Source organism: Panthera pardus, unplaced genomic scaffold, assembly GCF_024362965.1.
Source record: "Panthera pardus isolate Hobbes unplaced genomic scaffold, ASM2436296v1 HiC_scaffold_11, whole genome shotgun sequence".
NCBI classification, from domain to species: domain Eukaryota; kingdom Metazoa; phylum Chordata; class Mammalia; order Carnivora; family Felidae; genus Panthera; species Panthera pardus.
In genome coordinates, this window is record NW_026526666.1 from 69,548,684 (window position 1) to 69,620,772 (window position 72,089).

Below are 72,089 nucleotides of genomic sequence, written 5' to 3' on the forward strand. Positions count from 1 at the left end.
GAACAAGATACACAGAGCCTGGATACCTGGTGACCTTGTACAGCGAACTACCCTACTATTTCTGGACCACCTATTTCCTCAATTTCATGTGAGAGAAAAAGGAATTTTTATCTTGTTTAAGCTCCTCTATTTGGGCATACTTCTGTTGTAGTGAGCTGTTATTGGATGTGACCAGTACTTTATTTTCATTTCTTATCCGTCCGGATAGTCAAGGTCAGTTTGCTTTCACTTGGCGAGGACAATATACTTCTACTGTTTGTTTCAGGGTTATTGAAAACATTTTTTTCTTAGTATAGTTGACACGCAATGTTACATTAGTTTCAGGTGTACAACATAGTGATCCAACTTCTCTATGTTTTGCTATGCTATGCTCCCCACAAGTGTAGCTACCACCTGCCACCATACAACAGTATTACAGTATCATTTACTATATTCCCTATACTGTGCCTTTTCTTCCCATGAGTTATTCATTTTGTGACTGGAAGTGTTTCAGGGCTAAATTGCCCAGTTCATTGCCCATAATTTTGCTGCTGGGGGACATCTGAGAAAGGGCAGAAGCAGCTTCCACCCCTCTGAGGCCTCAATTTATATGTCCCTTTCTTAAGGAGGGCTTTCTAAACAACCCAATCTAAAGTAAGTGCCCCTTCATTACTGTCTTGCTCGGCCCACTTATTTCCTTCATGGCACTTAGTTAAATTCATAATGATTTGTTACCCAACTTGCACTTTAGGAAACAATCTCCTACCTGGCTCAGTAGGTCGAGTGTCTGATTTCAGCTCAGGTCATGACCTCATGGTTCATGAGTTTGAGTCCCACATTAGGCTCTCTGCTGTGGGCACAAAGCCTGCTTCAGATCCTCTGTCCCCTACGCTCTCTGTCTCTCCCTGCTCATTCTCTCTTTCTCTCTCAAAATAAACAAATTTAAAAAAATTTTAAAAAGGATACAAGTTCCATGAGGGCAGGGATCATAACTGTGCGTTCACTGAATGCTTATCATAATATCTGACATGCAGTGGACACATAAACATCAAATGAGCGATGAATCTGGAAATTATTATTATTATGGTTATTATTTGGAAATTATTAAAAATTCCTGCTCAGGTTTCACAAGCACCAGGGAAATCTGTAGACTATCTTTTAAAAAATTATTATTATTTATTTATTAAAAAAATTTTTTTAAATATGAAACTTATTGTCAAATTGGTTTCCATACAACACCCAGTGCTCATCCCAACAGGTGCCCTCCTCAATACCCATCACCCACCCTCCCCTCCCTCCCACCCCCCATCAACCCTCAGTTTGTTCTCAGTTTTTAAGAGTCTTTTATGGTTTGCCTCCCTCCCTAACTTTTTTTTTCCTTTCCCTCCCCCTCCCCCATGGTCTTTTGTTAAGTTTCTCAGGATCCACATAAGAATGAAAACCACATATGGTATCTGTCTTTCTCTGTAGACTATCTTGATAATATTCCAAATGAAGGTTTTCTTATCTAAGATTCAAATCCCAGAAACCAAAAAGAAAAGTTTATTTATCTTAATTCATGAAAATTTTGAATTTCTGTATGATAAAAGACACCATAAATGTATTGTTATAAAAATGCAAGAATGGGGAAAATTATAAAGAAAAGTTACAATCAAGGGCTATTATCCACAATATTAAAGAACTCATACAAATCAGTAAGAAAAAGACAAACAACTCCATTGGAAAATAAACATAGATGTAATGTATGAATCACAGACAAAAAAACAAAGATAATCACAAATGGCCAATAAGCATGTTTTTAAAACTATAAATAGTGTAAATATCCAATAATAAGAAAATAGTTCAATAAGTTATAGTATATCCATGTTATAAAATATTATGAATCCATTGATTAGGAATATGATGTATTTTTTATTAAGTGAAAAAAACAAGAATAATATGGATATGATTCCATCTATAAGAATGCATACTTACATATGTATGAAATGTATAGGAAAAACTCTGAAAGAATGCACACCAAACTATTCTGTTTTTAGGAAAATGCATAGGAGATGTGTCAGGGCGTGGGTCAGGGCAGAGACGTGTAGTGTATGTGAAGTGGGATTTTTACTTTTTACTTTACATGCTTTTCTAGTGTTGGAAATCTTTTACTGTGAGCATTTATTCACTTATTACTTGTGAAATTCCAAAAACTATTTCTAAAAAGCAGAAAACATATGGAAGTCACCTAGCAAAATTCTTGGTATACAGCTTTAATAGAAGACAGAATCAAACAGTAATGATTGGCAAATCTCCCCAAATCATACCGAAACAGATCTAAGTGACACAGGGTATCACCTGTGCACCTTTGGATAATGTGCAGTTACACAGAGACCCCCATCACACCTACCCCTAACCCTCCCACTGTACCTTGATTCTTTACCATTTTTTTGGCCCATTAGCTGTAATTTAACTTTATTTTTTTAAATGTTTAGTTATTTTGAGCGAGACAGAGAGAGAGAGAGGCAGAGAGAAAGAGAGAGAGAGGGAGAAGCTCCACACTGTTAGCACGGAAGTGGAGCCTGACCCGGGACTCAAACTCGTGAATGGTGAGATCAAGCCCTGAGACAAAATCAAGAGTTGGACGCTAAACTGACTGAGCACCCAGGTGGCCCTGTAATTTAACTTTAAAATTACACACACACACACACACACACACACACACACACACATATATATATATATATATATATATATATATATATAAAATCGTTGTACCCTGGGCTGTAACATTAGGGGAGTTTCTTCAGGTGCAAGTAGACCCCATTCTTGGGTTTGAGGACAATCTGGGGCAAGAAGACAAGAGGTCTGGTTGGATCTGGAGACACCTTGAAGCGGAGCAGGATCAAGGCAATGGCCACCTTTAACTCAATCATGGCAAACTGCTGCCCGATACAGTTCCTGCAGACACCGAGGGAAAGAAAGAGATACTTGAAGAAATGGTAGTTTTTTCTGACTCTTGCATAAGATGCTAGCATAATGAATCTGATAGTCACAGTAAAGCTGCATTTACACACCATATGCCACAGAAACTTTTGAACGTCTATTGTTCCCTGCAAGAATGTGAACCGGGAGGCTGCAATGTGATGCCTGCCCTAAACAAGGTGGCACTTGGAATTGCTTATAGAATTGTTTCCCCTGTGAGAATATAAATGTCAAACTGGGTGACTATAGTGGGAACAGAGTATTGTGTCATTGACATTTGCTAATAAAGCAGAATTTAAATGTTCTCATGTGCGCGTGTGCGCGCATGCGCACACACACACACACACACACACACAAAGAGATAAATTTGTGAGATGGAGGATGTGGTAATAACTAGATGGGGAAGAGTCCTTTCATGATCTATACAGATATCAAATCACCATGATACACATTTTAAATATCTTACAATTTCACATGTCAGCTATACCTCAATAAATTTGAAATTAAGAAAAAAGAAGAATTGTTTCTCCTGCGTCAGGGGTGGGCTGCATGGCTGATGAGCAAGTTTGCATTGTGGGAGAGCTTTCTGAGGCATGGCTGTATAAGATGTGATAGAGAAGGGCTTTGTCTTTTGTGACACTAACTGGTCTTTTCAGGGGCTCAAATAGGTACCAATATCTACCTCATAATCTGGTGAGAAGATGGGGTTCCATGGAAGAATATATACACCTGAGATACCAAAGGAAGAATGCTGTTTCCAAATAAAACACTTCTGTCTATTTTCAACAACTTCAAATTGTCCTCACCTTGGTCCGGCTGAGAATGGTAAGAAGGAGTGGGGGTGTCTCTGATCAGAATTTTCCTGAGAGAATCGCGAGGGGTCAAAGACCTGAAATGACAAGGCAACCCCACCACCATCCCCAAAACACCATTAGCATATTTTTTAAGCTACTGCTTAGCACTGATCAACAGAAATCTATAATGAGCTACATATGTAATTTCTTTTCTTCTTTTTTTAAGCAGGCTTCACACCCAGCATGGAGCCCAATGCAGGGCTCGAACTCATGACCCTGAGATCAAGACCTGAGCCGAGGTCAAGAGTCAGACGCTTAACTGACTGAGCCACCTAGGCACCCCCACATATGTAATTTCAAACATTCTGGTAGTCACTTTTTTAAAAGGTGAAAGTAATTTTAACAATAGAATTTATTTTGCAGAAAATATTATCATTCCAACATGTACTCAATATAAATAATTATTAAGGAAATATTTCACATTTTTGTACTATGTCTTCAAAATCCAGTGATATACACTGGGTACACATTTCCAGCACATCTCATTTCCCACTAGCTACATTTCAAATGCCCAGTAACCACATGTGACTAGTAGCTACCACACTGGACAGTGCAACTCAAGAGGTGCAGCCCTTGTCTGGCCTCTTCATTGACAAGTCTGCTACCCAGACACATAAGGAGAAAGCAGAAACACTAGGGTGTAATATTATTTTCATTCTGGAAGTAAGAATGTCCCAACCTAATTTACCCAAAGAAAATGAAAACACTAATTTGAAAAGATATATGCACCTGCTATGTGCAATACGACAGCATTATTTACAATAGTTAAGATATGGAAGCAGCCTAAGTGTCCATCCACAAATGAATGGATAAAGAGGATGTGGTGGATGGGATGGAATGTTACATGGCCATAAAAAGGATGAGATCATGCCTTTTGAGACAATATGGATATACCTAGAGGGCAGTATGCTAAGTAAAATAAGTCAGACTGAGAAAGATAAATACTATATTATTCCATTCATGGGTGGAATCTAAAAAAAAAAAAAAAAACAACGAAAAACAAGTGTATAAACAAACAAAAAGCAGAATTAGACCAAAAATACAGAGAACAAACTGATGGTTGTGGGGGAAGTTTGGACAAAATGGGTGAAGAGGAGAGGGGAGATACAGGCTTCCAGTTACAAAATGAGTAAGTCACAGGAATAAAAGACATAGCATAAGGAACATGGTCAATAATACCGTAATAGCGATGTAATGGGACAGACGGTAGCTACACTTGTGGGGAACGCAGCATGATGTATAAACTTGTCAAATCACTAAGTTGTGCACCTGAAACTAATGTCACATTGTATGTCAACTATACTCAAATAAAATTGATTTGAACATTAAAAAAAAAGAATGTGCCCACTTAGAAGTCAAGCCAAAGTGCTTATGTGATCAATGATTATTGAGACATGTAGTCCACCTCCCATTACACATAAGAGATCTTAAATCCTAGCCACTTATGTGAAAGTATCTGTAGGTGTTGTGAGTGTTGAGAGTTTAAGAATGTTGAATCAAGCGCTCAGGTAAGCTATATGTCTTCTTTTTGCCTCTGTGTGCAGTCTCTCCTCCCTTTCCTGCCCTGCTCTGGGCTCCAAGAAGCTGACCCACATGGTTTCTTTTGAGGTTGGCTGATAAAAGACATTGATTGGCGATCTGGAGGGTGGGCAGAGAGAACTTTTGGGTTATTTATTCCCTGGGCCCCACCCTACCAGGCTGCCTCTGGCTGGCTGCATGCTCCACTGAAGGTCCAACTCCTGCCCAGGACCCTTCCCAGCACAGTAATCTCTCTCCAGGCTTTTGTAACCCTCTTTCCTGCCTGGCCCAGACGTGGTAAGCACTTCAGCAGTTATTTGCTCCATTCTGTTTTTCTAAAGCCTACCCATACCTTTGTAAATAGTTGCTTTATAAAACTCTCCTCCAAGTGCCCAAGTTGAGTGTGCCATTGGGTTTCTGCCAGTATCCTGATTGTTACATCCAGCCAAAAAGAGTCTGAGTTGCCTGCATGACTGCATGAGTGGTCTATACTCCTGCAGGCGTCTAGGTGAGTTCTTGATAGAGCTTGCTAAGTAAACAGCTGTGGTATAGACTTTGGGCAATTTCAAACAGATTGTGTGGCATTATATCCATATGTTCATGCAAAGTGAACATAAAGTAGGAATAGGGGAAGGGGACAGACAGCTTTCCTTTGGGGGAAAGGTTGAACATTTTCGGTCTTTAAGTTTATTTTGTTTGCCTTGAGTCATTTGCCACTTCCATGCATAGCTAACAAAAAGTGAGCTACACAGCATTAGTTCTTTCAAGGATTTATGTATAAGACAGTCGTACCTTTGGGTTTTCCCAGATGGCAGGGTTATGATGAAGGCCCCAAATACTGAGAACCACGGTTATTCCTGTGAAAAGAAAGAAATAAAAAAGATTGCAGAAGATACAGCAAGTTGTGGGCTACTGTTACACCATTCTTCAATAAGACTTTTCTTCTTGAAGGGAAACAGCTAGCTCTTGATAGAGTTCTGTGCACTGTAGCTGATGCCAGCAGTCAAGGACCCATGGGTAGATGAGGCCTGGGTGACACCTTAGATTTCAAAGCAATGACATATTCAATACATGCTTCTATCTTAAGGAGCTATTGGTATCATGTCAAAATGATATCTGTTAGTGGACTATACAGCACCCACCAGAGACAGTTTGGGTACAAAAGAACAGAATCACAATTCCATCACGCAGTTCCAGTGACAAGTTTCTGCTGGTTCTGTTCATAAGCGGAAGGGAGGAAATTTTAGCAAATATCCATGTGGTTTGGGGCTTAAAAAAAAACACAGGGGAGAGAGATTTTGAGGATTATTTGATTACCATAAAAATTCTGGTAAATTAATTTTGGATCTGTCCACAAAGTCACAGTAAGTGACAGGCTGTTGGTGTTTGCTACAAGCAGTCTTATCAGCTTGTATCTAAGGGCAAGAATTCACAGAACACTGAAGCAGATAAGTAAAGGGTGTCTCACATGACACCCCTCTGCCTCTCACCTGCCATGCTTGGAAACCTGTGCTCTGAAGAGCACAGGGCTCCAGGCGTTGGGACTCTGTGTGAGTTTTAGTTCTGCTCATCTGCACTTTGGGGTCTCTGGTGGGTTTTTGGTTACACCAAAAGTATTTGAAAGTGCTTTGTAAACTGAGAAGCACCATATAAATGTCTGCTAAGATCATTTCTAAGGGGAAAAAAGAGATAATGTGTTTGAAGGCTCTATGTAAACTATTAAGTGCTGTACACTTACAAGAGTGACATTATTATGATGATGAAGCCAAAGACCCACGGGGTCATCTAGATAAAGATGATGATGCTCATTTCCCACGAAGTCTCACCTGGGTCTCAAACTAAGCCAAATAAGGATAATTTTAGGAACAAACAACGTGTCCTCCAATGAAAGAAACCCTGGGTTGGGATTCTGGTAATCCAGGTTCTGGGCACAGAGCTTTGCTTCAAATGGTTATATACCTTTGAGAAAGTCTGGAAGCCACATTTGATCAAGGAATTTCCCACTGAATTCTTAATAGGCACCCAACCCTAAGCTAGACGTCCTTAGGATTGTATTTTGACTCTAACAGTTGAGAAACAAGCCAGTCTTTGTCATTGTCACTTTGTCACCCAGGATCCCATGGTCTCTAAGAACTGCTTAGGAAAAGAATACAAAGACCTGCAGGCAAGGAGCGTCCATCTGGGAAGGTAATGGGCTTGCTGAGCTCTCTGGAAATGGATGGGACTGGAGGGGCCAGTCGGAGTGACTCCTTGATGCACATTGTAGTGTATGACATCTCACCCAGCTGGTCCCTGTGAGGACAAGGGAGGAGGGTAGGGAACTCAGACTCCATATCCAGTTTATAAATATTGATGTTCTTTTCCTCTTTGGTGTTTATTCTTGGTAAATACCATCTCTAGGTTAAAGTTATTTTGCAGTTGGTTTATGTAACAGAATGTTGAGACTCTTTCTGCCTCAGGGTCAGCTGAGGTTCCAGAGAAAGAGGGACCAAAAAAGTGCCAGATATCTTCATGATAAAGCAAGATGCTAATCTACCAGTAAAGGATTTGCTAGGGGAGTTTCTGAAACCAGTTTTGCAACACTTAGCTCAAGAATGTGTAAGGAATGACTAAGGACTAAAAAGAAGAGGCTGAAGAGTTTTGATAGGAAAAAAAAAACCTTTAAGGAGAATTGTTGGAATGCCAGAGTACTGTGGAGAATGGAGGAGTGCCCCCAAACCATGTTAGGCAAAGAAGCCCTCTTGGGTCACTGAGATGACCTGAAATGTGCTCCCTGGAGTTTGGGAAACAGGGCTGATAGGAAAGGCTGTGACTCAGAACAGGCAGGGAGTGAGGGGAGGGCAACAGGGACAAGTTAGGAGTGGTCCATTGTGTTCTATGGGCCAATGAACTGGCAAGAGGGAGAGCTCTGGAACCAGCTTGAAAGGAGCTCTGAGGACAAGAATTTCCTTGCCCCATGAATCACCATGGCAAAGCTACAGTGAGGGAATCTCCAAAAAACCCAGAGATGCACCCACTGAGAATAAAAGGAGGCACTGAATAGCTACTAAGCTTAGAGGGCAAGATCACCATATTAACACCTCTTTCTCCTTATCCTCACTTCCTCCTGGGACCAGTTATGTAAGGGCCAGAAGCAGCAGCTACTGGGTAGGGGGGGAACTGGTCAGTAAGAAGTCAACCACAACCCCCTCAGTCACCACTGGCTTCCAGACCCAAAGAAATGCTGATCTGGGATGGAGGGAGATGGTCCCAGTGGATGCGAATTTACACTTTGTATTATTCCACTGGACCAGACAGTTTAATTACTGAATGAGACTGCTCTTGTGAATTAAATGGGTGGGAACTCTCTGAGATCTGGGTAAGATTTCACTCTGGAGATGAAAAGAACTTGCCCTATACAAGTATCAGAGGGAGAAGAATAAAGTTTTTTACTTGCATCCTAGATAGTCAGCTAGTCATAAAATGACTGCATATATTCAGTCTATTTGTTTTATTGTATTTCTGTTTGCTTTTCTGATTACTTATTTTGAATGCAGGTTTTGGCCATTCGGTGGTGTGAAATTTTAATTTTTTTGTTAAAAGTTTTTTTCAATGTTTACTTATTTTTGAGAGACAGAGACAGAGTGTGAGTAAGGAAGGGGCAGAGAGAGAGGGGGACACAGAATTCAAAGCAGGCTCTAGGTTCTGAGCTGTCAGCACAGAGCCCGAAGGGGGGCTCGAACCCACAAAACCATGAGATCATGACCTGGGCCCAACCAGGTTGGATGCCCAACCGACTGAGCCACCCAGGCGCCCCGTGAAATTTTAATTTTGAACTCTTTCCTCCTCAACCCCAGAATAAAAAGAGTAATTCTGCTTAGTCTGGCACTTTGCATATTTAAGAAACACAATGTTGTCCATCTTAGCCCTGGTGCAAGAAGAAGAGAGGAATTTTAACCCAATGGAGAAATGGCTGATGAGGAGCCAAATGGAGACATTGAAGAGCCTCAATGTCTGATGAGGAGCTGGCTGATGAGGAGCCAAATGGAGACAGATTTTTTGGAAATTGCTCTTTGCAGTGTGGTTTTACTATCTGTCTAAAAGAACTATAAATTTCCAGAATGCTATGGAAAAATTTCATTAAATATAAGTATAAGGTCATATTATGGAATAAAAACATATCTTATTGTTTATAAAATTATTTTCATTTCTCTCATTAAAATGAAAGTTAACAGATCCTTTGGACTTTTTCTTCTCACCTGGCAAAAATTTCTTTATTGTTTTCACATTTCACATAGGCCAAACAAGAATAAGGAAGGTGAATATTTGGGTTGGATATATATATACATATATATCCACCCTAAACAGGTTATCTGATTAATATTAATGCATGAGTAAAAACTGATTAATCAATACTGTATTTTGTGCTATACAAATTAAATCTTTAATTTATGGTAGGAAATATTATTTCCTTATACAAAGTAAGACCTCTAATACATCTATATAAATTCAAATTGTCCCTTACAAATGTTCTGAGCTGACCTTTGCATTTGAAATACGGTGTTTTCCCCGTAGTCATGAGGTCAGGTGGCCCTTAGTATTTCTATCTTTCTGTCCCTTTCACCAGCAAAACAAGGATAAGTGAAATATCTAACTAGGGTAAAGAATGTGGTTTATATTGGAGACATGTGTTTGTTTTTCTATCAGAGATTATGTCTGAAGGGCAAATCCATAACATGGGCATCATTAACAGCAAGATAAGCTCAAAGTCTTGCACAACGGTGTTGAAGTTTTCTACCTGGCTGATTCCTACCCATCCTAAAAGAGGCAGCTAGCATGTCAGATCTCCCAGGAAGTCCTCTGGAGTCCCCTATACCAGGTTAGGTGCCTGTCTTCTAAGTCTCTGTAGTAACCCACACATCTCTCTCTCTCGCTACCCTTACCAGGTTATATGGCAATTATTTGTATGGAGGTCTGTCTCCTGTACCAGGTGTGAGCCCAGTCAAACCTTGGACATTTTTTAAGTACCTCAGTATTTAAAATGTCGTTAAGTCCATAATACGCAGACTCAACTAAAGTGTGTATCATTTGGTACTATGTTCAAAGTCCAAAGCCAGTCCTGAGGAGTGAACAAAGAAATGGGAGACAATGACTACAATGTGGCTGAAATGATATGGATATGCACTCAGGTATCAGAAGAGGAGCCCCACTTAAGCCCTACCATTTAAGCTCTAAATGCAAGTCTAGGGATCAAGCCCCATTTTCAGTGCACTGGAGCTTAGGTGAAAGAAAGAAATGAGACATTACACACCACTGATTAGAAAAACAACAAAACAGATAAGTTGTGGATGAGTGAACTTCTTTAGCAGAAGATAAAGGGATAATTTTGGTTCCTTTAGAAAAAGAGCAGAATAGTAGCTTGTTTATTCTGTTTCTACAGGCACATATCTTAAAGCAATAACAGTCACCAAGATACCACAGGTAAAAATAAAGCAAAACCCAAGGAGGGGAACCAGGATGAAATGTTTAGGAATGCAGATCTTACCAGGTGATAGAAGACCCGTCCCCCAGGATGCCCCTGATCTCCTCCCGACATCTCTCCTGGTGCTCAGGGTTCAGAGCCAGGTGGTAGAGGAGCCAGGAAATGCCCCCTGCCATGGTGTCTTGCCCTGCCAACATGAATGTGTTCACCTCGGACTGTAGGTCAGTATCTGAGAAGTTGTTGTCATTTTCAGCCTGAAAGGTAAAATAGAGCTGTTTTTATGCAACTGGTAAAATAGAGAAATTTTTATGCAATGTCAATTTACAGATCTTTGGAGCCCCTATCAAGATAATGGTTTTAGGGAAATAAATTAGAGTTTCAAATGAGAGTCTCAATTTTAATTTAGTTCATCAAATACATAATAGAGGCCATACTTTGACCAGAGCATAAAGGAGAACCAATGTTAGACAAGGAAAGCAGACCTTGCAAAGAGTTCTTCCAATCATCCTACCAGATTCATTCAGACTTCCCAGCACCTCATCATCATCATTTTACCAGCTTATGCTGTGACTCTTTCCCCATGTTTCCCTTAACTATCATGTATCTTTGCAATAATCACCAAATCCTGTCAAATTAGTAAAAAATTCGGCCTTACTTAATTCCTTCTAGTGACCGAATTATAGATTTCTATCTTGATCTCAAACTGTATGGAGCCAAACATCAAAAGTGTTGTTAAATTTCGTTGACCAACGTTACTTTTGTCTATCTTCCTCCTCAATCATCCAGCTGCCCACACAATTAACTATATGAGCAGCCTCAGACATTTGAGACTTACCTGGGCAGAAAGGATAATATCCAGAAAATCCTGGTACTTCCGCTTCTGAGTGTTACCATACTTCTTCTCATTCTTGAGCAATTTTTTTCTATCCTGGATTATCTTTTCTGGGATAGAATAACAATTTCTGATTACCAAAGTGATAGCAAATATATATATATATATATATATATATATATATATATATATACACACACACACATACATACATATATATATATATAAAACAACATATATATATATAACAACATATATATATATATATATATATATATATATATATATATATATATAAAACAAACTCAAGGGCAACATCTAAAAAAAGGTAAAAACAGGTATAATTTATATGCTAAGAGAGGAGAAAAATGGAATCATATAAAATGCTCAATTAAAACCAGAGAAAGTAGAAAAAGAGTGAAAGACAAAAAAAGGCAATGAACAGTAAGAAGTAACAAATATGGTCGCTATTAATCCAAATATATCAATAATCACATTAAGCTTCAATGGTATAAATACAACAATTAAAAGACAGAGACTTCTGAATGGATGAAAAAAAACCCAAGCTGTATGTCATCTACAAGAAACCCACTTTAAATACATAAAGATATGTATAGATTAAAAGTAAAGGAGTAGAGAAAGATATGCCATGCTAACTAACAAAGAGAAAGTTGGAGTAACTATATTAATTTCAGCAGAACAGATTTCCAAGCAAGTAAAATTAGTAGGGAAAAAATTAATAGGGATTAAAATGGTATTATATAATGATAAGGGGGTCAATTCTCCAAGAATAAAACAATCTTTTGTGTGAATGCACCTAACAACAGAGTGTCAAAACATATAAGGCAAAAAACAACAGGACTCCAAGGAGAAATAGATGAATCTACTCTTATAGTTGGAGACTTCAACACTTCCCTGTCAGTAATGGACAGATCCAGCAGGCAGAAAACCAGCAAGGATGTAGTTGAACTGAACAATATCATCAATCAACTGGATCTATTTGACCCCTATAGAATACATCATCCAACAATAGCAGAACACACCTCCTTTTCAAGCTCACAGAGAACATTCACTAAAATAGACCACATTTGGGCCATAAAACACAAATTTTAAAAGAACATAAATCATACAAAGTATGCTCTCAGACCACAATGGAATAGAAATCAATAACAGAAAGATAGTTTGAAAACTCCAAAGTAGTTGGAGAGTAAACCACACTTTTCTAAATAACACATGGGCCAAAGAAATCTCAAGGGAAATTTTAAAAATATTTTGAACTAAATGAAAATTAAAATACAGCTAATAAAATTTGTGGAACACAGTGAAAGCAATACTTAGAGGGAAATTTGTAGCATTGAGTGGATATATTAGAAAAGAAGAAAAATCTAAAATCCTAATCTAATCTTTGACCTCAGGAAACTGTAAACAGAACGCATTAAATCCATAGTGGAAGAAGTGAAATAATAAAAATTAGAGCAGAAAGCAGTGAAATTGAAAATAAGAAATCAAGGGAAAAAAAATCAATGAACCCAAAAGTTGATTCTTTGAAAAGATCTGTAAAATTGATAAATCTCTAGCCAGGTTAATTAAGAAAAAAAGAGAGAAGATAAAAATCACTAATATCAGGAATAAAAAGGGAACATCATTATTGATTCTATGAGCATTAAAAAGATAATAAAGGAATATTATGAACAAATATATGCACATAAATCTGATAACCTAGGTGAAATGGACCAAATTCTTGAAAGACGCGGTCTATCAACATTCATCCAGAGAAACAGATAATCTGAATAGACCTATATATATTAAATAAATTAAATCAATAATAATGACCTTCCAAAAACAGGTCTAGATGATTTCAGTGGTTTATTCTTTCAAACATTTGAGAAAGAAATCACATCAATTCTTTACAATATATTCCAGAAAATAGCAGAGGGAATATTCCCTAATCTATTTTATGAGGCCAGACATTATCCTAATACCCAAACCAGACAAAGACATTACAAGAAAGGACAACTACAAACCAAATCTCTCTCATGAAATAAATGCTAAAATCCTCAATAAAATATTAGCAAAAAGAATCCAACAATGCACAAAAGGAATTATACACCATTACCAAGTGGGATTTATTCCAGATATGCAAATCTGGTTCAACATCAAAAAATCAATTAATGTAATCTATCACATCAATAAGTTAAAGAAGAAAAATCATATGGCCATATTAAAAGACACAGAAAAAAGATCTAACACAATCTAACACCCATTCACAATTAAGAAAAAAAAATCCCTCAGGAAACTAGGAATAGAGGGGGATACATATCATAACACATGTGTCAAAACCCATAGAGTGTACAATATAAATGATGAATCCTAAAGTAAACTATGGACTTTAGTTAATAATGTGTCAATATTGGCTCAATTGTAACAAATGTACCTCACTAAAGCAAGATGTGATGAGGAGAAACTGCGTAAGAAGGTGGAGGTGAGAAAGTATATGGGAACTGTCTACACTTTCTACTTAATTTTTCTGTATACTTAAAACTGTCTAAAAATAGTTTGTTAATTAAAAAAAAACATACTACAAAATCTCTTTAAATGAATCAGTGTGATTCCAGTACATGAATAAATAGACAGATGAATGGAACAGAAAAGAAAGTCCAGAAATAGGTTCAAGTACATATGTCAATTTAGTATATAAAATGGTTATCTCAATTACTGGAACAGATGGAACTTTTAAATTAAATTAAATTAAATTTTTAATTGAAGTATAATTAACATACAGCATTATATTCGTTTCAGGTGTACAGTGTAATGATTCAACAATTCTATATATTACTCTATGTTCATCACGTTAAGTATACTCTTAATCCTCTTTATCTATTTCACTCATCCCCCTACCCACCTGCCCTCTGCACCACCAATTTGTTTTTGTTTGTTTCTTTTTTCTTTCTTCATTTTGTTTCTTAAATGAAAAAATATGAGTGAGATTGAATGGTATTTGTCTTTCTCTATCTGACTTATTTCACTTAGCATAATATAATACCCTCTAGGTCCATCCATGTTGTTGCAAATGGCAAGATCGCTTTCTTTTTTATGGCTGAGTAACATATCATTGCATAGATATACCACCTTTTTAATAAATGGTGATGAGACAACTGGATAACCATTTGGAAAAGTTAGGTCAACACTTCACACCATGCATAAGAATAAACCCTAAATGAATCAGAGATCTAACTGCAAGAACAAAACCACACAAGCACAAGAAGAAAAACATGGATGAATTCTCTACAATTTGGGTATAGGGTAGTGGTTCTCAGATGGAGATAATTTTGACCCCAGGGGACATTCATCAATGTGTGTAGACATTTTCAGTTGCCACAACTGTCAGAGTCTTACTGGCATTGAGTGGATAGATGTCAGGGATGGAACTAAACATCCTACAATGCACAGGACACCTCGCCACATAACAAAGACTTATCCAAACCAAAATGTCATTAGAGCAAGGGTTGAAATACCCTAGAATAGGGGATGGCTACTGTCTACTACTTAAAATCCAGATGTAATAAAAATAATTGATATGTCATCTGCAAATATCTTCTCCCATTCTGTCAGTTGCCTTTTAGTTTTGTTGATTGTTCCCTTTGCTGTGCAGAAGCTTTTTATCTTGACAAGGCACCAATGGTTTATTTTTGCTTTTATTTCCCTTGCCTCTGGAGACATGTTAAGTAAGAAGTTGCTGCGGCCTAGGTCAAAGAGGTCATTACCTGTTTTCTCTCATAGAATTTTGCTTGTTTCCTGTCTCACATTTAGGTCTTTCATTCATTTTGAATATATTTTTGTGTATGATGTAAGAAAGTGGTCCAGGTTCACTCTCCTGCATGTTGCTGTACAGTTCTCCTAGCACCAATTGCTAAAGAGACTGTCTTTATTCCATTAGATACTCTTTCCTGCTTTGTCAAAGATTAGCTGGCTATATAGTTGTGGGTCCATTTCTAGGTTCTCTATTCTATTCCATTGATCTATGTGTTTTTGCACCAATACCATACTATCTTGATGATTACAGCTTTGTAATACAGGTTAAAGTCTGGGATTGTGATGCCTCCAGCTTTGGGTTTTTTCCAATGGGTAAAGCATTAATATCCAAAATCTATAAAGAACTTACCAAACTCAACACCCAAACAACAAATAATCCAGTGGAGAAATGGACAGAAGACATAAACAGACACTTTTCCAAAGAAGACATCCATGTGGGAAACAGACACATCAAAAGATGCTCAACATCACTCAAACACAAATCTAAACCATAATGAAATACCACCTCACACTGGTCAGATGGCTAAAATTAACAACACAGGAAACAACAGATGTTGGTGGGGATGTGGAGAAAGAGGAACCCTTTTGCATTGTTGGTGGGAATGCAAACTGGTACAGTCACTCTGGAAAACAGTATGGAGTTTCCTCAAAAAATTAAAAATAGAACTACTCTATAACCCAGCAATCGCACTACTAGGAATTTCTGCAAAGGTTACAAAAATGCTTATTTAAAGGGGCACATGCACCCCAATGCTTATAGCAGCGCTATCAACAACAGCCAAATTATGGAAAGAGCTCAAATGTCCATTAACTGATAAAGGGATAAAGAAGATGTGGTATATATACAATGGAATATTACTTGGTGATGAAAAAGAAATGAAATCATGCCATTTGCAACAACATGGATGGAAATGAAGGGTGTTGTGCTAAGCAAAATAAGACAGACGCCGTAAGATTTACTCATATGTGGAATTTGAGAAATTCAACAGATGAACATAGAGGAAGGGAAGGAAAAAATAAGATAAAAATGAGGAGGAAGGCAAACCATAAGAGACTCTTAAATACAGAGAACAAACTGAGGATTGCTAGAGGGGGGTGGGGGGGGCTGGGTTAAATGGGTGATAGGCATTAAGAAGGGCACTTTTTGGGATGAGCGGTGGGTGTCATATGTAAGAGATGAATCACTGGGTTCTAATCCTGAAGCTGAGACTACACTGTATGTTAACTAACTTGAAAGTACATTTTAAAAAATAATAAAAAAATAAAAAGGAACAAATAATATTGGTAAATTTGACTAAATAAATATAAAAATTTTTTATTTTATTTTATTTTTTTTTATTTATTTTTGGGACAGAGAGAGACAGAGCATGAACGGGGGAGGGGCAGAGAGAGAGGGAGACACAGAATCGGAAACAGGCTCCAGGCTCCGAGCCATCAGCCCAGAGCCCGACGCGGGGCTCGAACTCACGGACCGCGAGATCGTGACCTGGCTGAAGTCGGACGCTTAACCGACTGCGCCACCCAGGCGCCCCAATAAATATAAAAATTTTGAAAAGGTTTTATTTTGAATAAATTTAGCATTTATTTTTCCCTAATATTTGCATTTTGTTTTCTCATCATAATTATGTAATATAAATAAATAGTAAAGAGTTCTTTCAATAACCCTTTGTAGATGCCCCAGGTTCACTCTAGTGAGCCATACAAATATTAGCATTTTCTGTGTGGGCCATGATATGAACCGGTTTGGAACTACTGCTATATAATGCCCATCTTTTTTTTTTTTTTTCCAATATATGAAATTTATTGTCAAATTGGTTTCCATACAACACCCAGTGCTCATCCCAAAAAGTACCCTCCTCAATGCCCATCACCCACCCTCCCCTCCCTCCCACTCCCCATCAACCCTCAGTTTGTTCTTAGAGTCTCTTATGCTTTGGCTCTCTCCCACTCTAACCTCTTTTTTTTTTCCTCCCCCTCCCCCATGGGTTTCTGTTAAGTTTCTCAGGATCCACATAAGAGTGAAAACATATGGTATCTGTCTTTCTCTGTATGGCTTATTTCACTTAGCATCACACTCTCCAGTTCCATCCACGTTGCTACAAAGGGCCATATTTTGTTCTTTTTCATTGCCACGTAGTACTCCATTGTCTATATAAACCACAATTTCTTTATCCATTCATCAGTTGATGGACATTTAGGCTCTTTCCATAATTTGCATAATGCCCATCTGTATCTTAAATCGTTAACCTAACCTGCTTCTGACTGTCCTCCTTATACACTACATTCATGTGTGTTTATGGGTGCCTGACTGCGCCTGTGCCTGTGTGGGTGTGTCTTGCAAATTTCCTTGAGGCAAATATATTTGCTAAAGTAACTATTTTATGATTTTTTTTTAATACGTGTTCTAGGTTTTAAATTTTTTTTTTCAACGTTTTTAATTTATTTTTGGGACAGGGAGAGACAGAGCATGAACGGGGGAGGGGCAGAGAGAGAGGGAGACACAGAATCGGAAACAGGCTCCAGGCTCCGAGCCATCAGCCCAGAGCCTGACGCGGGGCTCGAACTCACGCACCGCGAGATCGTGACCTGGCTGAAGTCGGACGCTTAACCGACTGCGCCACCCAGGCGCCCCTGTATTTTATGATTAACATTTATTCAGTACCAGGCACTTTCCCAAGCGCTTTATGTATATTAACACAGTGAATCATCACCACAAACCTGGGAGATAGGTTCCTTTTTGTCCCCATTTTACAGCTGACATTGAGACAAAGCAGTGATTAACTTGCCCGAAGTCATAGCTGAGGAAGGATTCATTAACTGCTTTATAAATATTCTCTATTCGGGTGTTGATGAAAAGTAATGTTGACTTGCTTAAAGAGCTTAATCTATTTCAACTTTTATGTTTATGTTTTGCCAAAACTATTTTTGAACTGAGCTTCTTTTATTTTTTTATTGTGGTAAGAACACTTAACCGGAGATCTATCCACTTAAGTTTTTACATGCCCAGTACAGCACTGTTAACTGTAGGCAGATCTCTAGAACTTGTTCATTTTGTGTAACTGAAACTTTCTACCTACTGAACAACTCCCCGTCCCCCCTCCTTTTGAATACGTGTCCATGTGCTCTCTGTTCTCATATTCATTCCCATGTTGTATGAATGTTTTTAGTTTGTTGTTATTCCTTCGCGACTACTGGAAACACTGTGTAAAAAGCCATATGCCCTTGTGTGCTTTGAGATATTAAATGACCCTTGTTATATTTGTATTAATAACAATTGGAAATATTTTTTAAATTTATTTTTAGAGATAGAGAGAGACAGAGCACAAGTTGGGGGAGGGGCAGAGAGAGAAGGAGACACAGAATCTGAAGCAGGCTCCAGGTTCTGAGCCATCAGCACAGAGCCCGATGTGGGGCTCGAACTCACAAACCATGAGATCAGGACCTGAGCTGAAGTCGGATGCTTAACCAACTGAGTCACCCAGGCGCCCCAACAATTGGAAATAATAATAAACATGATATAATACATAGAAAACTTCTGAAGTAGTAGAGAACTACTACTATGGATCTAGCACACTCTTCTAAAGGAGCACTGTCCATATAAAAGCTCTGTTAAGAACAAGAACTTTTTTTTTTTTTTTCACACCGAGGCCTATTCTTCTAGACAGGCACAGTACAACAATGACGGTGTATGGACTTAGGCAATCCAAACACAAGCAATACCTGTGTACTGATGTAGAATTTTGACCATCTCCTGTAAGCGGTGGCCCTGAGGGCTGAATTTGAAAATTATGTCAAGGTGATGTAAGAAATTGTATAAGCGGTGAAAGATGATTTTGCTGGCTTCAAATGTCGCTTTAACATAAAGATCATGGGTGCTAGAAGAGAAAGTGGGGACAATATGTCAATGCATGACTTAGATAATGACGAACAAGTGTCTTTTTGCTTTTCTGTCACTGACCTGCTTGTCTGGCAGTTGGTCTCCTGGCTCAAAACACACTTCATAAGTATGTCCAGGGTCATCAAGGTGATGTGCTCAAAGACCTCCACAATTGTGTCCTGGGGGCCACAGATCTTCTCCCACTTATCCTGGCACAGGGGGTCAAGACCAATAGCATCATCAAACTGCCTTTACCTGAAAGCTCCTCCCTGACCCTGCCCTTAGGCTGTAAGGTAGACAATCCAGACCTAGGAGGAGCCATAGGTTGTATATGTAAATAAGCCAAGTGCTTACTGGGCATGAGGAAGGGAAAGCCGCACCTAGCTGAGTGAGAAAGAGCACGGAGCAAGCCGGGTATCCTGTAAATGGCTGAGTTAAGTATTTTTGGCCTTTCAGTCATTACCATAACTCTGCTTTACAACAGATCAGAGTTCCAGTAAAACAGACAATCTCTGATACAAGACCTCTAATTACAAGGGGTCTCCCCAGGGCTTCCTCCATCTTCAGCCCCCAAATTGCTAGACACCCTACCCCATCACTACTGCCAACCACCATAGCCACACTTAAAATAAACTTGGAACATTGTAAGAAGCCTTTTCAATTCAGAAGTGGGGGACAGAGAGAAGCCATGGGTAGGAGCAGCTTCCAGCTGACCCCCTGCCAAGCGCTGTTTGTGCCCAGTTTACTTCTCCCCTCCAGGTGACCTGCTCACACTACCTGAAATGTTCCCTGTTGAAAATGAATATGTCATGATAAGCATTCTTTGTGTTAAACACAAAGAAATCTAAATGTTTAAAGTCAGATCAACCTATTGAGCACCTAATGCCATAGGTAGGGGCTGGTACACATTTGGAGGCAGAGATTTTTTTTAAAGCTTTTATCCCAATGTCCATTGTTTATTCAATTGCTTTCATCTTGAATAATGTAAGTTATACTGTGTAAAAAAAGTAAATTTAGGAGAAATGGCAGCGAAGGGGAAGCTCAAGCTGGAAGCACTAGGGCACAGTTCAGCCGAGGGGAAAGCTATGAGTGGAGTCTCAGGCTCAGGTGGGGCTGAGAAACGAGGAAGACACAAGTGGTTTACTGAAACAGAGATAAACTCAGTACCACCACTGGCTAATTTGCCATTGTGTACAAAGCAGCATGGCACCAGAATGGAAGGAGACTGCTCCTTCTCTCTCCAGCCTGTACCTGAGGCTTTCTGCCAAGAGTGGGCCATGGGTATTTTCACCTTAACTCAGGTTAAATCCACTTCTGTGAGAACTCAGCCAATTGGTTGGTAACAGTGGTTCTCTCCTGGGCAAAGGGATGGGTTTGCAAATGAAAGTGGAGGGAAACTTTGGCTTCATTGGTGGAGTTTGAAGTGTTTATCATGAAACTTGTATTAATGAATTACTTGTCTCATTTTTAAACAATCACAGTTTAAAAATTAAAAATATACCACATACCAGTGGAGTTTTAGAATGGAACTCATTTATGATCCAAATGATCACTACTATCTACAAGAGGAAACTCACACCCTGTGGCTTTAATGTAGACACTTAGCTTTTGCTAGGTTCTTTGTGACCATCAGGCAAATTCGCTCTAACTTCCATACCTTTGCTTATGCTAACTCACTCTGCTTAGAATTCACTCATCTGTATTATCCACATAAGCAAGTCCGGCCATATTTGCTGGTAAAAATGAGTCTCCTCTGAATCTGAAGCTACTATAGCTATTCCTCATTTCCTCACCTGTCAGTTACAGCACTGACCATCTGAATCTCACTACTTGGTACTTGGTTTACTGCCATAGGGTCTCAAAATATATCTGAGTTAGATGACCAGAACTTCATCATTTTTTGTCACCCAAACAAAGAACCATAGCAAAGGCTTACATGGACACCTATTGCTCAGTTGGTAAATGTACACTGGTTAATTTCTAAGAGCCATCCCCCTTTGAATTTTGCTACCCATCACACATGTCTAATTCATTCCCTGTTGGAAGCATTCTGCAACACACCAGAGAATTTTTTGTCCCTTCACTTACCAGCATTGTGTTCACTGAATGGGCCATCACCTCAACATATGATTTCAAGATGTTAAAATTGAACCCAGGAGTTAGTAGGTGACGGTGCTGGAACCATTTGGGTCCTTCTAGACTCACTAGTCCTTTTCCTTGAGAAAGAAAGGGGACAAAACCTCATGCCATTTTATTAGATGAGATGAGGAAGGAGAGGTGAGGAACAGAGACATCAGGGAGTGAGCATGACACACATGTAGTCATAATAGAGTGGAAATCAGAGTAGTGTTTATATATTATGATGGAAGTGAGATTTGTTGCTTAATCTGGGATGGATATATTTAACATTGTGAGGAAGACCCCAGGGTTTGAAACCTGATGAGAGTGCTGATCCTGAAGTCACCAGTCACTACCTATGTCAGAACTGAGTAAGTCACCTAATCTTCCTGAGGCTTGGTTTACTCAATGATAGAGTGTGATAATAAACATCTACCTCACTGTGTTGCTGTGAAGATTAAATGAAAGCACATACATGAAGCACCTAGCCTGGTCTCTAGCTCACAGTGGAAACATAACAAATATTCATCTCCTTTTGACTCCAAACCAATCCATAAACTACACTGCGAACACAAAATTTATAAGGAACTAGACGTGAGTGTCCACTCTGTCCCCAGATGTCTCCTCCTTGGGCCTTAGTTGGTGATTCACACTTATAAATGATAGGGAGTGCAAACACTCATCAAGATCAGTGCTTTACAGTCTTTGGTTGCAAGAAAGGTCATTAAAGATTTGGCTTTAAAACGACTTTAACATTTATTAATAAGTAACTTCCATCATTCATTGGGTGCTTACAACATGTCAGGCTTGAGATGTATGGTCTGGTGCTGGTACCATGCCAGCCACTACAGTAAGTGCTGAAAATACGTGTTTCATTTAATCCCCACAATGGCCTAGAGATGTAACTCTCATCAGAAGATTTCCCCAGAATCACATGCAACTAGCTAGTGGGAGGCAGTATTCAAATCCAAGTAGCTCTGAACCCCAAATCAACAGTTTTTTCATGTAATTCCTTCTTTGTCTAACATGAATACCAATTACATGACCAGAAGGCCTAATTTATCTGCTCATGGAATACTACCAAACTATACTTCAGAGCAAAACTGTACTGGTTTGCATATGGAAATATATGGACTCCAAAAAGAAAGTGGAAGATCCAAGAAAACAAGAGAAAAGAAAGGACAAAATAAAGAATACAGATGTGTGGCTGCAGTTTTAAAGACAGAGATGGGACAGATTCACACACATGCTGCCTTGAGAATGAGACTTTGGAGAGAGAAATGGATAAAGAGGGTTCTTAGGAAGTTGTGCTGGGTTGATCTTAGCACTCCCTCTTGATTTTGCCCCTAGATAACTTGCAGCATAGATCGTCCATCCTCTTAATTGTTTTGAGCATTCTGACTTGTTTCTTTGGAATGCTTTACTATACCAAGGGGACCTCAAGCAAGAGAGTGAATCACCTGTCTCTCTGGCACATACATACCAAGACACGGAATCAAGAACTTGTACAGGTACTTGGACTTGGGATCTGTAGAGTCAAGCAGAGGAAACAAACAACAGCATTAGAGAAAAATTACCAAAGTCGGTGAAGGTTCTCTTCATTTGCCTGTGCTAATTACAAATAGCAAGAAGGAGCCCAGGCATGGCATGGCAACCCATGGCATGCCCAGGCAAACCATAAGTTTGGTTAAGGAGCCAGAGAACAATAAACCCCAGGAGGCAGACAGGTACACAAACCCAGATTCTTCCCTTGCTTATACTTTCTCCTATAGAAACAGATTGCCCAAGGGTGACCAAGTTTCCAGAACAGGATTTGGGACAATATATTATATCCTTCTTGGAAAGTAGATTAGTGTTTACAGCAGGAGCTGGCAGACCACAGAGAGTGGGGATCAAATGCCTCTGGGGGTTCTCATGAACTCTAATGTGGAAGTGTTTTACAGCTCTTGTCCTTTAAGAAGTGAGCAGGAAACAAATCAGGGCTGGGGGATTGGGAAACATGGAGACTTTCAGGGAAAGGCTGTTTTCTTTTATTAGGTTTTACTAAAAGTAATGGAGACAATGGACAGAGAAGAAAGATTAGAATGTAAGATCTTAGTTTTACAAAGATGATGGAGAAAAACCTGGACATTTTTTTTTTTTTTTAAGTAGGCTTCACGCCCAACGTGGAGACCAGAGTGGGGCTTCGTCAGACACTTAACCGACTGAGCCACCCAGGTGCTCCCAAACTGGACGTTTTAATTTTGTGCGATGAGATAATCTGCCACAGACGTCTTTGAAAAGGCTTGGATGGGGGAGTTAGATGACTCGCGTTCCAAAAGGGAACACAGTTGGGAACTATGAAGAAAACAAAAATATCTGGACTGCAGCCAAGAGGCTATACTGGTAAATTAATGATCTAGCACCCAGGTTCAGGTATGAAACCAGCAGAGGTTTCTGAATTCCCTGAAGACTCATGCACAAGTAAGGGGCTGGGGGATGGGGAGTATTACTGACATCACAAAACTGAGACATAAAGGAAGCCCTTGGTGATCTGGTGGTGCCAGCGGGGCTTTATATTACACCCTAAAGGGTTCATGGGAGTCTTAGCCTGACAAGGGACTTGGGGGACATGGGAATCCCTTTCAGCATTGCTCAGAAACTCTCTTGGCTTTCTCCAGGCCAGGCCTCTCTTGCTTTGTTTTAACCCCAGTATAGTTAACATACAGTGTTATATTAGTTTCAGGTGTAAATGTAGTGATTCAACACTTCCATACATCACTCAGTACTTATCACAAGTGCGCTCCTTAATCCCCATCACATATTTCACCCTCCCCCACCTGCTGCCTGACTCTGGTAACCGTCAGTTTGTCTCTAGGTCTCTTAATAAAGGCCTGATATTAATCTTTGCTTCAGGATTCCTTTAGAATCCTGCCTGTGAGTTGTGCATATCCCTCCTAGGAGGATAGGTTCCCGAGATTCATCCCTTTTCTTACCTGTTCTGCTCAGAAATGCCTTCGCATAGTCTGGGTCATAGATATAGAAGAATACCTGAAAGGGCCCAACCCAGCAAGGAAAGGCACAAGGGTATTTTCCAACAAGCTCCTCAAGTTTCTCCATTTCACCATCCTGAAGTAGCTGCAGTGAAAAATGAGTGAAGGAAGTTAAAGAAGCCAGCCAATCTGGACTCATCCCCTCCTACAGATGTGAGCCGAATCTGGGGCCCGGATAACATAGCACAGACATGCTCTCCTCAGCATTTCTAAGCTTGGAGTATAATTTTCTAACCAATATCAGTGTATTTAACTTCCCCATCTAAATGCATGTTGAATCCCCAGAATAAATCTCTGTCAATTGACATCTACCATGAGCCATTTTCCCAACTGAGAGGGTGAAGCGAGCTGAGTCTGCCTCACCTGCTAAAGTCACACACTTTTTAGGAGTGGACTCTGGAAGCTGAAAAAGAGTTTTTTTCCTATGTGGGAAGCTAACTGGTAGTAGATTGGACATGACCCACAATCTAGCTCACCATTCCCTCTTCCTTTTCCCCTCTCTGATTATTACTAATTGAGGAATGATCCTTTTTGGTAATTCATAGTTAAAGCTTCTCCCCAAAAACCTGCCCACTCCATCTACAAAGAAAACCCTGTTCTTTTCCCTTACTACCATCAGAGATGAACTTTTGCCTTGATAAGCAGGTTACTAATGGCTCATTTATTATTATTATTTTGTATTTATTTAAATCCAAGTTAGTTAACATATAGTGTAGTATTGGTTTCAGGAGAATTCAGTGGTTCATCACTTACATGTAACACCCAGAACGCATCCCAACAAGTGTCCTTCTTAATGCCCATCACCCATTTAGCCCACACTCCCCACCTGCCTCCCCTCCAGTAACCCTCAGTTTGTTCTCTATATTTAAGAATCTCTTATGGTTTGCCTCTCTCCTTGTTTTTATCTTATTTTTTCTTCCCTTCCCCTATGTTCATCTGTTGTATTTCTTAAATTCCACATATGAGTAAAGTCATATGATATTTGTCTTTCTCTGACTTAGCATAATACACTCTAGTTCCATCCATGTTGTTGCATATGGCAAGATTTCATTCTTTTTGGTGGCCGAGTAATATTCCATTGTGTATATACACCACATCTCCTTTATCCATTCATCAATCAATGGACATTTGGGCTTTTTCCATAATTTAGCTATTGTTGATAGCGCTGCTATAAACATTGGGGTACATTTTCCCTTTAAATCAGCATCTTTGTATCCTTTGGATAGATTCCTAGTATAGCAATTACTGGGTCATAGGGTAGTTCTATTTTAAATTTTTTGAGGAATCTCCATACTGCTTTCCAGAGTGGCTGCACCTATTTGTACCTGCACTAACAGCACAAAAGGGTTCTTTCTCCACATCCTCACCAACATCTGTTTTTTCCCTGTGCTGTTAATTTTAGCCATTGTGACAGGTATGAGGTGATATCTTATTGTGGTTTTTATTTGTATTTCCCTAATGATGAGTGGTGTTGAACATCCTTTCATGTGTCTGTTAGTCATCTGGATGTCTACTTTGGAAAATTGTCTATTCATGTCTTCTGCCACTAATGGCTCATTTAAATAGTTCCTCTAAATCTCTGACAAGAAGATTCATGAACTTCTTGTATAAAGTGGGAGTGTGGCAGGCACCTGTATATGTGTGTCTGGGGGTGCCCAGTGATACATGATTGTAGGGGTCCTGACTTGCAAGGAAACCAAGGTTGGCAAGTTCTCCCTTATGTGACCAGTCATACAGAATTTGCTACCCTCAGAAAAGTTGGCAAACTTTGGCTCCCAATATCCTCTGTTACAAGCTAGCACCTTTTATCCCATGAAGTGTTCCCTGGAAAGTGTAGGGCCCCTAACAGATTGAGATTCTTGAACTCTACCTCCTGAAATGGTGCAGACTCATTTTTCCTAACACTTCCACAATCAAGTCAGTGACAAGTACCCACTGACAATGCCAATGATGTTCCCTAACAAAAAAAATGTTCCTTCCTTCATTCATTTGCAAACAATAAACAAATGAGAATGTATTAAGTGCCTACTATATATTCCAGGCAATAGAGATGCAGAGAAATATAAGACAGACAAAGTCTTTGTCCTCACAGAAATTATAGCCTAGTATGAGGATTATTTTTTTAAGTTAAAAATTGTCATGGACACCTTCAGCCAAAAGCATTTGGTCATACTTTTAGTAACTCCTTTCTGGACAAAAAGGATAGAAAGCCATTGTGACTCCTGTAATATTGAATTTACATTTCTTCATCCATAGCAGCACCTTAATACATTTGAAAATACGTCTTACACATATTTAGGAAACACTGTTCAGAAATAATCAGAAAATGCTTAGTTCTCAAAGAAATAGTAATAGCTAACATTTACAAAGCACTACTATGAGCTAGATGTTGCCAAGTTACTTTCCATGTTTTATATGTATTTTTAAACTTTTTTTAAACGTTTATTCATTTTTGAGAGACAGAGACAAAACGTGAGTGGGGGAGGGGCAGATGGAGAAGGAGACACAGAATCTGAAGCAGACTCCAGGTTCTGAGCTGTCAGCACAGAGCCCAACATGGGGCTCGAACCATGAGCCATGAGGTCATGACCTGAGCTGAAGACGGATGCTTAAGCAATTGAGCCACCCAAGCTCCCCTCCATGATGTATATTGTTTAATCTCTATACCAAGAACCCTATGAAGCAGATATGATTAGAACCTACATTTTACAGATGAGGAAACTGAGCCTTAGGAAGGTTAAGTATAATAGTTCTAGCTCTTCCTTGTGACTATCTGAGTGATGAATTGTCAAAAGAAACATAAAGGGCAAAAAAAAAAAGGTAAATAGGTAGAGTTGGTAATATTAGCCAGCTTGATATATCAGCCATTTCTCATCTGCAAAACTCTGATAGAGGCCTCTCTAAAACACACAAAAAAATAATTTAGTGGCAGTCAAGAGAGATATAGACTTTAAAACATGATGGCAATAAACAATCTGACTGAAAATAAAACCATCCTTTGACAACAGTATCAGAAAGAATAAAACATTCAGAAACAAATTTAATAGGATAAATGTAAAGGTTACTGAAAACTACAAAACATTGTTGAAAGAAATTTAAAAAGACTTATACAAATGTAAAGACATTTCATGTTCATGGAGCAGAAAACTTCATATTGTTAAAATGGCAGTATTTCCCAAACTGATCTACAGATTCAGTGCAATCCCCATCAGAATCACAGCTGGCTTCTTTGTAGGCATTGACAAGCTGATTCTAAAACTTATATGGAAACCAGAGGTATCCAAAATAGCCCAAGTAATCTTGAAAAAGAACAAAGTAGGAGGACTCATGCTTCCTAATTTCAAAACTTACTACAAAGCAAAAATAATTAAGACAGTGTGGTATCAGCATAAGTATAGACAATAAGAATAATTCTATTCTATAAGAATAGAATTGAGAATCCATAAATAAACTTCTTGTTTACAGTCAACTGATAGCAATGTCTTTTGTTCCAGTGAGGTGACTCTTGGTGGGCTCTCGGATGGGGGCTGGTCACCAGAAAGACCAAGCTATAATTAGAAGTTTGGAATCTTCAGTCTCACTTCTCATTCTCCAGAGAAGGAGATGAACTGGAAATGGAGTTAATGTTCAATTGTATCTACATGATGAAGCCTCCATAATAATTCCAAAAGTACAGGGTTTGGAGACCTGGTTTGGTGAACACGTGGAGGTGCTGGTAGAGTGATGTATCTGGAGAGGGCTCTGTGGAAGCTCTGTGCCCCTTCCCACATACTTGTCCTTTGCATCACTTCCAACTGCATGTTCATCTGTATCCTTTATCATATCCTTTTATAACAAACTGGTAAACAGTAAATCAACTGTTTCCTGAGTTCTGTGAGCTGTTCTAGCATATTAATCAAACCTGAGGAGAAGGTCATGGGAGCCTCCAACTTATAGCTGATTGGTCAGAAGCACAGTAACAACCTGGACTTGCAATTGGCATCTGAAATGGGGTTGGGGTAATCTTGTGGGGCTGAACCCTTAATCTGTGGGGTCTCCACAGGGAGAGGACTGGGTTTTTCCTACTCAGGTGTCAAAACAATTTAATGGGGGCAAAGTATCGTCTTTTCAACAAATGGTGCTGGGATAACTGGATATTCACAAAAAAATAGGATAAAGTTGGACCCCTACCTTATGCAATATACAAAAATTAACTTAATGGATCAATGTTCTAAATGAAAGAGCTAAAACTATAAAACTCTTAGAAGAAAAGATAAGGAATTAACCTTAGATTTGGCAAAGCTAGTTGTATTTCTACATTAAAATGTAGAAAATCTACATTTTCTACACAAAAACCAGTTGCATTTCTGTACACTAACAATAAACAATCTGAAAAGAAAATGACAAAAACAAGCCCATTTACAATAGCATCAAAAAGAATAAAATATTTAGGAGGTGAAATCAAGTATTGGAAAACCAAGTATTTCCAACCAACAAGGTGAAAGATTTGTACAGTGAAAACTAAACAACATTGCTGAAGAAACAATATTTATGTATTTAAAAAAACATAAATAAATGGAAACACATCCCATGTTCACGAATTGGAAGACATTATTATTAAGATTCCAATACTACCCAAAGAATTTTACAAATTCAACATAATGCCTAACAAAATCCTGATGATGTTTTCTGTAGAAATAGAAAAGTCTATCCTAAAATTTATATGAAATCTCAGGGGACCTTGAATAGCAAAAAAAAAATCTTTAATAAGAAGAGCAAAGCTGAAGGACTCATTTTCCTGATTTCAAAACTTACTACAAAGCTACAGTAATCAAAACAGCATGGTTCTGGCACAGAGACAGACATATAGGCAAATGGAATAAAATAGAAAGCCTAGAAATAAACCCTTAAATATATGGTCAAATGATTTTTGACAAAGGGGATAGAATCATTCAATGGGAAAAGGACATGTAAACAGGGTCTGTATCTTCAGTAAGTTTCTGAACCTTTGGCTGTGATTACCAAGTGCTTGGGATTGGGTGGCTGGAAATGCATACTGAGCTTTTCTGTGTATGTGAAAAACTTTGTCCAAATAAACTAGCTTTGTACCCTGAAAAAAAAAGGGAAAAGGGCAGTTTTTTCAACAAATGTTGTTGGGAAAACCGAATATCCACATGCAACAGAGTAAAGTTGGGTCCTTCCTTATCTAACACCATACACAAAAATTAACCAAAAATGGCTCAAAGACCTAAAAGTAACAACTAAAACTATAAAACTCTTAGCAGAAAACACAGGGTAAATTCTTCACAACATTGGATCTGGAAATGATTTCTTGATTATGACACCAAAGGCACAGGAAAAAAGAAAAAAAAATATAAATTGGACTTTACAAAAATTAAAAAAAATGTGTATGAAAACACAGTGTAACAGGAAAAGTAAAAAAACCCCACAGAATTGGAGAAATATTTACAAATAATATATCTGATAAGGGATTAATATCCAGAATACATAGAGAAATATTAAAACTCAACATCAAAAAACAAACAACCTGATCCAAATATGGGTAAAGGACTTAACTGGCCATTCCTCCAAAGAAGATATACAAATGGCATTGAGCACATGAAAAGATGCTCAACATCACTAATCATTAGGGAAATTCAAATCAAAAGTATAAGATACTACCTCACACTCATTAGGATGACTACTATCAGAAAAAAGCAAAAGCCAGAAAACAACAAGTGTTGGTAAGAATGTGGAGAAATTGGAACCCCTGTGCACTTCTGTTGGAAGTGTAAAATGGTGCAGCCATTGCAGAAAACAGTATGGTTGCTCCTCAAAAAATTAAAAATAGAATTACCATATGATATAGTAATTCCACTTCTGGGTATATATCCAGTCGAAAGCTGGGTGTCAAACGGATTTTTACACTCATGTTCACAATAGCTAAAATGTAGAATACAACCCAAGTGTCCACTGACAGGATGAACAGATAAACAAAATGTGGTATAGATGCGCAGTGAAATATTATTCAGTTTTAAAAAGGAAGGGAATTCTGACACATGCTACAATATGGAAGAACCCTAAGGACATTATGCTAAGTGAAATAATCTAGTCACAAAAAGATACTACATGATTCCACTTATAGGAGATATGTAGAGTAGCTAAAACTGTAGAAACAGAAAATAGAATGGTGGTTGCCAGGGGCTGAGGAGAGACAAAAATGGGGAACTGTTGTTGAACGGGTATACAGTTTCAGTTTTACAAGATGCAAAGTGTTATGGAGGTGGATAGTGCTGGTGGTTGCACAGCATTATGAATGTATTTAATGTCACTGAACTGTACACTTTTAAAAATGGTGAAGATGGCAAATTTTATGTTTGGGGCATTTTACCACAGTAAAGATTTTTGGGAAAAAGTCAGAAAGGTATCAGAATTTTCAACAGTTATCCCGAAAGCTAGAAGACAATGGCATGATGTCTTCAAAATTCCGAGAGAAAATTATTTCCAAAGTATAATTCTATACCCAGCCAAATTATCAGTCATGAATTTTAATGAATGAAAATTCATTAATGAATTTTAATAGACACTTTCAGCTATTCAAGAGCTCAAAAAATTCACCTGACATTCCTTTCACTCAATCTCAAGAAGCTACCCATAAAAATGATTAAATAAATCAAGAAAAATAGAAGACATAGTATCCAGGAAATGGAAGATATGACACAGGATGGCACAATATCTATGTATCAGACCTAGAGAAGAACCAACCAGTCCAGCTTAGAAGAGGAGGAGAGGTCTTTGGGAGAAATGCCTCCAGAAAAGCATAAAAACTGACAGGTTGTTTGATATGTTTTAATACTTGGAAAGATTCTTGAGATGTGTTTGACAGATCTATTAAAACATTTGGGGGGAAAAAACAGTGACAGATTTTGAAAAACTAAGCATATGAGAAACACTGTGGAAGAAAAAAATGTTCCATAAGAAAAGAAACAAAATCAACCATTAGATCAGCGGTAAGTAAACATTTACATAATAAAAAGAATATAAATACTAATTTTTCTATTTAACCAAAAAATACAATATAACTATATTGGGACAGCAAAAGATGAGGTATAAGTGATTACTCATCATAAGGTAGCTAGTAAATGGATATCTAAAATGACTGAATTAAGAAATGCAACATAGTAATATTAATTTAGCAGTAAGGATGAAAATAAACAGGTAAAACAGTTGAGAGTGGTTGCTTTCGGGAAGGACCAGGAGTGGGGGAGCCAAAGAACTCCGCAGTAGCTCTGCTGGAGACACCCTTCCCAACCCACCCACCCTTTAGAATTCTGCCCAGGCTTTCAGAGACTTTCCTTCCTCCCCTAGGTACAGACACCTATTTCCAAGATGCCTTGTTCCTGGGCCTCTATCAAAGCACTCACTACTGTATTTGCATTATCTCTTTGTGGTCTAAATATGCATCTGGTTTGGCCCTCTGAGGGCAGGTACGGGGGTCTGCTCTTTGTAATGCTAGCACCCATCACACAATTCCACTCAAAGCTGGCTGAATGAATAAAACAAGGTAATCAGGAGTGAGAGAGGATTTGGAGAACAAGAAAGACCAAAAGGTAAATTCGCCAACTGTTTTTGAGCGATTGGCTGGGGCTGCTCTCTACTTCAAAAGAATCTTGGGAAAAGAAAGTTCATTTTCTCTGGTTGTAACGGACTGAGGGTGGCAATTAATTGTGCTCAATTTTGCATATTTTCTGCAATTAATTTGCATTATTTAGAATAACATAACTATTTTTTAGCGATCCATGTAGGATTTTTAAAATGCAGTACATAAATGCAAGAGATTGGTGAAGCAATTAGAGCCCGCCCTGAACTACAGCACGTTCTTTTTCTGTACTCAGTCTCTACATGGCCCTCCCAGCCCTCCCGGAGCTTCCACCCTAGAGGCTCCAGGCTCTTTTCCTTTCCCTGCAGTGCTGTGAGCCACAGGGTGGGCCAGCTGTGCAGGACGCAGCGATGGGAGGAAGGGGCGCAAGCAGCCTCGTCTCCGCTCGCCGGGTTCCCTTGGCAGCATCCTTCTCCGCCCCTCCCTTCCATTACCTTCTGGTGCCCGTAGAACCAGTGGGTGGGGGGCGCGGGGAAAGGGCACAGGTCTCGCAGCAGCCGCTGCCTCCGCAGGTAGAGCTTGATGGCCTGCAGCAGCCCCAGGGCCAGGCAGAACACGAAGGCCAGGTACAAGGGCCGCGCCCAGCGCATCTCCAGCCAGGAGGGCTCCATCGCTGTGCGGGTCGCAGACAAGTCTGTGGGGCTCCGGAGGCGGGTGGGCTTTCTCCGCCCGGCGCCTGGAGAGGGTCGCCCAGCCTACCGCGTCTCCGTACACTCTGGCGAGCTCCCGGCTTCCCCGCGGAGGAGGAAGAGCCTGGGAGCGACAGCTAAGACTTGGCCAGAGGAGGCAGGCGCGAGTTCTCGGATTTCTAACCTTTCACCAATTGATGCGAACCTTCTTCATTCAGGGAGACTTCTTACCGCCCTTCTGGAGTGTCACACTTCATCTGTGACAGTTTGCAATCATGGGATATCTGAATTTAGGTTTTGAAATAATACCAAGGCTGAGGCCACTGTTTTTCTTCTTTGCCACAAATAAATGGTAAAGTGCTATGTTTAAAACAAAAAACAAAAACAAAAACAAAAAACCCAAAAACCTTCTTTCCTACTCTGAAATTCTATCAAAACCCACGGGGGTTGGGAATGGGCATGTGTAATCATTATACTTATATAGTGTGGCTTGTCTGGTGGTACACATTTTACAATTGGTTCTCACTCGGATTTCCAGCGTTTGCCAATGTCCACCCCGTGCTATCAAGCTGCAGAAGACACTACAGATACAATCAGGTCCCAAATTACTTAAGTAATTTGTGGATCCCAGCGCAATATGAAAATGTGGGGCCCCTCATTAAAAAGTTGTTAACAATTTCAAGATGATGACAGGAAAGCAGTAAATCAAGCTTGCCACCTTCTGAGTAAGGGGCCCTGTTCCATGCCCATGGAGCCAGCCCTGGATACCAGAGGCATAAATAATCTGGAGAGCGTAGGTAAGAGGAAAATGTAGTGAAATAATTAGAAAGTAATGTGTTTTGGTATTTATTACCTATTAGTTGGTAAACTAGGATCCAACAGACCTGGCCGCCCAAGCTGCTGTCCCCCACTCCCAACCTTCTTTATAGGCATTGCCCAAAATTCATTTATTCATTCATTTATTTATGCTAAGAAAGGCACATTTTAGGTGTTGGATTTACAGCCTTGAACAATAAACTCAATCTCTGCTACAGCTTCCTATTCTTCTCCCTGTCACTGCCCTGACTCCTCAAGCCCTTACCCCAGTCTCCGTTGCTAGGTTTTATTTGGTAGGTTAATAGTTAAGACAGACTCTAGTGGTGATACCTTCATCTGGACCAAGTACCAGCCCCTGGAATGTTCTATTATGTATCACACATTAAATGTTTCAGCTCCTTCTTCTCAAGATCTTCCCACCTCCTGACTATCTCCATTCCTCATCTAGAAGTTGTTATTTGGCCATGTCTCAGAATCTTCCAGTTTATAAACTCTCCTCTGGGTAACTCATGGTGTTTTAGTTTTCCAGATTCTTCCTCTGTACCTTGATAAGTGTATGGTAGCCTTCATATGAACACATTGTGGTGATCGGGCTGAGGACCTCATTTCCATGCTCTGCCTTCAGGATCCAGGCTAGTCTCAGCTTCATGAGTCTGGTCCTGGGGTCCTCTGGGCTGACTGACAAATTGCCGAGTGTGGTTGGTGAACTTCTAGTTAGTTCTTTCAGCAGGGTCAGGGCCTGGGGACTCCTTAACTGACTCACTCTTACTCAGGTTCTTGCTGGAGATGTTAACCCCTTCTGAGACCTGGCCAGTCCTTCAGCTGCATTCCATATCTTTCCTTGGAAAGCAAAGAACTTTGGGACTTTTTGCACTACACCCAGGAGCCTAAGAGAGTCTTGAGGCTGCTAACTCAAACCATTTATCTGCTTCACTGCCATTTTCACTTTCTCTCCTCTCCAAAAGGGAGCAAGGCAAAATCTATCCAAATCCTGACTTTTGGAATTTTAGCCTAGAGGGGAAAAATCAAATGCTCTCCTGACCCCTGGCCTCGCCACCTCTGCTATTCTTTTTTTAAATGCTTATTATTTTTTTTTACATATATTGTTTATTTATTTTTATTCTCTTCTGTTCTGTGTCACTAAAATCACTAGAAAGCATGCTAATTCTTACCCTAGTCTGCCAGGCTGGAGGAGGTGGTTTTTTTCACAACCTTCATTTAATGTAGTAGAAACTTTCCTTATGATGCAGCCTGTGTCCTCTCTACTCCTGAATGAGACAAAATCTACAGCCTACTCCAACAGGACATGCTAATGGGAGTTACAGGAAGTTAGAAAATTATTTATTCTGGCCAGATACAACTCAAAAATCCCATTTTGGAGACCAAAAGTACACCATTTGGTCTTTCTCTTTCTTTTTCCTTCTCTTGGCATTCCTTTGCAAATGTCCACTGAATTGAATTTCCTTGGCTGTAGTACGGGGGATAGGACACTGAAAAAGCTCCAGCAGCATAATGATACCTGGTCAGCCCAGGTAAGGATTTCAGACTTTACAAAAGGCCATGGGAATCCACCCAAGGGATATTTTTTAAATTAAATTAAATTAAAAAATTTACGCGCAAATTAGTTAGCATATAGTGCAACAATGATTTCAGGAGTAGATTCCTTAGTGCCCCTTACCCATTTAGCCCATCCTCCCTCCCACAACCCCTCCAGTAACCCTCTGTTTGTTCTCCATATTTATGAGTCTCTTCTGTTTTGTCCCCCTCTCTAATTTATATTATTTTTGTTTCCCTTCCCTTATGTTCATCTGTTTTGTCTCTTAAAATCCTCATATGAGTGAAGTCATATGATTTTTGTCTTTCTCTGACTGATTAATTTCACTTAGCATAATACCCTCCAGTTCCATTCATGTAGTTGCAAATGGCAAGATTTCATTCTTTTTGATTGCCAAGTCATACTCGGAGTATGGAATATATATACTCCATATATATACATACATACATATATATACCACATCTTTATCCATTCATCCATTGATGGACATTTGGGCTCTTTCCACACTTTGGCTATTGTTGATAGTGCTGCTATAAACATGGGGGTCCATGTGTCCCTTCGAAACAGCACACCTGTATCCCGGGGATAAATGCCTAGTAGTGCAATTGCTGGGTCATAGGATAGTTCTATTTTTAGTTTTTTGAGGAACCTCCATACTGTTTTCCAGAGTGGCTGCACTGGCTTGCATTCCCACCAACGATGCAAAAGAGATCGTCTTTCTCTGCATCCTCGTCAACATCTATTGTTGCCTGAGTTGTCAATGTTAGTCTGACAGGTGTGAGGTGATATCTCATTGTGGTTTTGATTTGTATTTCCATGATGATGAGTGATGTTGAGCATTTTTTCATGTGTCAGTTGGCCATCTGGATGTCTTCTTTGGAGAAGTGTCTATTCATGTCTTTTGCCCATTTCTTCACTGGATTATTTGGTTTTTGGGTGTTGAGTTTGATAAGTTCTTTATAGATTTTGGATGCTAATCCTTTATCTGATATGTCATTTGCAAATATCTTCTCCCATTCTGTTGGTTGCCTCTTAGTTTTGCTGATTGTTTCTTTCACTGTGCAGAGGCTTTTTATTTTGATGAGGTCCCAGTAGTTCATTTTTGCTTTTGTTTCCATTGCCTCCAGAGACATGTTGAGTAAGAAGTTGCTGCGGCCAAGGTCAAAGAGGTCTTGCCTGCTTTCTCCTCAAGGATTTTGATGGCCTCCTGTCTTACATTTAGGTCTTTCATCCGTTTTGAGTTTATTTTTGTGTATGGTGTAAGAAAGTGGTCCAGGTTCATTCTTATGCATGTTGCTGTCCAATTTTCCCAGCACCACTTGCTGAAGAGACTGTATTTTTTCCATTGGATGTTCTTTCCTGCTTTGTCAAAGATTAGTTGGCCATACATTTGTGGGTCCATTTCTGGGTTCTCTATTCTGTTCCATTGATCTGAGTGTCTGTTCTTGTGCCAATACCATACTGTCTTGATTATTACAGCTTTGTAGTATAGCTTGAAGTCTGGGATTGTGATGCCTCCTGCTTTGGTTTTCTTTTTCAAGATCGCTTTGGCTGTTCGGGGTCTTTTCTGGTTCCATACAAATTCTAGAATTATGTGTTCTAGCTCTGTGAAGAATGCTGGTGTTACTTTGATAGGGATTGCATTGAATATGCTTTGGGTAGTATCGACATTTTAACAATATTTGTTCTTCCTATCCAGGAGCATGGAATCTTTTTCCATTTCTTTGTGTCTTCTTCAATTTCTTTCATAAGCTTTCTCTAGTTTTCAGTGTATAAATTTTTCACCTCTTTGGTTAGATTTATTCCTAGGTATTTTATGGTTTTTTTTTCTGTGCAACTGTAAATGGGATCGATTCCTTGATTTCTCTTTCTCTTGCTTCATTGTTGGTGTATAGGAATGCAACTGATTTCTGTGTGTTGATTTTATATCCTGCAACTTTGCTGAATTCATGAATCAATCCTAGCAGTTTTTTGGTGGAATCTTCTGGGTTTTCCATATAGAGTATCATGTCATCTGCAAAGAGTGAAAGTTTGACCTCCTCCTGGCCTTTTTGGATGCCTTTTATTTCTTTGTGTTGTCTGATTGCAGAGGTGAAGACTTCCAATACTATGTTGAATAACAGTGGTGAGGGTGGACATCCCTGCCTTGTTCCTGACCTTAGGGGGAAAGCTCTCAGTTTTTCCCCATTGTGAATGATCTTAGCATTGGGTCATTCATATATGGCTTTTATGATCTCGAGGTATGCTCCTTCTATCCCTACTTTCTTGAGGGTTTTTATCAAGAAAGGATGCTGTATTTTGTCAAATGCTTTCTCTGAATCTATTGAGAGGATCATATGGTTCTTGTCCTTTCTTTTATTGATGTGATGAATCACCTTAATTGTTTTGTGGATATTGAACCAGCCCTGCATCCCAGGTATAAATCCCACTTGGTCGTGGTGAAAAATTTTTTAAATGTATTGTTGTATCCGGTTGGCTAATATCTTGTTGAGGATTTTTGCATCCATGTTCATCAAAGAAGTTGGTCTATAGTTCTCCTTTTTAGTGGGGTCTCTGTCTGGTTTTGGAATCAAGGTAATGCTGGCCTCATAGAAAGACTTTGGAAGTTTTCTTTCCATTTCTATTTTTTGGAACAGTTTAAAGAGAATAGGTGTTAACTCTTCCTTAAATGTTTGGTAGAATTCCCCTGGAAAGCCATCTGGCCCTAGACTCTTGTTTTTTGGCAGATTTTTGATTACTAATTTGACTTCCTTACTGGTTATGGATCTATTCAAATTTTCTATTTCTTCTGGTTTCAGTTTTGGTAGTGTATATGTTTCTAGGAATTTGTCCATTTCTTCCAGGTTTCCCACTTTATTGGCATATAATTGTTCATAATATTCTATTATTATTGTTTTTATTTCTGTTGTGTTGGTTGTGATCTCTCCTCTTTCATTTTTTATTTTATTTATTTGGGTCCTTTCCTTTTTCTTTTTGATCAAATTGGCTAGTGGTTTATCAATTTTGTTAATTCTTTCAAAGAACCAGCTTCTGGTTTCATTGATCTGTTCTATTGGTTTTTTATGGTTTTGATAGCATTAATTTCTGCTCTAATCTTTATTATTTCCTGTCTTCTGCTGGTTTGGGGTTTTATTTGCTGTTCTTTTTCCAGCTCCTTAAGGCATAAGGTTAAGTTGTGTATCTGAGATCTTTCTTCCTTCTTTAGGAAGGCCTGGATTGCTATATACTTTCCTCTTATGACTGCCTTTGCTGTGTCGCAGAGGTTTGGGGTTGTGGTATTGTCATTTTCATTGACTTCCATATACTTTTTAATTTCCTCTTTAACTTCTTGGTTAGCCCATTCATTCTTTAGTAGGATGTTATTCAGTTTCTAAGTATTTGTTACCTTTCCAAATTTTTTCTTGTGGTTGATATCGAGTTTCATAGCGTTGTGGTCTGAAAATATGCACGGTATGATCTCGATCTTTTTGTACTTACTTAGGGCTGATTTGTGTCCCAGTATGTGGTCTATTCTGGAGAACATTCCATGTGCACTGGAGAAGAATGTATATTCTGCTGTTTTAGGATGAAATGCTCTGATTATATCTGTTAAGTCCATCTGGTCCAATGTGTCATTCAAAGCCATTGTTTCCTTGTTGATTTTTTGATTAGATGATCCATCCATTGCTATGAGTGGGGTGTTGAAGTCTCCTACTATTATGGTATTACTATCGATGAGTTTCCTTGTTTGTGATTAATTGATTTATATACTTGGGTGTTCCACATTTGGTGCATAAATGTTTACACTTGTTAGGTCTTCTTGGTGGATAGACCCCTTGATTATGATATAATGCCTTTCTGCATCTCTTGATACAGTCTTTATTTTAAAGTCTAGATTGGGGCGCCTGGGTGATTCAGTTGGTTGAGCGTCCGACTTCGGCTCAGGTCATGATCTCACGGTCCGTGAGTTTGAGCCCCACGTCCAGCTCTGTGCTGACAGCTCAGAGCCTGGAGCCTGCTTTAGATTCTGTGTCTCCCTCTCTCTCTGACCCTCCCCCATTCATGCTCTGTCTCTCTCTGTCTCAAAAATAAATAAACATTAAAAAAATAAAGTTCAGATTGTCTGATGTAAGTATGGCTACTCCAGCTTTTTTTGTTGACCATTAGCATGATACATGGTTCTCCATCTCCTTACTTTCAATCTGAAGGTGTCTTTAGGTCTAAAGAGGGTCTCTTGTAAACAGCATATAGATGGATCCTGTTTTCTTATCCATTATGTTACCCTATGTCTTTTGATTGGAACACTGAGTCCATTGATGTTTAGAGTGAGAACTGAAAGATATGAATTTATTGCCATTATGATGCCTGTAGAGTTGGAGTTTCTGGTGGTGTTCTCTTGTCCTTTCTAATCTTTGTTGCTTTTGGTATTTATTGATTTATTTATTTCTCTCTCTCTCTCTCTCTCTCTGTATATATATTTTTTCATCTTTTCTGCCCTCAGAGAGTCCTCCCTAAAATTTCTTGCAGGGCTGGTTTAGTGGCCACAAGCTCCTTTAGTTGTTGTTTACCTGGGAAACTTTTTATCTCTTCTTCTATTTTGAATGACAGCCTTGCTGGATAAAGAATTCTTGTTGCATATTTTTCTGATTGAACACATTGAATATATCCTGCGACTCCTTTCTGGCCTGCCAAGACTCTGTGGATAGGTCTGCTGCATACCTGATCTGTCTTCCCTTGTAGGTTAGGGACTTTTTTCCCTTGCTGCTTTCATGATTCTCTCTTTGCCTGAGTATTTTGTGAATTTGACTATGATATGCCTTGTTGATGGTCGGTTTTTGTTGAATCTAATGGGGGGCCTCTGTGCTTCCTGGATTTTGATGTCTGTGTTTTTCCCCAGGTTAGGAACATTTTCTGCTATGATTTGCTCCCATAACACTTCTACTCCTATTTCTCTCTCTTCCTCTTCTGGGACCTTTATGATTCTGATGTTGTTCCTTTTTAATGAGTCACTGATTTCTCTAATTTTTTTTATTATTTTTTAATGTTTATTTATTTTTGAGACAGAGAGAGACAAAGCATGAACAGGGGAGGATCAGAGAGAGAGGGAGACACAGAATCTGAAGCAGGCTCCAGGCTCTGAGCTGTCACCACAGAGCCCAATGTGGGGCTCGAACTCACAGACCGTGAGATCATGACCTGAGCCGAAGTTGGAAGCTCAACTGACAAAACCACCCAGGCGCCTCTGATTTCTCTAATTCTTAAATCGTGCTCTTTTGCCTTAATCTCCCTCTTTTTTTCTGCTTCATTATTCTGTATAAGTTTGTCCTCTATATTTCTAATGGTCTGTTCTGCCTCATCCATCCTTGCCACCATGGCATCCATCTGTGATTGCAGCTCAGTTATAGAATTTTTAATTTCATTCTGACTACTTTTTACTTCTTTTATCTTTGCAGAAAGGCATTCAGATCTATTTTCAACTCCAGCTAGTATTCTTATTATCATGATTCTAAATTCTGGTTCAGACATCTTGCTTGTATCTGTGTTGGTTAAATCCCTGGCTGTCGTTTTTTCATGCTCTTTATTTTGAGGTGAATTCCTTCATTTTGTCATTTTGAAGGGAGAAAAGGAATTAATGAAGTAGAAAAATTAAAATTAAAAAAATGAAAATTAAGAAAATATTCAAAATTAAAAATACACACACAAAATAATCGAATAAATGATGCTGGATCCTAAGTGTGTTTTGATCTGGGTGTTGAAAGTGGTTTGACAGATTAAAGAAAAAAAGAGGGGGGAAGGAAATCGTTTGAGAATTTGAAAAAATGAATACACTGAAGTAGATTAAAATGAGATGATGGGAGTAAAATAGAATTTGAAAACAATTACACAGAAGTGAAGAATATAGTAGAAAAAAATTAAAGAAAAATATTTTCAATAAAAATTAAAAATAAAAATGGATTTTTTTCTCTCTCTGTATTCAAGAAAAAGAAAAACAAAAAGAGAAAACAGAGGGGAAAAAAGAAGGAAATGATTTGAAAATTTGAAAAAGTGAATACACTGTAGTAGACTAAAATAAAGTGATGGAAGTAAAATAGAATTTGAAAAAAATTACATAAAAGCAAAAAAATATATAGTAAAAAAATTAAAGAAAAATATTTTTAATAAAAATTGCAAGTAAAAATGAAGTTTTTCTTTTTTTGCATTCAAGAAAAAAAAAGAAACAAAAAAGAAAAAAGAAAAAGAAAAAGAAAAGGAAATTGTTTGAAAATTTCAAAAAGTTAATCCACTGAAGTAGACTAAAATAAAATGATGGAAGTAAAATTGAATTTTAAAAATTTACACAAAAGTAAAAAATATAGTAAAAAAATTGAAGAAAAATATTTTTAATAAAAATTGAAAATAAAAATGAATTTTTTCTCTTTCTGTATTCAAGAAAAAGAAAATAAGTGTAAAAAAAGAAAGAAAGAAAGAAAATTGAATAGATGGACCTGCTAACAGATTGAAATAGGACTGAAATTACTCTGTTTTCCCCTAGAAGTCAGACTATGTAGTGCTTTATAGTCCATAAACTAGGTAGGCAGTGAGACTTGTGTTCTTGAAGAGCGAGGTTGGCCCAGTTGGGTGGGGCTCAGTGTAATGGCTCCATTCTCCACTAGATGGCACTGCTAGCCCCACTGGGGTGGATTGTTACAGCGCTCCTAGGTGCATATGCACATGCGCGGGAGTGGTGAAAATGGCATCACCCAGCTACCCAATCTCCAGTATCGGAACTCTGTTCTCCTGGAACAGCAATCGTGCATCCATCCTCTGTCTTCAGCTTTCATCCACTCCCCACTTTTTCACTGCCCATGACCAGGCCCCAGGCGGTACCTCTCTCCCGAGTTTCATCTTAGATGTGGCTATTTTCCCCAGCCCCTTACTTCTGAAGGACTGCGGCTTTGACCCATTCTGCCCCTCTGTGGAGGGTCTCACTGAGCAATGGCCAGGTGCTGGCCACACCTAGGAACGTTCATGAGACCCTGCTGCTGCTGGTGCCCTGAGACTGCGGCCAGGTGCCAGCCCGCCCCAGAAAAAGTTCGAGAGATAGTGTAGCTGCAGCTTTTCAGGGATTATGGAAAATCACAACACACAACTGGCACCAGGCTTCACCCTTAATGACCTTGTTCCAGCACCAGCGAATGTGGCCATTTTCTGGGGTCTGCTGGGACCAGGTGGCCTCAACAATCTCTACCAAATGTCCTTCCAGCAGTGGAACTGCTTTTCCCCGTGTGGCCCAAGAACTGCCTGGACCCCATTCTGTTCCTGGGGATTTGCCCTTCCCACCAGAGCACCGCCAGGTATCGAGGTGCAGAGGTGCAGACTTTGTGCTCTCCTTGTTTACAGTCTTAATGGAATTTAAACCCTCTCCTTTCTCCTTTCTCCCTTTTTAGTCCCTGTGGCTGTTTCCAAATTTTCCACTTTCTCTCCAGCTACTTTTGGGGAGGGGTGCTTTTCCCATATTCTCCCCCCCCATCTCCGTTCTCTCTCTGCACGTGAAAGCACCTCCCTTCCCATGGCTTCTCCCTCCCCAAGTTCACCTCTCTGTGCTGTGTACCTGCTGAATTCTATGGTTCAGGTTGTGCAGATTGTTGTGTTAATCCTCCAATCAGTTTTCTAGGTGTGCAGGATGGTTTAGTGTTGATCTGGCTGTATTTCATGGATACGAAACACACAAAAAATTTCCATGCTGTTCTGCCATCTTGTCTCCTCCCCCACCCAAAGGATTTAAAATGGAAAGTGACATGGTTAGATAGTAGATTAGTCTGACAGCTATTTGGGAGATAATAATAGGTAAATGTTTGTTGTGTGCTTACTAAGTGTCAAGTACTATATTAAAGTGATTTACATATAGTAACGCCTTTAATCTTCATAATAAAAATTTGAGGTAGACATTACCATTATCCCCATGGTATATATAGAGGAACTAATGCAGTTTTCCCAGGACATCAAAGGGTGAGAATGGGGATCGGGATTTGAATCCAGTCCGCCTCAAGAATCCAGGTCTTAGATTCTTAGATGATGTATATGTGTGTGTATGGGGGGCGGGGGTGGTTGAAAGACTGGCTCTAGAAGACCATTTCTCTTGCCATTGCAATATTCAGATAAGATGTGATGGTGGCCTGGCAAGGGGGAGTGCCATGGTACACAGAGGCAGAATGAGTGAGAGAAATATTGGAGAATGTTTTTTTTTAATTTTATTTTTTTTTTGAAAGAAAGAGAGAGAGAGAGTGCATTTATGCATGCAGAGAAGGGCAGAGAGAGAAAGAGAGAATCCCAAGCAGGCTCTGTACTGTCAGTGGGAAGCCCCACATGGGGTTTGAACTCACGAACTGTAAGATCATGACCTGAGCCAAAATCAAGAGTTGGATGCTTACCCTGCAAAGCCACTCAGGTGTTGTGCCCTGTAGAGTGTTTTTGATGGAGTTGATAACTGACTGGCTGTGAACCCAGTAAGGAAGACATATAGGATGATCCCTATGTTTCTCTTCATTGAGAAAAACAGAGCAAGAAGAATCACATTTCCCCCTTGTCTCCAACATGCCCCATCCCAAGTGTCTTCTGTTCTTCTTAAGCCCACCATCAAGAATTACCTCCCCTATGAATGCTTCTCTAACCACCCAGCCTGTGAACAATTAAAGTACGCATTTTCATACCTCTCATTTGATACTTCATTTGTTTATGTTTTCATTTATGACTCATTCCATAGTCAGCAGTCCTATGCAGCCTCATTATGTATCTCTTTTTATGTTCAACTTATCTTCCTCATTAGGTCTGGAAACTCCATGGTGGTGAAGGATTTATTTTTTTTAATCTTGGATTTTCTTGGAGCCCAGCCAGGCTGGGTGCATATCAGTTGCTTTAGAAATAGTTGTTTAGGGGCGCCTGGGTGGCTCAGTTAGTTAAGTCTCTGACTCTTGACTTCAGCTCAGGTCATAATCTCATGGTCATGAGATCAAGCCCCATCTCTGGCTCTGTGCTGGGTGTGGAGCCTGCTTAATATTGTCTCTCTCCTGGGGCACCTGGGTGGCTCAGTCAGTTAAGTGTCTGACTCTTGATTTCAACTCATGTCATGATCTCACTGTTCCTGAGTTTGAGCCCTCAGGCTCTGCACTGACAATGCGGACCCTGCATGGGATTCTCTCTCTCCCTCTCCCTCTGCCCCTTCCCCGCTCATGTGCACTGCTCTTGCTCTCTCTCTCTCTCTCTCAAAAAATATTTATTTAATTCACTTGAACTAGGGAAACATACTGGGGGCTTTTAGGAAAGAGCAGGATGAGGAATATAAGATGTAGATGTACGATCTAGAAAGCAAGAGAATAACAAAGGAATGGAGGCATCCCAGGTCAATGGGCTTGTCTACTAAGAGAATAAACTTAAGGTAAGGGGTGGGAAGGGAGGTGAGGAGAGAAAGAATAGAGTGACAGCTGTTTTCACAAAGGGGAACTTGGTGCTTGTTCTGAAGGGAGACGGTGCTGATAGAAAGGAAGAATGGAAGGTGCTGAGAGATGGGCTATTAGAGAAAAAATAGGGCCAGGGGTTGAGTGGGGTGTTGAATAGAAGGAATGAGCTGGATGGGATGGGACACAGAAACTTCATTGATGTCCAGTCCCAAATAGTTTTATGAAAGTATTCAGGCTGGGCCCTCATCACTTTGGTCTGCTCTTAACTGACAACATAGTAGTTGTGGTTTTGAAGGGGTCCACCTGGGAAGACAAACATAGAGACATAGGAGGAAGGATAGAGGGAGGGAGTGGACATATTACATCTCTCATGCTAGGTAACCTCAATTTTCTCAGAGGATTCTGAGGCATCTTCTGTCCTGGCAAGGACAGAGAGGATTGAATGTCTGAGCAGGGCGGGGATCTGGGGCAGCTACAGTGATGCTGAGGGCATTGGCAAGCAGTTGTTAAAAGACAGAGGAACCAGTGGAATTTACATAACAGGCTCCATGCAGAGGGCCCAGGCCACTTGGTTCCATTTTGTATTTTCTCCCACATGAGTCCAGGAGTAGGAGAATGGAAATGTTCAGAAAGGAGGCATAAAACCAGTCTCCTCCCTTACTGCTGCCTCTTGTGCACCAATCAGTCCTGGGAAATGCCAGCATACAAAGATGGGTCCGGGGTAGTCCTCTCCCTGGGACAACTCACAGTCTGGTGGAAGACAGACAGATACAGAACAATGGATACTTGCTATGATTAGAAAGAACTCTATGGCTTATCTAGACCTCATCCAGTCTTATGAATCAAGAAATGAAATCCCAAACAGAAAAGTAGCTTGCCCTGAGCCCCTTCTCTCCATACTGAGAATTCCAAAGTTTTCTCTCCTTTCGTCCTTAATGCCTGTGTGCCATGCCAGTTGTTCCGATCTCCGCACTGATACAGGGAAACCATCGAATGTGTCTAGCAGTGTTGGTCTGTTACCTTGAGCAATCCCAATATCTTAGAAACTGGGTGGAGAAGTGTGAGCTTCCAGAGGAGGAAAAGGAGCAAGCAGAGAGACCTGAGGGGCATGGGGAACACGAGGTGTTATGGGATACAAGGAGACAACGTTGAAACACTTCAAGTAAAAGATGGATGTTCAGTGCTCCTGAGACAGCAAAGATCAAGTTTAAAATGTGTTTCTTGGAATTAGTGATGTAGAAGTCAGTTGTAACCATAGGAGGAGTTGTTGAAATGACGGATATAGAAACCAAAATGAAATGGGTTGGAAAAGGAATACGACAGTAATTCAATTAGTACTGTGGAGAAAATATTATCAACTCTAAAAAGCTTGGCTATGAAAAAGCAGAGAATTAGGACGCTACCCCCAATAAAGGGACAGGAATTCAAGAGCATAGGGATGGGGAGGACTCTCTGATGCTCCCTGCCTCCCTTCACCCGGTTCCTAGAAGAGGGAGAAGTTGGGATCTGCAGAGAAGTCGCTGACCTTGACCTAGAAGAAATAAGGAAATGTTGGGGGTAGATGTAGAGTTTCATGTTTTGTGGATGACTTCTTTGGATAAGTGTATGTTCATGTTTTTTTTCCCATTTCTTCACTGGATTGTTAGTTTTTTCAGTGTTAAGTTGGATAAGTTCTTTATAGATTTTGGATACTAACCCTTTATTTGATATGCCATTTGCACATAACTTCTCCCATTCTGTTGGTTGCTTTTTAGTTTTGCTGAGTGTTTCCTTTGCTGTGCAGAAGCTTTTTATCTTGATGAGGTCCCAATAGTTCCTTTTTGTTTTTGTTTCCCTTGCCTCTGGAGACATGTCAAGCAAGAAGTTGCTACAGCTGAGGTCAAAGACATTGTTGTCTGTTTTCTCCTCTAGGATTTTGACGGCTTCCTGTCTTACATTTAGGTCTTTCATCCGTTTTGAGTTTATTTTTGTGTATGGTGTAAGAAAGTGGTCCAGATTCATTCTTATGCCTGTTGCTGTCCAATTTTCCCAGCACCACTTGCTGAAGAGACTGTATTTTTTCCATTGGATGTTCTTTCCTGCTTTGTCAAAGATTAGTTGGCCATATGTTTGTGGATCCATTTCTGGGTTCTCTATTCTGTTCCATTGGTCTGAATGTCTGTTTTTGTGCCAGTACCATAGTCTTGATGATTACAGCTTTGTAATACATCTTGAAGTCTGGAATTATGATGCCTCCAGCTTTGGTTTTCTTTTTCAACATTACTTTGGCTATTCAGGATCTTTTCTGTTTTCATACACATTTTAGGATTGTTTGTTCTAGCTCTGTGAAGAATGCTGGTGTTATTTTGATAGGGATTGCATTGAATGTGTAGGTTGCTTTGGGTAGTAATAACATTTTAACAATATTTGCTCTTTCAATCCATGAGCATGGAATGTTTTTCCACTTCTTTGTGTCTTCTTCCATTTCTTACATAAGCTTTCTATAGTTTTCAGTGTACAAATCTTTTACCTCTTTGGTTAGGTTTATTCCTAGGTATTTTATGGGTTTGGGTGCAATTGCAAATGGGATAGATTCCTTGATTTCTCCTGCTGCTGCTTCCTTATCTGTGTGTAGAAATGCAACTGATTTCTGTACGTTGATTTTTTTTATCCTGTGACTTTGCTGAATTCACGTATCAGTTCTAGCAGTTTTTAGGTGGAGTCTTTCAGGTTTTCATGTAGAGTATCATGTCATCTGAGAAGAAAGTTTGACTTCATCTTTGATGCTTTGTATGCTTTTTATTTCTTTTTGTTGTCTGATTGCTGAGGCTAGGATCTCCAGCACTATGTTGAACAACAGTGGTGAAAGTGGACATCCCTGTCATGTTCCTGACCTTATGGGGAAAGCTCTCAGTTTTCGCCCATTGAGGATGATATTAGCTGTGGGTCTTTCATATATGGCTTTTATGATGTTGAGGTATGTTCCTTTAGTCCTACTTTATTGTTTTTACCAAGAAAAGATGTTGTACTATCAACAATAGCCAAAGTATGGAAAGAGCCAAATGTCCATCATGTCCATCGATGGATGAATGGATAAAGAAGATGTGATACGATAAGATCATTTAGGGGAGAGAGGGAAGATGGCGACGTAGGAGGACGCTGGGCTCACCGTGCGTCCTGCTGATCACTTAGATTCCACCTACACCTGCCTAAATAACCCAGAAAACCGCCAGAGGATTAGCAGAACGGAGTCTCCAGAGCCAAGCACAGACGAGAGGCCCACGGAAGAGGGGCCCCTCCTGAAGTGGATCACCTAAGGAGAAGCGAGCTAAGCCTGCCCCTCCTGCCCCCGTGCACCTTGCCTACCCACCCCAGCTAATACGCCAGATCCCCAGCACCACAAGCCTGGCAGTGTGCAAGTAGCCCAGACGGGCCACGCCACCCCACAGTGAATCCCGCCCCTAGGAGAGGGGAAGAGAAGGCACACACCAGTCTGACTGTGGCCCCAGCGGTGGGCTGGGGGCAGACATCAGGTCGGACTGCGGCCCCGCCCACTAACTCCAGTTATACACCACAGCACGGGGGAAGTGCCCTGCAGGTCCTCACCACTCCAGGGACTATCCAAAATGACCAAACGGAAGAATTCCCCTCAGAAGAATCTCCAGGAAATAACAACAGCTAATGAACTGATCAAAAAGGATTTAAATAATATAACAGAAAGTGAATTTAGAATAACAGTCATAAAATTAATCGCTGGGCTTGAAAACAGTATAGAGGACAGCAGAGAATCTATTGCTACAGAGATCAAGGGACTAAGGAACAGTCACGAGGAGCTGAAAAGCTCTTTAAACGAAATGCAAAACAAAATGGAAACGACGACAGCTCGGATTGAAGAGGCAGAGGAGAGAATAGGTGAACTAGAAGATAAAGTTATGGAAAAAGAGGAAGCTGAGAGAAAGAGAGATAAAAAAATCCAGGAGTACAAGGGGAAAATTAGAGAACTAAGTGATACACTAAAAAGAAATAATATACGCATAATTGGTATCCCAGAGGAGGAAGAGAGAGGGAAAGGTGCTGAAGGGGTACTTGAAGAAATTATAGCTGAAAACTTCCCTGAACTGGGGAAGGAAAAAGGCATTGAAATCCAAGAGGCACAGAGAACTCCCTTCAGATGTAACTTGAATCGATCTTCTGCACGACATATCATAGTGAAACTGGCAAAATACAAGGATAAAGAGAAAATTCTGAAAGCAGCAAGGGATAAACGTGCCCTCACATATAAAGGGAGACCTATAAGACTCGTGACTGATCTCTCTTTTGAAACTTGGCAGGCCAGAAAGGATTGGCACGATATCTTCAGTGTGCTAAACAGAAAAAATATGCAGCCGAGAATCCTTTATCCAGCAAGTCTGTCATTTAGAATAGAAGGAGAGATAAAGGTCTTCCCAAACAAACAAAAACTGAAGGAATTTGTCACCACTAAACCAGCCCTACAAGAGATCCTAAGGGGGATCCTGTGAGACAAAGTACCAGAGACATCACTACAAGCATAAAACATACAGACATCACAATGACTCTAAACCCGTATCTTTCTATAATAACACTGAATGTAAATGGATTAAATGCGCCAACCAAAAGACATAGGGTATCAGAATGGATAAAAAAACAAGACCCATCTATTTGCTGTCTACAAGAGACTCATTTTAGATCTGAGGACACCTTTAGATTGAGAGTGAGGGGATGGAGAACTATTTATCATGCTACTGGAAGCCAAAAGAAAGCTGGAGTAGCCATACTTATATCAGACAAACTAGACTTTAAATTAAGGCTGTAACAAGAGATGAAGAAGGGCATTATATAATAATTACAGGGTCTATCCATCAGGAAGAGCTAACAATTATAAATGTCTATGTGCCGAATACCGGAGCCCCCAAATATATAAAACAATTACTCATAAACATAAGCAACCTTATTGATAAGAATGTGGTCATTGCAGGGGACTCTAACACCCCACTTACAGAAATGGAGAGATCATCTAGACACACGGTCAATTAAGAAACAAGGGCCCTGAATGATACATTGGATCAGATGGACTTGACAGGTATATTTAGAACTCTGCATCCCAAAGCAACAGAATATACTTTCTTCTCGAGTGCACATGGAACATTCTCCAAGATAGATCCTATACTGGGTCACAAAACAGCCCTTCATAAGTTTACAAGAATTGAAATTATACCATGCATACTTTCAGACCACAATGCTATGAAGCTTGAAATCAACCACAGGAAAAAGTCTGGAAAACCTCCAAAAGCATGGAGGTTAAAGAACACCCTACTAACGAATGAGTGGGTCAACCAGGCAATTAGAGAAGAAATTTAAAAATAGATGGAAACAAACGAAAATGAAAATACTACAATCCAAACGCTTTGGGACGCAGCAAAGGCAGTCCTGAGAGGAAAATACATTGCAATCCAGGCCTATCTCAAGAAACAAGAAAAATCCCAAATAAAAAATCTAACAGCACACCTAAAGGAAATAGAATCAGAACAGCAAAGGCAGCCTAAACCCAGCAGAAGAAGAGAAATAATAAAGATCAGAGCAGAAATAAACAATATAGAATCTAAAAAAAACTGTAGAGCATATCAACGAAACCAAGAGTTGGTTTTTTTAAAAAAATAAACAAAATTGACAAACCTCTAGCCAGGCTTCTCAAAAAGAAAAGGGAGATGACCCAAATAGATAAAATCATGAATGAAAATGGAATTATTACAACCAATCCCTCAGAGATACAAACAGTTATCAGGGAATACTATGAAAAATTATATGCCAACAAATTGGACAACCTGGAAGAAATGGACAAATTCTTAAACACCCACACTCTTCCAAAACTCAATCAGGAGGAAATAGAAAGTTTGAACAGACCCATAACCAGCGAAGAAAGTGAATCGGTTATCAAAAATCTCCCAACAAATAAGAGTCCAGGACCAGATGGCTTCCCAGAGGAGTTCTGCCAGACGTTTAAAGCAGAGATAATACCTATCCTTCTCAAGCTATTCCAAGAAATAGAAAGGGAAGGAAAACTTCCAGACTCATTCTATGAAGCCAGTATTACTTTGATTCCTAAACCAGACAGAGACCCAGTAAAAAAAGAGAACTACAGGCCAATATCCCTGATGAATATGGATGCAAAAATTCTCAATAGGATACTAGCAAATCGAATTCAACGGCATATAAAAAGAATTATTCACCATGATCAAGTGAGATTCATTCCTGGGATGCAGGGCTGGTTCAACATTCGCAAATCAATCAACGTGATACATCACATTAACAAAAAAAAAGAGAAGAACCATATGATCCTGTCAATCGATGCCAATCGAAAAGGCCTTTGACAAAATCCAGCACCCTTTCTTAATAAAAACCCTTGAGAAAGTCGGGATAGAAGGAACATACTTAAAGATCATAAAAGCCATTTATGAAAAGCCCACAGCTAACATCATCCTCAACAGGGAAAAACTGAGAGCTTTTTCCCTGAGATCAGGAACACGACAGGGATGCCCACTCTCAACGCTGTCGTTTAACATAGTGCTGGAAGTTCTAGCCTCAGCAATCAGACAACAAAAGGAAATCAAAGGCATCAAAATTGGCAAAGATGAAGTTAAGCTTTCGCTTTTTGCAGATGACATGATATTATACATGGAAAATCCGATAGACTCCACCAAAAGTCTGCTAGAACTGATACATGAATTCAGCAAAGTTGCAGGATACAAAATCAATGTACAGAAATCAGTTGCATTCTTATATACTAACAATGAAGCAACAGAAAGACAAATAAAGAAACTGATCCCATTCACAATTGCACCAAGAAGCATAAAATACCTAGGAATAAATCTAACCAAAGATGTAAAAGATCTGTATGCTGAAAACGATAGAAAGCTTATGAAGGAAATTGAAGAAGATATAAAGAAATGGAAAGACATTCCCTGCTCATGGATTGGAAGAATAAATATTGTCAAAATGTCAATACTACCCAAAGCTATCTACACATTCAATGCAATCCCAATCAAAATTGCACCAGCATTCTTCTCAAAACTAGAACAAGCAATCCTAAAATTCATATGGAACCACAAAAGGCCCCGAATAGCCAAAGTAATTTTGAAGAAGAAGACCAAAGCAGGAGGCATCACAATCCCAGACTTTAGCCTCTACTACAAAGCTGTAATCATCAAGATAGCATGGTATTGGCACAAAAACAGACACATAGACCAGTGGAATAGAATAGAAACCCCAGAACTAGACCCACAAACGTATGGCCAACTCATCTTTGACAAAGCAGGAAACAACATCCAATGGAAAAAAGACAGTCTCTTTAACAAATGGTGCTGGGAGAACTGGACAGCAACATGCAGAAGATTGAAACTAGACCACTTTCTCACACCATTCACAAAAATAAACTCAAAATGGATAAAGGACCTGAACGTGAGACAGGAAACCATCAAAACCCTAGAGGAGAAAGCAGGAAAAGACCTCTCTGACCTCAGCCGTAGCAATCTCTTACTCGACACATCCCCAAAGGCAAGGGAATTAAAAGCAAAAGTGAATTACTGGGACCTTATGAAGATAAAAAGCTTCTGCACAGCAAAGGAAACAACCAACAAAACTAAAAGGCAACCAACGGAATGGGAAAAGATATTTGCAAATGACATATCAGACAAAGGGCTAGTATCCAAAATCTATAAAGAGCTCACCAAACTCCACACCCGAAAAACAAATAACCCAGTGAAGAAATGGGCAGAAAACATGAATAGACACTTCTCTAAAGAAGACATCCGGATGGCCAACAGGCACATGAAAAGATGTTCAACCTCGCTCCTTATCAGGGAAATACAAATCAAAACCACACTCAGGTATCACCTCACGCCAGTCAGAGTGGCCAAAATGAACAAATCAGGAGACTATAGATGTTGGAGAGGATGTGGAGAAACGGGAACCCTCTTGCACTGTTGGTGGGAATGCAAATTGGTGCAGCCGCTCTGGAAAGCAGTGTGGAGGTTCCTCAGAAAATTAAAAATAGACCTACCCTATGACCCAGCAATAGCACTGCTAGGAATTTATCCAAGGGATACAGGAGTACTGATGCATAGGGGCACTTGTACCCCAATGTTTATAGCAGCACTCTCAACAATAGCCAAATTATGGAAAGAGCCTAAATGTCCATCAACTGATGAATGGATAAAGAAATTGTGGTTTATATACACAATGGAATACTACGTGGCAATGAGAAAGAATGAAATATGGCCTTTTGTAGCAACGTGGATGGAACTGGAGAGTGTGATGCTAAGTGAAATAAGCCATACAGAGAAAGACAGATACCATATGGTTTCACTCTTATGTGGATCATGAGAAACTTAACAGAAACCCATGGGGGAGGGGAAGGAAAAAAAAAGAGGTTAGAGTGGGAGAGAGCCAAAGCATTAGAGACTGTTAAAAACTGAGAACAAACTGAGGGTTGATGGGGGGTGGGAGGGAGGGGAGGGTGGGTGATGGGTATTGAGGAGGGCACCTTTTGGGATGAGCACTGGGTGTTATATGGAAACCAATTTGACAATAAATTTCATATATTAAAAAAAATAATAAAATATGAAAAAAAGAAGATGTGATACATCTTCATATATATATATATACATATATATGTATATATATGTATATATATGTATATATATATATGATGGAGTATTACTTGGAAATCAAAAAGAATGAAATCTTGCCATTTGCAACTACATGGACGGAATTCTAGAGGGTATTATGCTAAGTGAAATTAGTCAGAGAAAGACAAATATCATATGACTTCACTCATATGAGGACTCTAAGATACAAAACGGATGAGCATAAGGGAAGGGAAGCAGAAATAATATAAAAACAGGGAGGGGGACAAAACATAAGAGACTCTTAGGGTGTCTGGGTGGCTCACTCAGTTGGGCATCTGACTTCAGCTCAGGTCATGATCTCACAGTTCATGAGTTGAAGCCCTGCATTGGGCTCTGTGCTGACAGCACAGAGCCTGGAGCCCACTTCGAGTTCTGTGGCTCTCCCTCTCTCTGCTCCTCCCCTGCCCCTGCTCACACACACTCTCTCTCTCTCTCTCTCTCAAAAATAAATAAACATAAAAAAAAGAGAGACTCTTAAATAGGGAGAACAAACAGAGGGTTACTGGAGGGGTTGTGGGAGGGGGGATGGGCTAAATATAAGGGGCATTAAGGAATCTACTCCTGAAATCATTGTTGCACTATATGCTAACTTGGATATAAATTTAAAAAATAAATAAATAAAAGAAATGATGCTGTATTTTGTCAAATGTTTTTACTGCATCTACTGAAAGGATCATATGGTTCTTATCCTTTCTTTTATTAACGTGGTTTATCACAGTGATTGGTTTGTTAACCAGCCCTACAGCCCAGGAAAAAAATCCCACTTGATCATGGTGAATACTTCTTTTAATGTACTTTTGAATTCAATTTCTTAGTATCTTCTTGAGAATTTTTGCAACTAGATTAATCAGGGATATTGACCTGTAATTCTCCTTTTTGGTGGGGTCTTGGTTTTGGAATCAAGGTAATGATGGCTTCATAAAATGAGTTTGGAAACTTTATTTTCATTTCTTTCTTTCTTTCTTTTTTTTTTTTTTGGAAAATTTTGAGAAGAATAGGTATTAGCTCTTCTTTAAATGTCTGGTAGAATTCTCCTGGGAAGTTATCTGGCCCAAGACTCTTTGTTGGGAGATTTTTGATAACTGGTTCAATTTCTTTGCTGGTTATGAGCCTGTTAAATTTTTCTATTTCTTCCTGTTTCAGTATTGGTAGCATGTGAATGTCTAGGAATTTGTCCATTTCTTCCAGATTGTCCAGTTTGTTGGCATATAACTTTCATAGTATTCTCTTATTATAATTGCTTGTATTTCTGTGGTGTTAGTTGTGATCTCTCTCCTTTCATTCATGATTCTATCTACTTGGGTACTCTCTCTTTTCTTTTTGAGAAGTCTGGCTAGGGGGTTATCAATTTTATTTAATTCTTTCAAAGAAACTAGCTTTTACTTTTATTGATCTTATTGTCTGTTTCTATCTCATTTATTTCTGCTTTAATCTTTATTTATTTTTAAATGTTTATTTATTTTTGAGAGAAAGCGCAAGCAGGGCCAGTGGGGGGTGGCAGAGAGAGGGGAGAAAGAGAATATGAAGCAGGTTTCAGGCTCCAAGCTGTAAGCACAGAGCCAACATGGGTCTCAAACTCATGAACTGTGAGATCATGACCTGAGCCAAAGTTGGATGCTTAACTGAACTGAGCCACCCAGGCACCCATATTTCTGCTCTAATATTTATTATTTCCCTTCTTCTGCTGGATTTGGGCTTTATTTGCTGCTCCTTTTCTAGCTCCTTTAGGTGTAAGGTTAGGTTGTGTATTTAGGAGCTTTTTGCTTCTTGAGATAGTCTTGAATTTCAATGTAGTTTCCTCTCAGGACTGCCTTTGCTACATCCCAAAGGGTTTGGATTGTTGTGTTTTCATTTTCATTTGCTTCCATGTATTTTTTGTTTCTTCTTTAATTTTCTGGTTAACCCATTCATTCTTTTATTTTATTAAAAAATTTTTAACGTTTCTTTATTTGGAGAGATAGGGAAAGAGCGTGAGTGGGGGAGGGGCAGAGAGAGGGAGACACAGAATCCAAAGCAGTCTCCAGGCTCTGAGCTGTCAGCACAGAGCCTGACATGCGGTTTGAACTCACAACCTGTGACATCATGACCTGAGCCAAAGTTGGATACTTAACCAACTGAGCCACCCAGGTGAGCCACCATTCATTCTTTAGTAGGATGTTCTTTAACCTCCATGTATTTGAGGGCTTTCCAAATTTTTTCTTGTGGTTGATTTCAAGTTTCATAGCATTGTGATCTGAAAATATGCATGGCATGTTGTCAATCATTTTTACTTCTTGAGGGCTAATTTGTGACCTACTATGTGATCTATTCTGGAGAATGTTTCATGTGTACTTGAGAAGAATGTGTATTCTGTTGCTTTAGGATGAAATGTTCTGAATATATCTGTTAAGTCCGTCTGGTCTAGTGTGTCTGTTATTCAAAGCCATTGTTTCCTTGTTGATTTTCTGCTTAGATGATCTACCCATTGCTGTAAATGGGGTGTTGAAATCTCCTACTATTATTATATTATTATCAGTGAATTTCTTTATGTTTGTGTTTGATTGATTTATAGATTTGGGTGCTTCAAGTTGAGGGCATAGATGTTTACAATTGTTAGATCTTCTTGATGGATAAACCCCTTAATTATGATATAATATCCTTCATCTTTTGTTACAGTCTTTGTTTTAAAATCTAGTTTGTCTGAGATAAGTATGGCTATTTCAACTTTATTTTGACATCCATTAGCTCAGTAGATGGTTCTTCATCCCTTCACTTTCAATCTGCAGGTGTCCTTAGGTCTAAAATGAGTCTCCTGTAGGCAGCATATAGATGGTTCTTGTTTTTTATTCATTCTGATACCCTATGTCTTTTGATTGGAGTATTTAGTCCATTTACATTCAGAGTGATTATTCAAAGATATGAATTTAGTGCCATTGTGTTATCTGTAGATTTGGTGTTTCTGGTGATGTTCTCTGGTACTTTGTAGTCTTTATTGCTTTAGTCTTCATTTTTTTTCCCTACTCAGAGAATCTCCCTTAAAATTTCTTGCAGGGAAGGTTTTTTTTTTTTTATCTCTCATTTTATTCTGTATGACAGCCTTGCTGGATAAAGGATTCTTGGCTACATATTTTTCCTCTTCAGCACATTGCCACTCCCTTCTGGCCTGCCAAGTTTCAGTGGACAGGTCTGCTACTAACCTTATTTGTCTACCCTTGTAGGTTAAGGACCTTTTGTCTCTAGCTGCTTTCAAAATTCTCTCTTTATCTTTGTATTTTGCAGGTTTCACTATGATATGCCATGGTGTTGGCCTATTTTTATTGATTTTGAAGGAAGGTCTCTGTGCATCTTGGACTTGGATGCCTATTTTCTTCCCCAGATTAGGGAAGTTCTCAGTTATAATTTGTTCACATAATCCTTCTGCTCCTTTGTCTCATTCTTCTTCTTCTGGGACTCCCATAATATGGATATTGTTTTGTTTCATGGAATCACTTAGTTGTCTAAGTCTCCCTTTGTGATCTAGTAATTTTCTTTCCTTATTTTTTAGCTTCATTATTTTACATAATTTTATCTTTTATTTCACCTATTCTCTCCTCTGCTTCTTCAATCCTTACTGTCACTATGTGTAGTTTATTTTGCATTTCAGCTTTAGCAATTCTTAATTCATCCTGACTAGTTCTTAGGCTTTGATTTCTGTATCAAGGGTTTCTATGGTGTCTTCTATGCTTTTTCCAAGCCCAGCTAGTAGTCTCATGACTGTTGTTCAGATATATGCTTATATCTGCTTTGAGCAAGTCCCTGGCTGTGATTTATTCTTGATCTTCCTTCTGGGGAGAATTCCTCTGTATTGTCATTTTGGTTAAGCTTCTGTCTTTTGCATGTTTTAAAAGCACATTATGTTTCTTGCACCTGAGAGTACTACTATATTAAAAAGGGGTCATACACTGCCCAGGGCCTGGCACTCCAGGAAGTGTTTCTGGTATATGTTGTGTGCACTCTGCTGTTGCATTTTGGCTGCTCTTTCCCACTGGTCAGTCCTCTGCACAGCTCCTCCTTGCTTGCAGTGGGGGAGTGTTTGGACCTTTAGCTAGGTGTGTTTTTATTTGTTTGTTAAAATAACCCTGGGAAAAAAGGGGTAGGGAGCCTGAACAGGCAACCCCCCCCAAAAACCCTACAAGGCTTATTTCAAAGAAGAAGAAAGGAAAAAGTTGAAAAAAAAGAAAAGAAAAAAGGAAAAACAAAAGAATAAAAAATCTTGATACCAAAGAAAAAGAGAGAAAAGGAAATGAAAAAAAAAAGGAAGTATGAATCTGATTCCAAAAGAAAAAAAAATGAGGAAACAAATTATAAAAGAGCCTCTGTTGATGCCTGGATCTGGTGGCTGTACTAGTCTGGAGGAGAGGCTGGCTGCATCGGGTCAGTCTTGCTCCAGTAAATAAGTAGTTGACAGGCACAGAGGGACAAGGTTATGTGTAAGCAAGTCCCACCTCCACTGGAGGCCTCTGTGTTGCTCTGAAGTCCCAGTGAGTTGTTGTTGGGGGGAAATGGTGCCACCCCAATCCCTAGTCCCTGGACCAGAGATCTCAACCCCTGCTGTTCAAGGAGCCCTCATAGAATAGTGAGGAAAGTCAGTTTGTTCTGCTCTCCTGCATCTTCTTGGAACAAGGGCTGGGATTCAAAACCCTAAGTCTTAAAGGAGCTGTTATGGTGCAGATCCACTCCTCTCCTCCAGAGTAGAGCCTCTCCACCCTGCTGATGAAAAACCTTTGGCTGGAAGCTACCAGGTCTTTTGTTCTTGGGGAGGCAATAAGCCCTTTTCCCAAAGTATTCCAAGAAGAGGTCTATTCTCTCCCAGTGCACCCTGGAGATGACTACACCATACTACGCACTCCAGGGCCAGCTCCCTCCTTCCCAGGAGCACTTGCAGAGAAAGTCATGCACTTCCAAAACATGAGAGTTTGAGTTGCAAAAGCTGTTTGCAAAAACAAAACAAAACAAAACAAAACAAAACAAAACATCAAAAAAAAAATAACCTGGACTCAGTACTTCTCATTCCAGAGATGTTTTCCTCTTGTGCTAATTTGATGCCACATTATTGCAACCCCTCTCTCTTTCTTTCCCTTTTGTCTCTCTATGGAAGGGGTTCCCTCCCCCTCTGTATCATGGCTATTTTTCTCTCTCCCAACTCACATCCATGCACCTGCCAAACTGTTTCCCTCCAAGTGTGGAGATCCTTCTGCCACTCTGCAGATTAATTTCCTGGGTATTGTAAGTGATCTGACCCTGATACAGCTATGTTTGAGGGATAAGAAAAGCCTAGTGTCCCCCTACTTCTCCACAATCTTAACTCCTATCTTCAAAAAATTTTTTATTAAAGATAGTACTTTTACCTAATCTGTACACCCAACATGGCTGATTCTATCCTATCTTTGCCACATATTTCAAATACCTGCTCTATGCCTCTCTTCATCTGTAAAATGGGGATAATGATGATGATTACAGTCTCATGTTAGTTCTTCTAATCTCTGAATGTTGCCTGGCACAGAGCAAGGAGACAATTATACTCTAATTGATAAAAATTGAAAATAATGTTAATAACTATGAAGGACATGCATGTTGTGGGTAAGCCAACTTGCTGCACTACCTAGGGGTGAAATCCACAAGGAACCATGAAAGGAAAACTTCACTGTGGGAAATACATGACCCAACGGCTCATTATTTCCCCAGGGCCTCCCACCTGTCTCAGGCTGACTGCTAGCCAGCAGAGCCCACAACACCTGACCATTGTCTGTGCTGCCCCTTTAGTTTCTGTCCACCTTCTGTCCTTGTGCCTCCCTTGGGGGACATTTTTTGGTGGTCAGAGTTTTAGTGGAGTATGGCCTGCATTGAGTGGCCGCATCCTGAAGGCCAGTGGGTGCTGGGTGTTCATGACAGGGTACCTGCCACTGCCACCATGGGTACCATCTCCTCTACAAGAGTCTCACCTGGCCCTGGCCAGATCTGCTCAGGGACAGATGGCAGCTCCTGAGTACTTGTCCAGGCAGCTGACAGATCAGTGGCCCTCAGAATGGCCCAGAGAGGGGAATAGCCAGGCATGGCACCATTTGGCTCCTTGGGGTCCCCTAGAGGAGGAGAGCATGTGATCAAAAAGGAGGCATGTCTCTAGGAAAAAATAGGACACAGAGCCCCTGCTGCGCAGGTATGAGGGGATCCTGGAGGACAAAGTAACATAGCTTTGTGGCAAGAGCTCCCACTGGGCAGTCCCTATACTGAATCTAAGGAGAATGGCAGCCCAATGATGGCCATGACCTGGGAGCACAGAGCAGGCTCCTCAACTAATTGAAGGATACTTCGGATTCTAAGCCGGATTGTCTTCCCCACCTCCACTCCCACACTAGAACATAAGTTCACTGAATCTGGAATCTGGATCAGAGTCTGGCACATCAGAAACAGTTTGAAACTCCTAATCACTGATGATATCTAGAACTATTGCCCTGTGGCCATTCTACTCTCTACCACCATTCCAAGCAGTGAACCTAAAGAGGAAGGTTTTATTGATTTGTCTATCCCTGTTCCAAAAGGTCCAGGAACTACAAAATCTTCAGAAAATGGCAGAGAACCTGTGTTCCAGTCCTCACTGGCTATGGGGGAGCCAAGTTACCCTTGCAGTCTATGACCCAGACTACATGAAGGTGATCCTGGGGCAATTAGGTGAGAGCTAACCCACATCTGCTGGTGTGCCTCTTCCTTCTTGGGTACATTCCTTGGGGACTATGAAATTCCATAAGAGACTGGTGGCTCATCCTTTAATACCCTCCAGCAACCATCTTCCTAGCCCACAAGTAAGCATAAGGCCAAATATAGATACTTAGATGCTTCAACAGTTGTGAAGAATTACATCTTCCTTCCTTCCTTCCTTCCTTCCTTCCTTCCTTCCTTCCTTCCTTCCTTTCTGTCTATCTTTCTGTCTTTCTATCTTTCCTGTCTTTCTCTCTTTCTTTCCACAACCTAGAGGTGTGGCCAAACCCAAAGGTGTGATGGTCTGGGAAGGAGGGGATGGGATGATCTCTCCAGACAAACCCATTCTCCTGTTCCACCTCTGGGTGTTCTGTCTGGTGGTTGGCTGGAAGAAGGAGGGGCTTGACCACACCTGTCCTGAACCTTATGCTCCCTCTGCAGGTGTTTGACCCTTCACAGTTTGCACTGGGTTCTGTTTGACACAGTCATGCTTTCTTGCCCTTCTCAGGAGGAGCAAGGTGAGTTACTTGTACCAGGATGGGAGTGGGGGACTGTTTACCTGGAACATATCCAATGTTTGTGACTTCTTATGTTTACATGGGTGTCTACAGATATGCTCTTGCATGTCTGTGTGCTGGGAAAGAGGTGTGTGTCTCTACGTACAAGAGAAAGTTGGTAAGCACAGCACAACAGAGAGACTTAGACCCATTGCTCTTCCCCAATCTCCAGCCACACTTCAGTGTTGGTGGCTGTTCCAAATCTCAGTGCATTCTAGTGTTTGATTCAGTGTATGAGTATGACTTTGCACAATCGATTTTCTCACATGTTAATTTCAAGTGTTGTCAGTTTTTGAGTCTGGATGGAATCTGATAGATTTCTTTTGCACACATTCTCAAACCAGTCTTTTCTACTCAACTCGCCATTCTGTCCCCGCACCGCATCACTTTGCATTGTTTCCATTCTCAGCTGCCTTTCATGTCTCAAATAGTTAAGTCATATACAGAAATAGTTACTGTAGCCTCTTAAGGGATTCATGAAGTATTCCACTAATCTGTGTCGCCATTATGTTTGCATCTATCCAAAATATTTGTAATGGTAATGGTCACATACACTTGACAGTTTTCCCAGTTGTCAAATCAGTACATATGATCTGGGCTCCACACACTTAAAAAAAATTTTTTTAATGTTTATTTATTTTGAGAGAGAGAGATAGAGCACAAGCAGGAGAGGGAGAGAGGGAGACACAGAATCTGAAACAGGCTCCAGGCTCTGAGCTGTCAGCACAGAGCCAACACGGGGCTCAAATCCATGAGCCACGAGATCATTACCTGAGCCAAAGTTGGACACACAACTGACTGGGCCACTCAGGCACCCCTATACACACCTTAATATCATACTTAGAGTCCAATTGCACCAGTGGGCAAATATATGCAAATGAGGACACTAAACTGTTTTTGAGAGAAAAGCCACTCTTTTATACATGACACATGGTATTTGAAAGTTTCCTGGAGTATAAAACATAAAGCAGACTTGAAGTTGCTGTGGAGCTGGATGACTGTTCTCCAGAGTGGCTGCTGTGAAATCCTCGAGTGCTGCTGAAATTGTCCTCTAAATAGTAACTTCAGGAAACTTTCCAAGTGTTACTAGAAACAAGTTTTTTTTGGAATGCATAAATCTATCAATTCTTCAAATAGTGAATCCACTTTCAAGAATGGGCTTTAAGCCAATTATTTTTGCAGATACTGGCCTAGGATTTGATTTCACTCTGGGATTAAATTCCTCCTCCTAGACATCGGCAGAAGACATGTGGCTGCCAGAAGAGACAGGAGAGGGCTAGACAGCTCTATTCCTAGCTCAGACCTAATGGTTACTCATATTTTATTCTATTCAGGATTTTGTTTTCAGTGCAATAAACATCATTCAATTCTAAGACTACTTATCAAGCCTGTCTCTGTGTGTCAAATCCTCTGCTAGGAGTTGGCAATGCAGAGGAAAGATATTGACCTTGCATCCAAGAGATCCCAGTGAAGAGATAAATGCCACCACTCAAAAGAGAGAGTATTCATTCTTTCTTTCACTCACTCATTTACTAATTGAATACACTATAGGAAGTTCCATGTACCTCACATTGTCCCGTACATGTAACATGCCCTTTAGTAAAAAAATAACTATAGTGACTTCAGGGTCAAGGTATGAAGATGTACAGGCAACAGAGAGGGGGAGGGTGTCATTGCCCTTAGGCTTGCGCATGTGGCAGGTGGAAGGAAGGTATTCTCAGGAATCACATCAGCAGGAGCTGAGCTGGGGGGTGGAGCTGGACAGGTGACAGGTGAGTGAGGGAACAAGCCAGAGAGGACTTTGATGCCAGCTGAGGCATGTGGACATGACCTAGCAGTGATGGAGGGCCTGGGAGAGTCAGAGCTGGGCAAGGCTTCACGGTGGGGGGAGGGGAGGCAGGAGACAGAGAAGCCCGGGTGAGGAGACTGAGAGATGGCAGGCAGGGACATTTCTGCAGTAGAAATGGAGTCTATAGCAGCAGTTGACTGAAGGGTTGAAGGGAAGACTGGAGTCTGGACCCAAACTGGGAGGGAGATGGTGCAGCACGTTGAGCATCGTTAAGGCCTTGACCCACCACAATATTTCCCTGTGTTCATTCTGACTTCCTTATACAATTCCACCTTGTCCTTTCTCTGAGGATCTGAGTCTCTCTAGTCCCCCAGACAGTTAGGGCCTGACATGTGACCCAGCCTGCTCCCTATAGTACTTTATCCTGGCTTTCCCTATGTGAAACCAGAAATGGCTTATGGAGAGAGCAAACAACCTAAGAATTAACTGTTGTAGTGATCACTTGACTTGGCTGTGTGCCTCAGGAGCTGACCCTCTTGTAAGAGGATTTCAGGCCTGCTGACAGCAGAGGTAGGAGCAGGAGTTAGTCCTGGAAGACTGTGGGTTTTGTCAAAGGTCAGGGGCAGAGTGTGAAGCAAGGCTTGGGTCGAGATGTGTGTGTGTCCTGGAAGGAAAGGGATGGGGGCCGGACCCATGCAGGAGGGTCCTGAATGTGCTGGTCCCAGTGAGGGGTTCAGGCCACTTCTCAATTCCTTTTCCCTCCCTGACTCAGGAACTGCATCGGGAAGCAGTTTGCCATGAACGAGATGAAGGTGGCGGTGGCCCTGACCCTGCTCCGCTTTGAGCTGGCACCAGATCCTTCCGGGGTCCCTGTCCCTGGCAAATAATTGTGTTGAGGTCCAAGAATGGGATCCACCTGCATCTCAGGAAGCTCCTCTAAAACCTGTGCAGACAAGTGTGAACCCTGAGGCCCTCCTGCCTGCCATCCTGTCTTCCTGTCCGTCTCTCATCTCCTGTTTTCTGCCCCACTCCTGCCAACCTCTGTGATCTCCTCCTCTTGCCCGTCAGACTGTCTGCCTTTCTCTGTCTCACCCTTTTCCAGGATTCCTACTAGTTTTCTGTTACCCTTCTCTTACCCAGCTGTAGTTCTGTGTGTGTAACTCTTGATTCTGCCCCTGTCTCCAGCCTGTCTGGCCTCTCCTGTTGTTTTCCATTCCTGTCTGATGTTCTTTCCCTGTACTCTTTTCTCTTACCATTCTACCAAATGACAAAAACTTAGTCCCTTAAAAGAGCACAAATTGATCATCTTGTAGTTCAGGAGACCAGAAATCTGAAAAGGGTCTCACTGGGCCACAACCAAGGTGTTGAAGAAGCTCTAAGGGAGAATCTCTTCTGCATTTTCCACCTTCTTAAAGTCTGCTCTTAAGGCCATTCAATGAGGGGATTGGGCCTCCCTGTGAATCAAGGAACTATCCCTTTCTTAAATTCAATTGACTACAGATCTGAACCATATCTATAAATCTTTTAGTGAAACACCAAGACTTTTGTTTAATTGAATAACTGGTACTACATCCACTCCAAGTCGACCCACAAAACTAGTCTTCACAGTCCAACTGTAGTCCACTTGGCATTCATACATCTCTTTAAACCATACTTGATCTGCCCATTAACTAGAATACAGTCACCCTTCCACCAAGTGTCCTTAATATAATTGAAAGTATGTTGACCCTTGTCCCTAGCCACAAAACAAAGTCATTGGAGCATATTTTTTCTTCTCCCTGAAATCCTATACCTTCAGGACTATAATATATATTTAACATATTTACATCTTACCTTTTATCTGGAGGATGTAAGACAAGGAAGAAAACTCTGACACACAGGTGCACACATATATAATCAAACTCACAACAAATAAAGAAAAATGCTAGAAACAATATACTCCTTATTTCTACAACCTGTGGCATGACCAAAGCTAGCATTTATAAATAACTTCTCCCACTACCCATTCCATATTTGCTTTACCCTTAGTAAGCACCATACTTGTTGTGGTTTTTGGCCTGGTGGGGTGAACCAAACCTTATTTCTTGAAGTATCTGGGCCATAACCAGTCCTGCCTCAACTGGGCAGTGGCATTTTCGAGTTTACTTTAATGACAGGTCATGGTAGTTCTAAGAGATGCCCCATGTACTTCCTCTATTCCAAGCATAATTCTTCTCACCTTCATTGGTAAGGAAACTACTAATTTCCCCTTTGCAATCAGGATCAATCCAGTACAGTAATTGCTTTTGATTCAGACCCATGAGGAGCCCAAAGTGGCCAGGAGATATGTTCACATGCAGTTCAACGTAATCATCCTGTGTGTCCCGGTGGAAGCACTCCTGCCTTTGGAACTAAGATCACTAGGCCAACAGAGCACATGTTACAGGAATAAGCACCAATGATGTGGCTAATTGGGTCACTAGGGGTAATAATGTGTGGTGCCTGTCCCATTTCCATCTCTTGAGTCCTGGATGGGTGAACCCTGACTGTAGAGTAAGAGAACCATATGTTGGACATTGATTTATAGCATATCCAGGCCCTTGAAGAGCCTTCCTTCAACCCTGCAAGTTATTGCCTCCTAGCTAGTGTTGTATACCCTAACTTATCCTGAGGTTATATCTCTGCTTCTGGAATACATAACTGGAATGGATATATTCCCCAAATGAAAGAAGACTCAGTAGATTATAGGGGTTTGATGTCTCCAGCTTCATGGGGATATCCCATATGTCCCCATTCTAATTTTCAGGTTCCCATTGCTCAGTGTTCTCACTATAATTTGACACCTACAAGATATGGAATTTAATTTGCTTATAATTGTGACACAGACAGAATGATGCTCTGGGTTTAGTTCTCCGAAATCTGAGCCCTGGTGAAGGCTTGGGGTTTTAGGGCACAATGGTGCTAACATAGGGCACAATGCTGACATAGAAGCTTTCAAGTCATTTATTTCTTTTGTGGTCTGAGAATTTGAATCCTTCACATCATTATTTCCCTACTTTTCCAGTACAGCATGGAACAACTAGTCAATCTTATTATGCCCCTTAGGGTAACTAAAATGCAATATGTCATCAAATACATGGTCACCAAACCTTGCCTATTACAAGTATTTGATTAGCATTATCTACTAGTGATGCTTTGCATTTTGCAACATCAGGCCCTGGGCTAGCAGTGTCCTCTTTACCATTGGCAATACGGTCATCAGTGTCTTTCCAATGAATCCTAATGGAAAAATCATTCATGAAATCCAGAACGAATTAAAAAAAAACTCATTAAGATTCTGTTCCTCTAGAATAATTCTTGCTACCAAAATTTGTATTAGTCAGAGTTCCACCGGAGAAACAAAAACCAGCCAAGTAGGTACCTGTCTAGAAAGAAAACAACAGACCCAGAAGTATAATGTGTCTGAGCCCATTTTCTGGACAGACAGTAGCTTGCTTGTGTTCTCTTCTGCCTTCCTAAGGAGGAGCTTAAGTAAGAAAGGGCACTAGAGGGCCAGGTTGTCCAGTTGGTGGGATGCCTGAGTGAGTGGTGCAGGAAGGATGCAGAGGGAAGGATCATGGTCTTGGAGGGGAAAGGCAGGGAAGGCAAGTGCCCACTCCTCAATCCAGTGGAAGAAGAAATTAAACACATTTGTGATCACGGGATCTGTAGGAGAAAGATGATCAGGTCAAGCACAAACTGGGAGATTTCTAGATATTTATTTGTGGATAAACAGGACATGTGGATAAATAGGACCTCAGTTCCCTAAAAGTGAGATGCAGGTCCCAGGACTCCTCCCCACCTGGAACCTGAGCCCTTTGTTCTCTGGACCCTCACCCTCTCCTGAGAACACTAACCCCCTCAGGTCTACAAAACCTTAGGGAAGTCAAGCTCATAGGTGTTCAGGAAGCCAAGGAACTGTTCAAGCCAGGGTGGGTGGGCTGAGGAGAATGGGTGGGCTCAGGTTACAACTTTGTCCAGGTTCTGTCCTTCACTCCTCTTCTAGCCCCTCCTAGGCAGTCACAGTCTTAATATCTTTGAGCTCACCTGCTCTCCAGTCCCAGAGCCACCACTATAAGCCCAAGGCACCCTCTCTCTTACTGTTCCTGGGTTAGCTCAATAGCCCCAAACTGGCCAATCTGCTTGCAAATGCTGCCTGTCATCAACCATCTATCTATACTACTCCCAGAAAGAAATTTAGTTCAGCATTAAAGTTTTTCATAAGAAAGATAAAACCAGCTTGCTGTGCAATGCAGAAGTCAGCTCAGTTCTGTTCCTCATGTCATTTGACACATTTTCATTGAGGACCTGCTATGTGCAAGGCACTGTCTAGACATTCCATGTGATGGGACAGACATGGTCCTGCCCTTTCATTCTTGGGGAAGACTGGTAATATTCAACCAAGCAAGTAAGTAGAATGAATACAGAGAGCAGTACATCTAAAACAGGAAACAAATACAGTTCTTTGAGAGAGACTAACAGGGAAGTCTACTTAGGGAGATCCAGGATGGCCTCTTGTTGGAGAGGGCATTCAAAGTGAAACTCGAAGGATGACAAGGTGCTGGCAGTGTGAAGGGTAAGAGAGGAGCATTCTGGTAGAACCAACAGCAAGCACACATGCTCTGGGGCAGGAAGAAGTGTGGTGTCTTCCAGAAGCTGCCACTTGGTAGGACAGTGGTCTGAGATAAGTTTGGAGAGATCATCCAGAGGCTGGTATCTGTTCTAAGATAGGGTGCTTTAAAAATATAGGTAGATAATATATGAAAACATTGGTATCATGTCAACAAATGTAACTATTACACAAAATAAGTGACAGATATTAGCAAAACTAGAGTTCGACATTTATGGTCATTGTTCTAAGTTTGACACTTACTTGCTTTGTGACCTTGAGACAGTCAACCAGCTCCCTGGGCCTTAGTTTACTTGTCTGTAATTTAGTATTGATAAATTGAGCAGTAGTTGTGATTGTGCTTTGGAAACCACTATGCCAATATTGAGGACATATTTTGGAAGCTTACCCATGCCAGCACCATGCATGGTACTGGGTAAGGAGCTCTCACATTCTCAGAATCACCCTAGATCTCATTCTAGGCAGAAAGGGGTGCTGCATAATGCCCCAGCCAAAAATAAACATGATAGCTTCAAGCCTTCTCTTAGATGGGAAAAGCAAGCCAATATTTAGGAATATACATCAACCCCAGAAACAGCAAGTGCCTGGTATTATGAGTAATCACTTGAGTAATCACTTCAAGCTTCCGCCTTGGGGAATGACTGCACCCATTCACCTGCCTTTCTGCGGCCTATTCACAGAGCCAGGAAATACTCATTTCCCTTTAAAATGTGGCAACCAACACTAAACCTAGTCTCTTCAAGACAGTGATCTAACTGGTGCAATGTTATCCTGATTTCCAGCTTCATTCGTTCGTCACATCAATAAGTATTCCCTGGGTATCATCAGTAGGCACAGCCCTCAGTCCCACATGATAGGAAGCATAAGACATGGGTTGCCCCATTACAACCTTCAAAGAACCCTTGCTTGTGGTGTCTGGATAGCAAATGAACGGGAAAGATATTGACTCTTTAATAAATGTTGACCATGCCAGCACAACTTAGTAAGACTTAAACTCATAGTCTGCAGACAGCTCTACATTCTCTTTTGACCAGTTTATCATGAGCTTTACTCACATCGTGAAAATTCTCTGTGAGCATCGTCTTCAACGACTGCTACATCTACGGACATGGTGTGGCCTACACTTGCTCACAAAAACAACCCTGCATAGTGAGGCTTGCATTTATGCCAAAATGTGGGATTGATACCTGAAACACACTGCTGCTCCCAGGAAACACTGGATCAAACAAAACAAGCATGAAATGTCCCCTGCAGCGTTTGGGCGTTGCCACCTGTGGGCTGGAGCCTGGTTTTCAACAAATGGTTCACAGCAAAGTCTCTGGGGCAGGACTTCCTGGACTGAATGCCGGCTCTCCCTCTTACCAGTAGGGTGACTCTGGACAGACAACTAAGCTCTTTATGTCATGGTTTTCTCACTTCGACTTGAGGATTTTTGTTAAAAAGTCTATTCTGTAGGGTTGTTGTGGAGAAAACCTCTAAGGTTACTTTCTCAGTGCCTAGAACATACTAAGTGCTCACTAAATGTTAGCTACACCAAGCATTATGTGCTCACCATATAGAGGAAACCGAGGACTCTGGGAGGCAAAGACAGAATGACCCCCAGAATTGCACCCAGGCTGTCCTACTTCCAGGCTCTCTCCAGCTGGTGCTGGGCCAAGTAAGGGAAATTGTCTGGCTCCAAAGTCTCTGACCAAGGGCCACAGAGGGATGGAAGGTAACCATACTAAGTTGAGGGGAATGGATAATGTGATTATGTCCCCTAGGGTTTGGACAGGAGCCCAGGATTTAGGGGAAGCAGGAAAGAACTCTGGTCCAAGGGTTGTGTGATGAATCTCCTGTCATGAAGTCGAGAAAGGAGGACTTTGGAGGAAGGAACTTGGGGGTAATTTGGGAAAGGGACAATTACCCCACCTTCCAGAAGGAGAAACCAAGGTTCAAGTAGTCTACATTGCTGGCTTCCTATGTCAGGAGCGTGCCATGGGGCTGGGGATCTGAGTCTAGGGCCGGTGCTCTGTCTGTCAGCAGAGTCCGCTCCAGGCACAACTGGTGGGTGGACAGTGACAAGCATGGGGAACATTGCTGAGGCAGCTGAAGCAGGTGGTCGGGAGAACCCCTGATTCTAATCCCAGCTGGCACTCTCAATGGCAGTGCTCTTGTGGCCACATCACACTAGCTCCCTGTAAGACTTCTGCTCTCTGATAAGGGAGAATAAGCCAACCAACCACACGTTCTGAACTCGGTAACTGGACTGCGGTCTTCTTGCTGTCAGGGTTCATGTCTGTTTGCAGGCAGCTGTGTTGTGGCACTCAGTACACCTGACACTTAGGGGTGCTCCTGAAATATTGGATGAATAATTGGGAGAAGGGCAAGTGGGAGTTTGCCAGCCACTGTTGCTGTCTGCTGGGAAAGCTTTCCTCCCACTGGTTCCCAAGGTGGATTCTCTCAGTTAATGAACTCTGGAGGCCCAGTTAACCTCTGCCCCCTCCATTTCCCCTCCCTCTCTGTGGGCAGGGCAATCGTCCTTGGACTGACAAGGCTGGGGTGCTCAGGGGAGGTCAGCCACATTCAGGAATAGCCAATGGATCCAGCTGTCCCTGCACCATGAGTGTCTCTGTGCTGAGCTTCACCAGACCCCTGGACGGTGTCTCTGGGCTCCTACAAGTGGCCTCCTTGCTAGGCTTCGCTCTGCTGTTGCTCAAGGCAGCACAGCTCTACCTGCACAGGCAGTGGCTGCTCAAAGCAGTCCAGCACTTCCCATCCCCTCCTTCCCACTGGCTCTTTGGGCACATTCAGGAGGTAGGAAGGAGCTGGTTGGGAATGGGGGGACAGAGTGGGCCTGGATTCTCAGAGTATCCTCCTGGTCAGCAGAAGCATCCCACAGGCTTCTTGTGTGACAGCACGTGGGTCTAGCTTACCTCTCAGACCTCGGTGCCCCAACCCTGGAGCTCAGGCCCTCCAAGGAAGCCTGTGCTGGTGCCTTCTTTCGTTAGGCAGTTCTGCAGGCTGTGGTGCAGCTTTGCTCTTTGAGGACAATGGCTGCTCCTTCCAGAGTCTTCCCCTTCAGGCTGAGCAGCCCTGCCTCTTCTCTCAGAACAGGCTTCCTGATGCTTCCCTGCCCAGCCACTCAACCCCATCCTCTCAGCCTGGCCCTGAGATGCCTGGGACTCAGACATTAGTGGTTTCCCAACCTATGCAGACCATAGACAGGAATCCCAGAAGGTGTCAGATTACAGGAAAACAGGGTCAACTGCTGGACTGGGGATCACGTCAGGGGTAGGGAACAACCAGGTGGGGTGCCTGAGACTGTGGATGTTCCAGACTGGTGGTTTCAGTGCTACAACCCTGACAAGTCACTGGCACACAGGAGAAGGTTCCCAGGATGGGGCAGGTAAAGAGCACTCACACTGAGTTCCACCATTAACAGAATCTGCTTCCACATCAGATCTCATTCCCCTAACCCGGCGCCATGTAATCCATGGGCTGAGGATGTCACCTCCTTCCAGTACCCCGGTGGCCAGCGCAGAGCTGACCCCAAGGGATGCTTGACTCAGGTTGTGCAGTGACAGAGGAAGGAGCAGCTTGGGGTGACTGGGTGGGAGACAGCACCTACCCAGCCCGTTCTGTCAGCACTGGTCCCCAAGGGAGAGTTACAGGAAGGGGGGCACTTGGAGAGGGGCTCACTGGTGGGTGTGGATTGAACAAGCCTAGGAGATGGGGTGTTGTAGAGAGCGGAGACCGGTCTCTTCTCAGAGAAAGAGGCAGAGTGATTTCAACCTAGTGGCGCCAGAGATGGAAACTTCATGTCAGCCACAGGGAGACAGCCAGACCCCAGTTCCTTCCTGTGCATTGTTGCACTAATGACTTCCAGATTATTTGTCCAGTTGGAGAAATTGGGACCTTTTGTTAGATGCAGTTGTCACCTTCCCAAGCTGGGATTTGACATAAGGAACTAAAAAACTTGCTCCAGTGACTTTCCCATTAACTGACTGTATGTAGACTCTGTAAGCAGACAGGTTCTGCTACATATCGAATATTACTCCCGGTGCCCAATCATCTCTCATCGGCTGCTGACCTACCAGATATTGTAGCCAAATATTTCTTGTTTTTATAATTCTATCTGAAACCTTCCTTTATTCAATTCCTCTGTTATTGGCTAAGTCAGGAGTTAGAATGCCACCTGAGGTGAGTTAAAGCTAACCTTCAGGCAAGGTGACAAGTCACAATTGGGACAGGGAAGCATGTGGTCTCTGAGCCAAGCTCCGTAGATTTTATCCTAGCTCTGCCACATACTCTATGCCTCTGTTTCCTCCTCTGTAAAGTGGGGATGATGATGCTGATGATTACGGTCTCAAGCAAGTCATTCTAACCTGCATAATTGATAAAAATTGGAAATAACGTAATGCCTACGAAGGACAAGCATGCTGTGGGTCCACAAACTCACTGCACTACCTAGGGGTGAAATCCACCAGGAACTATGAAAGGGGAACTGCAGGGTGGGAAGGAGGTGAGTCAACAGCCCCATCTTTCCTCCCCTGTCTCAGCCTGACTTCTAGTAGCAGAGCCACAACACCTGACCATTGTCTGCGCTGCCCCTTTAGTTTCTGTCCTCCTTCTGTCCTTGTGCCTCCCTTGGGGGACATTTTTTGTGGCTGCAGCTTTAGTGGAGCATAGCCTGCATTGAGTGGTCATAGGCTGAAGGCCACTGGACATTGGGTATTTACTGACAGAGTAACTGCCACTGCCATTGCCACTGTGGGCAATGTCTCTTCTACAAGATTGTCACCTGGCCCTGGCCAGACCTGCTCAGGGACAGATCGCAGCCCCACGTGTTTGTCCAGTCAGCTGACAGATCAGTGGCCCTCAGAATGGCCCAGAGAGGGGAATAGCCGGGCATGGCACCATTTGGCTCCTTGGGGTCCCCTAGAGGAGGAGAGCATATGATCAGAATGGAGGCATGTCACTGGGCAGAAACAGGACCCAGGGCCCCTGCTGTGCAGGTTGAGGGCATCGTGGTGGACAAAGTAACATAGCTTTGTGGTAAGAGGTTCCCACTGGATGGTCACGGCACTGGATCTAAGGAGAAGTGTAGCCCAATGGTGGCCATGACCCGGGAGCACAGAGCAGGCCCCTTAAGTAATTGAAGAACACTTCAGACTCTAAGGCCTGATTCTCTTCCCCAACTCCACCCCACACT

General features: G+C 40.9%; 2 protein-coding genes across 2 annotated transcripts in view; one reads left to right on the top strand and one right to left on the bottom strand.

Moving 5' to 3' along the window:
- Positions 1-1,498: 1,498 nt before the first annotated feature.
- Positions 1,499-32,846, bottom strand: CYP4X1 (cytochrome P450 family 4 subfamily X member 1). Its single transcript, XM_053895729.1, has 12 exons — positions 32,522-32,846; positions 24,392-24,533; positions 22,900-22,944; positions 21,387-21,514; positions 19,380-19,507; positions 19,142-19,296; positions 11,612-11,718; positions 10,840-11,030; positions 7,474-7,607; positions 6,108-6,172; positions 3,750-3,832; positions 1,499-2,919 (listed from the first exon to the last, which is right to left on the bottom strand). Exons 1-12 carry the CDS (start codon positions 32,696-32,698, stop codon positions 2,751-2,753), a joined length of 1,524 nt encoding a protein of 507 aa, XP_053751704.1. The 5' UTR covers positions 32,699-32,846; the 3' UTR covers positions 1,499-2,750.
- Positions 32,847-69,418: 36,572 nt separating this feature from the next.
- The window catches only part of CYP4A37 (cytochrome P450 family 4 subfamily A member 37), a 10,831-nt gene continuing 8,160 nt past the window's right edge, over positions 69,419-72,089 (top strand). The window contains 1 exon segment of the mRNA XM_053895724.1: positions 69,419-69,691. Within this exon segment, the coding sequence (XP_053751699.1) occupies positions 69,497-69,691 (195 nt within the window). The 5' untranslated portion in view covers positions 69,419-69,496.

What these genes read in the sequence shown, in the direction of transcription:
- CYP4X1 (XM_053895729.1), bottom strand. Translation starts at nt 32,698, where the DNA reads ATGGAGCCCTCCTGGCTGGAGATGCGCTGGGCGCGGCCCTTGTACCTG. An exon ending in ACCAACTGCCAGACAAGCAG is followed by an intron (nt 19,297 to 19,379) that starts GTCAGTGACAGA and finishes TTTCTCTTCTAG; the next exon opens with CACCCATGATCTTTATGTTA. An exon ending in TGGACGCTCCTTGCCTGCAG is followed by an intron (nt 6,173 to 7,473) that starts GTCTTTGTATTC and finishes TTCTTTTCACAG; the next exon opens with GAATAACCGTGGTTCTCAGT.